This window comes from Chionomys nivalis, chromosome 4, assembly GCF_950005125.1.
Source record: "Chionomys nivalis chromosome 4, mChiNiv1.1, whole genome shotgun sequence".
Lineage (NCBI taxonomy): Eukaryota > Metazoa > Chordata > Mammalia > Rodentia > Cricetidae > Chionomys > Chionomys nivalis.
Window position 1 is genome coordinate 8,776,148 of NC_080089.1, and position 60,948 is coordinate 8,837,095.

Here is a 60,948-nt window from a genome sequence, read left to right on the forward strand (position 1 = left end):
AGATGAAAGGCAGTTTGCCTAGTGGTCAGTGCTTGGCAGTTGAAATGAAGTGCGGATGGACATTGTTTTGTGCCCATTTGTCTTCTGTCTTCTTTGGAGGAAGTAGAGTGCTGCTGCTAGAAGTCAACCTGTCTCTTTTTTGTTATGAAAAGTCTTTTAATAATTAAATATTTAAATGCCATATTCCCCAGATCTCTGAGCAGTTGAGGGCTGCTTATCAAGTACAGCTACAGTATAGAATCTGCCTGGAAAACTGGGTCTGAGCTTGACTGTACTGGCTCTCAACAGTTAAAGCAGGGTTGGATTAAATATAAAGTATTTTTAGAAGAGACTTAAAAGTACATAAAAGCTTAAAATATGAGATTTATTGTTTTGTAGTCTGAAATGAGATGCAATGAACAGACAATTATAACATTTAACAGTAAACATCGGTGCATTTAAGGTACATGTATGAACAAACACACAGAGTGAACAGGAGTTAGGTGAAGTGGATGCTCTTTGTGGGCCCTACCAAGGGCATGCCTCAGCACAAAACACACATGCAACAGAGTCAACAAGAGGAATTTAGAGACAAAAACATAAGTAAACCAGGACCAGGCAGAGAATACCTGAGTAAATATGGCGGTACTTGGTCACCTGACCTGGCTCTCAGTTAAGATTGTGGTAAGGTCACCTGGCCTCAGTTAAAATGGCAGTGGTCACATGATGTATGGAAGAGAGATCTAGAGGTGTGATCCGCCCTCTTGCTGAGCCGCCATGCCACAAGCCAGGGCAGGGAGCAAAAGGCTGGAATTGAAAACAGCTTCCTCGTGGATCCAACCAATTTTGTTGGCAGCAGTAGTGGTGTAAGGGACATTTTGAGGAAAAGTGGAGCCAGCGGGATACCAGCAGAGTAAGGGTTTATATCATAGCCAAAAACATGAAAACCTGCGAAAACAGCAACACCACAAGACTTATAGGGGGACAGCTCCCTCTATAGGTGAGGTGTGAAATGGCAAATACTGCAGGGCCTGTAGAGGAGCATCCTCTATCTACAGGTGGAGTGTTAAAGCCTGACTGGCTCTGGTCCAGATGACTCAAAAACCAGAGAGGCTAGAGGCTGCTCCAAGCAGTCTCTCACAGTAGGGACCACTGACAAGTGATCCAAAAGAAAAGAAAAAAGGAGAAAAAAAATCCGAGGGACCCTGGACCCCCAGTCGAATGTACCTCATAGCCAGCGTGGGAGGACTGACCCCAGGTCATTTGGCATGTTTTTAGCTATGGAAAACAGCAAAGGCATGGAGGCTGTGGTTGGGGGCTGGACGGGGAAAACTCACCAGTGAAGCTGCTGCTGTGCATAGAGGTCGGTGCTCAGGCAGATGGAACACATGGTTGTTGTGGAAAAATACCTGGTTCCAGACCCCCAAGATTGGGAGAGGGGCAGGAGGGCCTACTGAGGCCAACAGCACCAATGTAATGGTTTAAGTAAATGCTACAAGTCCCCAAGTGGTGGCAGTGGGCCGTGGGCCATGAGACCATGGTGGGCCATGAAGGCAGCCAGGTCCCAGGCAGGAAGCTGCACAGCAGGTGAGAGACCAAGACAGGCACACCATGCAGAGTGAAGTTGGATATTTATTTAGTGGGTTATGGAAGGGGGGAGAAGGGGGAAGAGCAAAGAGACAGGCAAAGAGAGAGAAATAGAGAGGGGTAAGGGGAGAAGTGGGGAGAAGTGAGAGACAGAAGCTGCCTGTTCGAGAGAGAGAGAGAGATGGAAAAGAAAAGGCTCAAGCTGGAAGTTGAAGATCAACTTGCCTCAGTGGACTGGGGGGCAGAGTGGGCGTGGCTTGTCTCTTAAAGGGACAGGACACTGCCACCAGAAAGACCAGCTAGAATTTAGGCCTTTCTGCTTCAAATAATGTAAATGAGAAAAACCCTTCAGGAGTACCCAGTAGCTTGTGTTTCAGTTGTCAACTGTACAGTCAAGATCAGCCGCCACAGCTCTTCAAAAAGTTTTACTGTATCTACTTAAAAGGGTCATTGCGGGGGAGGGGGGTTGAACCCAAGTTCAGTTCCCAGCCAAAACTGTAGTGCTATTTTATTTTATTTGTATTTTAATAAATAAATCTTGCCTGAACACAAGAGGCAAAGCTAAAGTCACTAGAGGTCAGGTAGTGATGACACATACCTTTAATCCCAGTATTTGGGAGATAGAGGCAGATGGATGGATCTCTGTGAGTTCAAGGCCACCCTGGGCTACACAAGATCAATGCTGAAACAAATGCAGGTGGTGATGGCTCACTCCTTTAATCCCAGTACTAGGGAGTCATGCCCTTAATGCCAGTACTAGAGAGAATATAGAATGGGAGGAGAGAGAGGCTTAGTCTGTTCAGTTTGCAATCGCCCAGCCTTGGTAGAGGTAAGACTCGCTGCTTTGCTTTTCTCGTTCTCAGGTTGAACCCCAATTTCTGTCTCTGGGTTTTTATGATTCATGCTACACACAACCTACTGTAAGCTCAGCTCCAGGAGATCCAATGGCTCTAGCCCCTTGAGCACCTCCGGACTGGCATGCACATACCCACAGATAAGAAACAAAAAGATTAAATAAATCCTTTCAAAGAAAGTCACTGAGCTTTGGGGGATAGACTGGAGTGGAGACAGCCCTGAGATGTGGTCATTTCACTCCTCCCCAGAGTCATGCCAGGCAAGGCCAGCATGGACAGCCACCAGGGCCTCCAGGAGCTGTAGTCTGGAAACTGCCACTTGACATTGCTCCCATATGTATGTGGTTAAATGTTCCAGACACTGAGATGGAAAATGCTCTGTTTGCCATCTGAGAATGTAGCTTGCTAAAGGAGAACTTGAGATACTCTGAGCTCCCTGTAATTCTTACTTGTCCTCTGCTTCCCCGTTTGAGGGTATGAAAAAAAAACCTGCCATTAATATAGTCAGTGGCCGGGGTCACGAATCCTTGCAGCCCTCCTGACCTGACTCTTGACTCTTTCATTATCTCTTTACTTATTTTTCATCCCCAGTCCTCCCTTTTGAGATGCGGTCCAAAACCCTAATATAACTGAGGGGCCAGTGAGGTGGCTTATTAGGTAAAGGCATCTGCCACACAGTCTGATCTGAGTTTGAGCCCTGGAACGCTAGTGAAAATGAAAGAGGGGAACAGTCCATAAAGCTGTCATCTGATCTCCACTCATGTGCCCTTGACACACGCACACCTAAACACACACCATAAATTAAAAATATTAATATTAGTGTTTTTATTCCACATTCCCACTCATGTGCCCTTGACACATGCATACCTAAACACATACCATAAATTAAAAATATTAATATTAGTGGTTTTTATTTCACGTTCTCACTGCCCTTAAGAAATGGCCACCTGTCAGAGGTCTGGGAGAACATGAATACCCTCTAATTGTACAGCAGCCTACCTTTTCCATGTGTGCACTTCAGGGGCTCAACTGTCAGGGGCAGAAACTTTCTGCTGCCACCAAAGAATACCCTGAGCAGTGCTGCTCAAACAGGCAGGAATAAGGCTGTGTCTTAAGGCAGACAAAGCTTTGCTAAATAGGAGCTACCATTCCTAAGTCTTCTTTCTTAAAAAGCATATTTACATCTAATGGTGCTATTGATTCAGTGAATTGATACTTAAATTCTTATTTTACTTTCCAAGGGAATTTCAGAATATTCAACCAATGTTTTTAAATACTTACTGGGGGCAGGGGTGTGTGCACCACAGCACCAGTGGAGGACAGAAGACAGCTTGCAGGCATTGGCTCTCTTTTCCCACCATGTGGGTTGCAGACACCGAGCTTGACGGCAGTGCCTTTAGCTATTGAGCTGTCTTGTAGACTCTAAAGAGAGTTTTTTTTTCTTTCTTTCTATTTACCCTTAGTTCTTTGGATTCTTCAATAATTTTTAGGATCATAAAAGCCTGGCATGGTGACATTTAGACCCAGTACTAAGGAGGCAGAGGTGATCTATGTAAGTTCAAGGCCAGCCTGATCTATAGAGCAAGTTCCAGAAAAACCCTGTCTCTAAATAAATAAATAAATAAATAAATAAATAAATAAATAAGGCCTGAGTCTGGAGCCTCAGAGAGAGAAGGCCTGAGCCAGGACCTCTGTTGGTTTGGGCATTTGTCTGGGATGTCAAAGGGAATAGGCAGGAACCTGCAGGTCTGAGCATGAGTCTGGGACCTCTGAGGAAATAAGCAGATCCTCTGCAGATCCAGGCCCACTCAAGCCTGGGACCTCCGAGGCAGTAGACCTTAATCAGAAACCTTTCCAGGTTCAACTCCAACCCAAGGACTTCTGCAGGAGGGAATCCACACCAGGATTTACAGAACAGGTCAAAGCCAGTAAGCTAGGCCAAAGTTACCTGAGGCAAGGGACTCCACCTTGGGCAACAAATTCCACAGGAGTGGAACTGAAGGAGACTACTGGGGCAGAGAGGGCTTCTGTTTTACTGGGAGCAGAAGCCAGGAGCAAATCCAGTTCTGGGAGCTAACCCAGTTCCAGAACACTGGTGGATCAGGATTGAGCCAGAGACCAGCTCAGAGTCAGCAATCTCCACTAGAACAGGTCCAACTCCAAGCCAGGGAGTTCTGCAGGAGGGGATCCAGACCAGGATTTACAAAAATATATCAAAGCCAGCAATCTAGGCCAAAGCAGGCCTAAAACAGTAAACTCCAAGGGAGTAGAGAAAAGCACAGGAGCGCTGAGCTATCTCCAGGAACAGGAGTAACCAACAAGGTAACTAGAACTATGACACTGACTGTAACATGAGGAACAACCATCTGAGCTTTGGATTCACTGGCACCTAGAAGATTATTCAACAGAATCTTAGACAGTCACAATCATACATATTAAAGGAAAAGATGAGTAGAAAAGGTAAGATCACATGCTACAAAACAAAGAGCAATACAACACAAGTAAAACCTAAAGACCCTACAACAGCAAGACCTGAACAACCAAATATGGATGAACCAGAAGAAAATGACATAAAAAACACAACTTCAAGAGAATTTTTGAAATTCTTAAAGATGAAATGAGAAATTCCCTTAAAGAAATTGAGGAAAAGACAAGCAAAAAATTGAAAGATATCAGTAAATCACTTAAAGAAAACCAAGAAAGAGAAATCAAACATATAAAAGAAACTATGCAGGACTTAAAAACTGAACTAGAAACAATAAAGGAAACACAAGCATGAACAGCAGAATACAAGAAATGGAAGAGAGAATCTCAAGCGCTGAAGATACAACAGAGGAAATAGACTCATCAGTCAAAGAAAACATTAAATCTAACAAAAGTTTAACCCAAAATATCTATGAAATATGGGGCACCATGAAAAGGCCAAATCTTAGAATAATAGGTATAGAAGAATGAGAAGTTCAACTCAAAGGCACAGAAAACTTATTTAACAAAATCATAGAAGAAAACTTTTCCTACCTAAAAAAAGATATGCCTATGAAGATACAAGAAGCTTACAGAAAACCAAATAGATTGGATCCAAAAAAAGTCCTCTCGCCACATAATAATCAAAACACTAAGCATACAGAGTAAAGAAAGAATATTAAAAGCTGCAAATGAAAAAAGCCAAGTAACATATAAAGGTAGACCTATCAGAATTACACCTGACTTCTCAGTGGAGACAATGAAAGCCAGAAGGTCATGGTCAAGCATTATGCAGACATTAAGAGACCATGGATGCCAGCCCAGACTACTATGCCCAGCAAAACTGTCAATCACTGTAGAAGGACAAAACAAGATATTCCATGACAAATCTTGATTTCACCAATACCTAGCCACAAACACAGTCCTACACAAAATACTAGAAGAAAAACTCCAACCAAAGGGAGAGGTCTACACCAACAAAAACAGACAATTGATGATCTTATAACAGCAAATCCCAAAGAAGAAAAAATGCACAAATTAACAGCACCAATGATGAAAACTAAATTAACAGGAGATAGAAACCATTGGTCATTAATATCCCTAATGTAAATAAACTCAACTTACCTATAAAAAGACACAGGCTAACAGATTGGATACAAAAACAGAATCCATTCCTCTACTGCATACAAGAAATGTATCTCAACCCCCAAAACAGACATCATCTTTGAGTTAAGGATTGGGAAAAATATATACCAATCAAATTAACCTAAAAAACAAGAAGGTGTAGCTATCCTAATATCTAACAAAATAAATAGACTTCAAGCTAATAGCAAGTCAAAAGAGACAAATAAGGTCATTTCATATTACTCACAGGAAAAATCCATCAAGAAGAAATTTCAATACTGAACATCTATGCCCCAAATACAAAGGCACCCTCATATGGCAAAGAAACACTTCTAAAGCTTAAAACATACATTAAATCCCACACACTAACAGTGGGAGACTTCAACACTCCACTCTCACCACTGAACAGGTCAATCAGACAAAAAATGAGCAGAGAAATAGGAGAACCAACAGATGTTATGACTCAAATGGACTTAACAGATATCTATAGGATATTCCATCCAAACAGAAAAGAATATACCTTCTTCTCCGCACCCCAAGGAACCTTCTCAAAAACTGACCACATACTTGATAACAAAACACACCTCAACAAATACAAAAAATTGGAATAACCCAATGTACCTTATCAGATCACCATGGTTTAAAACTAGAAGTCAACAACAACACTAATTCAGAAAATTCACAAACACATGGAAATTAAACAATGCTCACCTGAATCATTAATATGTCAAGGAAGAAATAAAGGGGGAAATTAAAGACTTCCTAAAATTCAAAGAAAATGACCACACAGCCTACCCAAATTTATGGGACACAATGAAAGCAGTGTTAAGAGGCAAGTTCATAGCACTAAACGCCTACATAAAGAAGCTGGAAAAATCCTACACTAAGTGAATTAACAGAACATTTGGAAACTTTAGAACAAAAAGAAGCAAACTCACCCAAGTAAACTAGATGGCAGGAAATAACCAAATTAAGAGCTGAAATCAACAAAACAGAAACAAAGAAAACAATACAAAGAATCAATGAGACAAAGAGTTGGTTCTTCGAGAAATCAACAATAGAGACAAACCTTTATCCAAAATAACCAAAAGGCAGAGAGAGAATATCCAAATTAACAAAATCAGAAATGAAAAGGGGGACACGACCCTTTTTGTCAAGATGGCGCCGAAAGCGAAGAAGGAAGCTCCTCTCCTCCCAAAGTCGAAGCTAAAGCGAAGGCCTTGAAAGCCAAGAAGGCAGTGCTGAAAGGCGTCCACAGCCACAAAAAGAAGAAGATCCGCACATTGCCCACCTTTCAGCGGCCCAAGACCCTGCGGCTACGAAGGCAGCCTAAATACCCCCAGAAGAGTGCACCCAGAAGGAACAAGCTTGACCACTATGCCATCATCAAATTCCCCCTGACCACCGAGTCAGCCATGAAGAAGATAGAAGACAACAACACACTTGTGTTCACTGTGGACGTTAAGGCCAACAAGCACCAGATCAAACAGGCTGTGAAGAAACTCTATGACATAGATGTGGCCAAAGTCAACACCCTCATAAAGCCCGACGGAGAGAAGAAGGCGTATGTTTGGTTGGCTCCTGATTATGATGCTCTAGATGTTGCCAACAAAATTGAAATCATCTAAACTGAGCCCAGCTGGCTAATTCTAAATATACACTTTTTCACCATAAAAAAGAAAAGAAAAGAAAAAAAGAAAAGGGGGCCATAACAACGGACACGAAGGAAATACAGAGGATCATCAGGTCATATTTTGAAAACCTGAACTCCACAAAATTGGAAAACTTAAAGGAAATGGACAACTTTCTGGATAAATACTACTTAACAAATTTAAATCAAGACCAGATAAGCAAATTAAACAAACCTATAACTGCTGAAGAAATAGAAATAGTCATCAAAAGCCTCCCAACCAAAAAAGGCCCAGGACCAGATGGTTTCAGCTCAGAATTCTACAAGACTTTCAAAGAAGAACTAATACCAAAACTTCTTACATTATTCCACACAATAAAAACAGAGGGAACATTGCCAAACTCTTTTTATGAGGCTACAATTACCCTAATACCCAAACCACAGAAAGACATTACTAAGAAAATTACAGACCAATCTCACTCATGAACACTAATGCGAAAATATTCAATAAAATACTGGCAAATCGAATCCAAGAACATATCAGAACCATCATTTACCATGATAAAGTCAGCTTCATCCTACAAATGCAGGGATGGTTCAACATTCAAAAATCTGTCAACGTAATCCACCATATAAACAATCTGAAAAATAAAAACCCCATGATCATCTCATTAGAAGCCAAAAAAGCTTTTGACAAAATACAACATCCTTTCATGATAAAGGTCTCGGAGAGAGCAGGAATACAAGGAACATACCTAAATATAATAAAGGCAATATACAGCAAGCCAACAGCCAACATCAAATTAAATGGAAAGAAACTTCCAGCACTTCCAATGGAATCAGGAACAAAGCAAGGTTGTCCACTCTCTCCATATTTATTCAATATAGTTTTTGAGGTCCTAGTTAGAGCAATAAGACACCAAAAGGAGATCAAGGGAATACAAATGGGAAAAGAAGTCAAACTCTCACTGTTTGCTGATATGATAGTTTACATAAGCGATCCCAAAAATTCTACTAAGGAACTTCTTTTTTTTTAATTAATTAATTAATTTATTTATTTATTTATTTATTTATTAAAGATTTCTGCCTCCTCCCCGCCCCTGCCTCCCATTTCCCTCCCCCTTCCCCAACCAAGTCCCCCTCCCTCATCAGCCCGAAGAGCAGTCAGGGTTCCCTGCCCTGTGGGAAGTCCAAGGACCTCCCACCTCCTTCCAGGTCTAGTAAGGTGAACATCCAAACTGTCTAGGCTCCCACAAAGCCAGTACGTGCAGTAGGATCAAAACCCAGTGCCATTGTTCTTGACTTCTCAGCAGTCCTCATTGTCTGCTATGTTCAGCAAGTCCAGTTTTATTCCCTGCTTTTTTAGACCCAGTCCAGCTGGCCTTGGTGAGTTCCCGACAGATCATCGCCATTGTCTCAGTATGTGGGTGCACCCCTCGTGGTCCTGAGTTCCTTGCTCGTGCTCTCTCTCTTTCTGCTCCTGATTTGGACCTTGGGATTTCTCTACTAAGGAACTTCTACAATTCATAAACACTTTCAATAATGTAGCAAGATACAAGGTTAACTCAAAAAAATCAGTAGCTCTCCTGTACACAGATGATAAAAGGGCTGAGGGATAAAATCAGAGAACTAACACCCTTCACAATAGCCACAAATAGCATAACATACCTCAGAGTAACTCTAACCATATAAGTTGAAGACTTCTACAACAAGAACTTTAAATCTTTGAAGAAAGAAATTGAAGAAGACACCAGAAAGTGGAAAGGTCTCCCATGCTCTTGGGTAGGCAGAATTAACATAGTAAAAATGGTAATCTTACCAAAAGCAATCTACAGATTCAATGCAATGCCCAGCAAAATCCTTCGAAGACCTCGAAAGAATTGTACTCAAACTCACATGGAAAAGCAAAAAACCCAGGATAGCCAAAACAATCCTATACAATAAAAGAACTTCTGGAGGCATCACAATCCCTGACTTCAAACTCTACTACAGAGCTACAGTACTGGAAAATAGTCTGGTATTGGCATAAGAACAGACAAGAGGACCAATGGAACCAAATAGAAGACCTGGATATCAATCCACACATCTTTGAACACCTGATTTTTTTACAAAGAAGCAAAAATATCAAATGGAAAAAGAAAGCATATTCAACAAGTGGTGCTGGCATATTCAACAAGTGGTGCTGGCATAACTGGATATCAACGTGTGGAAGAATGAAAATAGATCCATATCTATCACCATGCATAAAACTCAAGTCCAAATGGATCAAAAACCTCAACATAAAGCCAGCCACACTGAACCTTATAGAAGAAAAAGTGGGAAGTACACTTGAACGCATTGGCCCTAGAGATCACTTCTTCAATATAACCCCAGCAGGACAGACACTGAGAGAAACAATTAATAAATGGGACCTCCTAAAACTGAAAAGCTTCTGTAAAGCAAAGGACGTGATCAACAAGACAAAAGACGGCCTACAGAATGGGAAAAGATCTTCACTAACCCTACCTCAGACAGAGGTCTGATCTCCAAAATACACAAAGAACTCAAGAAATTGGTCACCGAAAGCACACATAATCCAATAAAAAAAATATGGAGTACAGACCTAAACAGGGAATTCTCAACAGAGGAATCTAAAATGGCTGAAAGACATTTAAAGAAATGTTCAACATCCTTAGCCATCAGAGATATGCAAATCAAAACAACTCTGAGATTCCATCTTACACCTGTAAGAATGGCCAAGATCAAAAACACTGATGACAGTTTATGCTGGAGAGGTTGTGGGGAAAATGGGAACATTTCTGCATTGCTGGTGGGACTGCAAGCTGGTACAGCCCCTTTGGATGTCAGTGTGGAGATTTCTCAGAAAATTAGGAAACAACCTTCCTCAAGACCCAGTAAAACCACTTTTGGGTATATATCCAAAGGATGCTCAATTGTGCCACAAGGACATGTGTTCAACTATATTCATAGCATTTTTGTTTATAATAGCCAGAACCTGGAAATAACCTAAATGCTCGACTGAAGAATGGATAAGGAAAATGTGGTACATTTACACAATGGAGTGCTACACAGCAGAAAAAATAATGACATTTTGAATTTTGCAGGAAAATGGATGGAGCTAGAAAACATCATTTTGAGTGAGGTAACCCAGGTACAGAAAGACAATTATCGCATGTACTCACTCATAGGTGGTTTTTAAATATAAAGCAAAGTAAACCAGCCTACAAACCACAATCCCAGAGAACTTAGACAACAATGAGGACCCTAAGAGAGACTTACATAGATCTAATATACATGGTAAGTAGAAAAAGACAAGATCTCCTGAGTAAATTGGGAGCATGGGGACCTTGGGGGAGGGTTGAAAGGGGGAGGTGAGGGGCAGGGAGAGGAGCAGAGAAAAATGTAGAGCTCAATAAAAATAAATTTAAAAAAAGAAAAGAAAAAGAAAAAGCTGGAAAAAAATACCTGTGGTGTAGGAGGTCTGTTTTAATAACTTAGGGCTTTTCATGACAATAAGACACATCTGCTCCTGGTAGCACCAATCTACTTCAAGAGGAAGATGGGCATCGAAGAGACTTCTTATGGAGTTGGTTAGCCATTTGGACAAGAAACTGCTCTTGCCTAGACTAATGCATAAACTAGATATGAAGAACCCACAGAGAGATGACTGCTGAACTTGCCTAAAGGTAAGGATGATCCTTCGGGGTTCCTGTTTCATAAAAGAGTCTACGAGACATTCTGCAGGACACAGAAGAAAGTGACTTAACTCTCTTTGAAATTTCCTGCTTCATGGAAAAGATTGCTGGATACTATGGGCCTATAGGCTCAAGATGGATGCCCCAGTGGTACAAAAGATTTGGGTGACTGTACAGGCAGTGAGAGGTCTCTGTCATTTCTAGAGTTTTGGAAGTTGCTAACTTCTTGTTTAGTTAGGTAATATATCCTTCTGGAGTCTTTGAGAAGTTGAAGAATAGATAGATAGTTATATTTATAGTTTTCCTTTGTTATGATAAAAGATAAAATAGATATAAATGTTGTTAACTGTAATTCTTGCTTGATATCTGTTATATGTAATTTTACTATGTTAAAGTGAAAACCTTTCTTTTTTGTTTAAACAAGTAAGGGGAAATGGTGTAGGAGGTCCTTCTGTTTATGCTTTCATTGGTTGAATAAAGAAACTGCCTTGGCCTTTTGATAGGGCATAACTTAGGTAGGTTGAGTAGACAGAACTGAATACTGGAAAGAAGGGAAGAGTGACAGATGCCAGGGTTTTTCTGCCTGAGACTGACGCTGGTTAGAATCTTGCAGGTAAGCCACAGTCATGTGGCAATACACATTAATGGAGATGGGTTAAACTAATATATAAGAGTTAGCCAATAAGAAGTTAGAGCTAATGGGCCAGGCAGTGTTTAAATGAATAGTTTCTGTGTGATTATTTTGGGTGTAAGCTAGTCAGGCAGCCAGGACAGAACAAAGAGCCCGCTCTCCATGTATCTTATCTGATGCTACCTAAGGGTTTTCAGTCAGCCATAGCAGCTGCCCAGGCTCCCAAAGCCGGGAACATCTGAGTTCCTGTTTGAGATGGGGGGTGGTCATTGGGCCTGGGGCTGTCTGAATCCTTACAAACTATTCTGACTATGCCCATGGTGCTATCCAGATGGACACTAGGCCGCTGACTGTCCTCATGTCCTTTGCAGTGTAGAGACATCAAGCCCAGATAACCCTCCAGCTGACCTAGATCTGGCTGGCCATGGAGGATGGAGGGGTCCAGGCTCCTTGTTCTGACCACCACCCATCTCTGACAGGGAGTCTTGGGTGGTCATCACCATGGTACAACAACCCATCTCCTTCCTTCTGATCACCAGTGCCACGTTTTTGGTGCTGATGGAGTTTTAGGACCTCCCTCTCCTTCTTGTTTCCCTATTGTCACTCCCATCAGGGCAAAAGGGGAGCTGTAGCCTGCCTGCCTGGTTCTGGTTGTTTGGAAAGTTTCTGTTTTTCGTGCACCTTGGGTCTATGTTTTCTGGTGTATCTGTATGCTTCACTCATGGGAGCCGAGAGAGAAATGGGTCAGGCTCAACTGAATGTCTGAATGATAGTGGCCACTGCATGCTTTGTTTCTGACTGAATTTTAGGGTGATATTTCTGTGTTCTCTGCTGCTCCAGCTGCCAGCCACCGCTGCTAACACGGACTGCTATGGCTGCTTTGATGGCCAGAGCTCAGAATTTATCTCTGTGCTTCCTGGTCACTAGATTCAGTTTATGAAAGATAGGACTTGAAAACAATTCCTGTTTTTTTTATATAAAATTTATTTATTTATTATGTATACAATATTCTGTCTGTGTGTATGCCCACAGGCCAGAAGAGGGCATCAGACCCCATTACAGATGGTTGTGAGCCACCATGTGGTTGCTGGGAATTGAACTCAGGACCTTTGGAAGAGCAGGCAATGCTCTTAACCTCTGAGCCATCTCTCCAGCCCCAAAACAATTCCTGTTTAATAAGGGATCAAAGCTACACCTCCATGCTTTAACATGAGACTGCACCTCTTGCCGCAGACCAACTTCTCACACACGAATCGGCAGTGTCCCTGGGGTCACCTCAGGGGTCTCCTCCCTCAACTTTTGCCCCATCTTCTAACATACAAGGCTGTGGTGAGCCCACAAGTATGCAGTAAACGGACAGCTGACAGAGCTATTGCACTCTCCACGGGAAGTGTGTACATACACTCCACCTGGAGAACCCGCTTTTGCAGAGCTATGGGAAGGCCTGTCCTTTGGATAAGTCATGGTCGATTCTGTAGAAATTCTGTGAAATCATGGCATTTCTCCCTTTGTAGTATCCCAGCAGTGTATAAACCTGACTTTTTCTGTAGGGCAACAGGATACCTCCCCCGACACCATGAAGGCTTGGTGTGAAAGGATTCAGCCAAGTCCTTGTTCTCACAGCTAAAATCTACATTAAAAGAGTCCCTCACAAACCTTCTTTATTGCAGTAAACACTGATAAGAGAGGAGTCTCACACAGGAAGACATAGTCTGCTCTAACAGCAGACTCAGGAAGGTGTGATCTACTTCTGCTCTGACCTAACAGGCTAGTAATACTCTGTATTACCCTTCACCTTGGGTTCAACCAACGTAAGATCATAGCCCAGGAAATTAGCTCATTATACAGGAAAAAGGCCTGAGTTGCTAAAACTAGCTTCAGAGAGAAAAATCCTCACCTGAGCATCCTTCTAGAGTAAAAAGCAAGGTGTTCCCCCAAGAGACTCCTTTTAACTCAACCAGCTAGACACTTATGCAAATCAAGCCCACAGGTTAGCACAACTGCCAAGGCTGTGTTCCCAGCCACAGGGGAACTTCAGTCACACCCACTCTGAGATGCAAGGTAGCAGATCCACACTGTGACTCTGGGAAAATGCATGCTTGCTACCGTTGTTACCACCTGTGGGACTGCTAGCTTGCCTGTGTGCCCATACAGACTGAAAGCTTTGTGGAGATCACCCCCTTTCTTCCTTATGCTTTGCCCTAAATCTTATACCTTATGCCCATGCTTCTTTTCCCTTCTTTCGTCTTCCGCTAGGAATAAAGCAACAACAGGGGAAAGGTGCCTGAGTCAGCTAGTTTTCTGCCTCTCAGACCCCTCCCCAGCCGGTCTTCTCTGTTCTGACCCCTGGTCCTCAGCAGCTCTTCACACAGGTCCTGCAAACACTCATCCCTTCCCGACTTCTCTTTTTAGGTAGCAGTGTAGAGGATGCTACGCTTGTCAGTCATGCTCACGTCTCAATACTCAAACCCATTCCAGCTGTAGATTTAATATCTAAACTTGCTCTCTCCTCTTCTATTTCTTTCTATCTACACCTGCCTGGGGTAGCTCTGATATATGGATTTTAATAGCCAAGGGTCCCTCACCTCTAACCAACAGCCCATTCTAACAGGGCCAGAAATTTGCTCTATATCAGGTGCCAAAGGCATCACCATCATGGTGATCCATGGCTTACCCCATGTCTGTTTTCTCTACCACCGAAAGGAAAAAACTGGTAAGAAATAAGGTATCCATGTTGGTCCTGAAAATACCATGGGACAAATCTGGGCCATCCTAATGGCACATCAGCCATTGAGTAACACTCTGCCTGTCCACTTCGGAGAGTTGTGTGTCCACCCTGGGCCAAACCCATTGCACTAGACTCTCACCCTCCCTCATTAGCTGCTCTGAGCCAGTTACCACTCCCACCCATATCTCTGATCACAGACTGTTTAACTCCTCTGGGACATACTTTGACTCAGCACTGCCACCTAGCCCTTCTGTCTGAACGTTCACAACGCCTCAATCCTCCGCAGTACTAGGGTTAACCGCTGCCTACCCATTGGGTGGCCTGGGACTTGTGCCCTGGTGATCCTTTTTCCATAATTAGGGGTTGCACCTGGTGAAGAACTCTTGCAGGTTCCCTCACAGGGTTTACAGATCATGGCATGACAACTGAGTGGTTCAGGTCCTGGCTTTAACGCCACTGGCATCGCCAGCGAAGCAGGACTGACTACTTCCCCAGCTCTTTACCATACATTTTCCTCTCAGTTCATCCAGGATCTCCAATGGGTAGCTCAGATCATCTTTACTCTCCAGGGCCAAACAGACTAACTCGCTGCCATCAGTGCTACAAAGTCAGCAAGGATGAGATTTACCAACAGCACAGAGAGGTGGTCCTTGTCTCTTCCTCAGGAGGAATGTTGTTTATGTGTCAAACCATCAGGTATAGGAAGAGACAAACGCTGACAACTCCAGATAGGTCTCCGTTTGGTGACTGGCAGTGAATCTCAGTCTAATAAGGAGTTGGATGCTGCCCTTCTTAACCACCTTTCTCCTCTTCTTAGTCCTGGCTGTGCGCTGCCTTATAAACTTGTCTAGATTTCTTGAACAACAGATTCAAAAGATTTCTAACCGGACTTTTAATCAGTGCTATTACAGGATTACTGAGCTAAAAAGCCAGAAGCCAATGACTCTCAATTATACCAACGATGAAGATTCAGTGGGAAGTGATCTAATGATAACATCATCTCCCTTTCCCACAACCTGTCTATCAATAATAATCAAAAAGGGGGAGACGTAAGCCCCTCAAGCCACACAAGTGGCCAGGCCCCTCCCCCAGGACCTCCACCCATAGAACACTCTACCTGTCCTAAAGTTCGGACCCAGCCCCTGCCCTACAGAGCAAAAAGCCCAAGCTCTGGACCTGAAATGCCACCAATGCCCACCATGAAAAGCTCCACTCCACCCCATCCCCAAGAAACTCTATATAAGCCCTGCCTTCTGCTCAGTTCTTGCTGTTTCTCGCCATAGCAGAGGCAGGCACCCTCCTGGGTTCTTCCTTCCCAAACTCTTGCTGTGTGGCTGACTTTGTAGTATTCCTTGGCTCCTGACTACAAGGATAGCATTCCCCTCAAAGCTGGAACACAGATTGGAGCTCTCCTTCACATCATATCTCCTTGATCACTACTTGTAAAGACCTATTTCCCAATACTCCTGCATTCTCGGGTACCATATTATAAACTCCAGCACTAAAATTCTGCCCAGAAAACAGCTGTTTCTTACAGCACCTAGCACTGTGCTTGGCACACAAGTGGGTCCTCAGTGCATACTAGTCAGTAAGCAAAGGGCCAAAAAGAAGAAACAGTGAGTTCTGCAAGGACTGCCTGCCATTTAAGGGCACAAAGGGCCCGTTTATAACTGCAGAGTCTGAGATAAAACGCGGATGGCCCGGCACTGCACTGACTACATCCTCATTTTGGGAAAGTTCTAACTGGGTTACTTGACTGACAAACTTCTAATTTTACTTCCTGAGAAAGCTGAAAGCCTCATCAGAAATCATTCATAATATGTCCAGGATGAAGATAAAGTTTGGAGAATTTTAGATGTGTTGCTTATCTGGGATGTAAGCAACTTCTTTCCATTCCCCCAGACTTTCTCTTGCTAATACAAGACTTTGAAGCGAGGCAGCACCGTTTATTTATCCTTACATACATGTATCCTGACAGCGCTAGAGAAACCCATACATACATGCATCCTGACAGCGCCAGAGAAGCAGCTCGGGGATTTATAGCATTTGCTGCTCTTAGAGATAACCAGAGTTCACTACTCCAGCGCCAGGGTACCACCACCCTCTGTGGACAACTGCACACATGTACAGACAGAAACACAGACACAAATAAAAATAAATCTTTCCAAACTATCAGGACAGAAATGGAACATTCCCAAAATTAAGAGTGGAGGGCAAAGATTTTAGCCACCTTTCTTGAGTCTAAACCCTAACTTTGTAGAGTAAAAGTGGGGGGTATGATGGCCATTCTTGGTTCTCAATTTGACAACATCCGAAATTAACTAGAGCCCAAAAGATAGAGGATTCGCCAGTGAGGGGTTTTTGCTTAATTTGGAGTGAGAAGATCCACTTGAGATGGGGTCTCTCTGTGTACACCAGGCCGGCCTTGAACTCACAGAGCTCTGCCTACCTCTGCTTATCAAGTGCTGGGATAAAGGTGTGCGCTACCTGCCTGGAGATCCACTTCCAATCAGGATCTTGAGCTGAGAAGACATGCCTCTAATCCATATGCTTTGAGCTGGGAAACCCACCTCTAATCTGGACCGCACCTTCTGCTGGAAGCCTGCGTAAGGACACAGAAGTAGAAGCGCTGGCTCTTTGATTTCCTCCTTGCTCTCCCCTCCCTAGCAGGTCCATTCCTTCACCGGCGTTAGAGCCTACTTCAGGGTTCTGGTGCATACTGAAGACCAGCTGAGACACCCAGCCTTGTAGACTGAGACGCTCCGGATTCTTGGACTTTCCATTCATAGCTAGCCACTGTTGGATTAGCTGTAAGTCATTCTACTAAATCTACTTTCTATACATACCGAGAGTAAGTCATTCTAAAAGTTCTGAGAGCCCTAACACAGAGGGGTTTGGTTTTTGTGTGGTTCTGTCTCATAAGCTGCTCTGGAACTCACTATAGTCCACGCCATCTTTGCTTTATCTTGGTTAGGGTTTTTATTGCTATGATAAACACCATAACCAGAAGCAACTTGGGGAGGACAGGGTTTGTCTCAGCTCACAGCTCTTGGGTCACACTCCCGTCACTAAAGGGAGTCAGAGCAGGAACTGAAACAGGTCATGAAGGAGTGCTGCTTACTGGCCTGCTTTCGTGGACCACTCAGGACCACCTGCTCAGAGGTGGCATCACCTACAATGGGCTGGGCCTTCCCACATCAATCACTAATCAAGAAAATTGCCCCACAGACACTATTACAAACCAATCTTTGTATTTTCTCAATTAAGATTTCCTCTTCCCAGGTATGTCTTAATTTGCTGTCAAAATCCAACCAGCAGAGATTCACCTGCCTCTGTACTACCATGCTGCTTTGGTTCCATGTGTTGTTCTTTGAGACAGGGTTTCTCTGTGTACATCTCCTGACTGTCCTGGAACTCTCTCTGTAGTCCAGGCTGGCCTCGAACTCACAGAGATCCACTTGCTTCTGCCTCCTGAGCGATGGGATTAAAAGTGTGTGCCACCATGTCTAGCTTGTTTTGTGTTTTAGAATACACTTCACATCTGGGACAAGTCACACATGATCTGCTCCACAAAGACGGTACTGCTTATCACTGTCTGTGTTCTATCCCTGAATCCCACCAAAACCTCCACACCAGGCAAGTACACTGCTTCTTTAAGTTCTCATGTGGACTGAGCTGAGTGTGAAGTCTTCATCCAATGCTTTATTTGCAAAGCATACACAGTTTGTTAGCTAAAGGGATTTTCGTGAATCACATTATTAGAAACACTTTAGCAATTTATTTTATGAATTCGTTTATTTTAACCTAAGAGCAAATGAGTGCAACTAAGTCTTAGGAAAATTGCTTTTCAATCAGGGGAGAAAATGATGATGCAAGCCTTTAAAACCACTTTATTAGTATGTTTCTCACAAATAGGGGGAAATCTTATTTACCAAGTAACAGAAAAATCCTTATTTTCCAGAGGGAAAAAAACACCAAAAAGCATGGGGCACCCTAGCCACTGAGGGCCAGGACTACTGGTTTCCAGGATTTCTGAGCTCCACGTCACCCAAATCTAAAGCTTTCACAAACTCCAAGCCCAGAAAGTCCTGAGTGAAAACAGAAGCACCCACTCCTTCCATAGCTCATCAGAGGAGCTCCCCTGCAGCTACACAGATTAGGGTTACATAGACAACCATAGCTCATCATCAGAGGAACTCCCTGCAGCCACAGATTAGGGTTACATAGACAACCATAGCTCAGCAGAGGAGCTCCCTGCAGCTACACAGATTAGGGTTACATAGACAACCATAGCTCATCAGCAGAGGAGCTCCCTGCAGCTACAGATTAGGGTTACAAAGACAACCATAGCTCAGCAGAGGAGCTCCCTGCAGCCACACAGATCAGGGTTACAAAGACAACCATAGCTCATCAGCAGAGGAGCTCCCTGCAGCTACACAGATTAAGATTACATAGACAACACCACCTTTCATGAAGCAGGATCATTGATTCTGAAGAAGAGCAAACATGAATGCACTAGCTGAATCGGTAATTCATTCTTTGTTCAGACGGCTTCCGGTACCCAGCAATACTTTAGAACCACTCTTCATTTATGAGAGAAATGTACGCACAGTCCCCTTAATTGTACCCCTGCAGATGGGGCACTTTCTCAAGGAAGGGGCACATTCCTGACAGACTACCAGATGACCACAAGGAATGAACACAATAGAAACCTCTCTGTCCATGCACACTTTGCAAGTTCGTTCCTCTTGCAATCTCCGCAACTGCTCTTCCAACGACAAGCCTACGACCAGAAAAGAGTGTGAGTGAAATGCGGTGTCCAGGAGGTAAAGACAATGGTGGAGTCCTAACTGCACCGTACCTGAGACATCTTCTGCTGGAATATACTTCATGTTCTTTTCCACTGAAAAAAAGACAGCATACAAAAACCATTACTCTAGCAATATAAAACTCTTTAACCTACTATTTTTATGTAGATTTTTGCTATATTACAAGGAATACTACCTAGACAGTAAAATACACCAGGTTTTTTGTTTTTGGAATAGGTAATATGTAAAGATTACAGTTCAACTGGATTTATTCTACTTGCTCAACAGAGAGATGAACAAAACCCTAAGGGTATCTAAACACTTTCTCCAAGAAACTCACCAAATAAGTTCTCATATAATGTGGAGTCGATTTCCTTCAGACAGGTTTTGAAGATGTTGGCTGCAGCATTTCCTTTGACTAAAATGGTGTCAATCAGTTCTCTTGCTTGTAAGGGTATCTGTGTTTTCTGTCTGATAATATCATGTTCCTGCTTAGTAATTACACTGGCCTCAAGAAGATTGTCCAAGATCGGAAGGACACATGTCAACTGCTGAAAGAGGGCCATTCTATTCTTCCGAATTAACTGCAAGTCACCTTCAGTTAAAAACAAGCAAGAAGAAGGATGCATTAAATTTCAAATGTCCCCAACTACACCCAAACGAGGCACTGAGTGTGGAGAAGGAAAATATCGTTTGTATTTCGATATTGCCTTCCTAAACTAAACTTCAGGTTAAACTCAGAGTTCCATACAAGCACATACACTTTCAAGTATGAACTCTGATGGACCCAGACACACGTCTTCAAATTGTTGAGAACAAGCAGAAAACTTTAGAGTAGGAAAACATGTGCCCTCTTTCTCTTTCTTTCTCCACCATGGAATTAAAAAGTAATTTATTTTTATCTGTATTATATCACTTTACTTCTTAAGTACAGGCAAACGGTTATATTCAAAAAGGCAATTAGATAAGCCACGTATCTTCCAGATAGGGAGCCTCACAATAGCATGACTGGCTTGTCAACAGCCACAGAATGAGTTGTCAAACCAGTCCTAAACTAGTTGAGGTTTCCGGTTTGTTAGTTACTGAGACAGGACTTGATATATCCAGACCCCGTGTGTAGTCAGGATAGCCCTGATCGTCATGACTTTACTTCCCTTCCAAGTGCTGGGGTTACAGGCATGAACCACCCAGCCGGGTTTACATAGTGCTAATGTCCTTTCAGGGTCCACACCATCTGTGAACACGAGGGCTTAGCTACAAATCAAGATGGACTTTGCTGGCTTGCCCAGAAAGTCTAGCCATTTTAGCCATGTCCCCCACTATACGCCTCAGCTTCCCGATCTGAAATAGGAAGAATACAGCTCCTTCCTTAAAGAGGTCAATAAAATGCACATCCACCACTTACCACAATACTTCTTGACACATTTTATAAATCTATAGTGCAGCTTTAAAAACTGAATCCAGCTCGTTCATAAGAGATTACCACACTTCAGAGGTAAGGAATCTTAAGTTCGGTTGAATGAGCTGCCTACCTACTAACTGAAAAAGGCCAGAATTTAAACAGAGATCTGTCTCAATCCAGAAATTAGAATTTCAAACATTTTGCTATATGTATGGTCATACAATGAGGCTGTCTTGAACTTACAGTTTCTTCCTTGGGGGGTGAGGGTGGGGATTCCACTGCCACAGCAGGCAACTTGTAGGGATCAATTCTCACCTTCCACCACGTGGGTCCTGGGCATCAAACTCAGTCATCAGGCTTGGCAGCAAGAGCCTCACTGACCTAAACTATTTCTACCTCTAGTTAAGGACAAAAGTGTTTTCAACCTAATACTCCAATTTACATGACACACTGAACCTTCACTTCTCTGATAGTTCTCTAAGGCTTTTATACAGTGTGTGTGTGTGTGTGTGTGTGTGTGTGCCATGACATGCATATAGCCGTCAGAGGACAACTGTAGAACTGGTTCTCTCCTCCCATCATGTGCATCTCAGGTACTGAGCTAAGACTTGCAGGGTGGACCGCAGTACCTTTTCTCACTAAGCCATCTTGCAGGCCCTCTGCTAGCTCTGTGATTGTCTTTTGGAACCTATTTCCCAGGTTCCCATGCTCCCTGAGAATGACCAGCACTCTCACACCATCTGCCTTTGCTGTTTACATATTTAGACATATGAAAATATTTGTTGAAGATATAATTACTCAGGAGACTTGTTAAGATGTGAAAAAAATCTAACGGGGCGGTGGTGGCGCACGCCTTAATCCCAGCACTCAGGAAGCAGAGGCAGGAGGATCTCTGAGTTTGAGGTCAGCCTGGTCTACAAGAGCTAGTTCCTGGCCAGACTCCAGAGCTATAGAGAAACCCTATCTCAAAAAACCAAGAAAAAAATAAATAAAAACCACACACAAATATCAGAATCAAAGGAGCACAGCCCAGGATGTCATCCTAGGTTGACCTTTTGGGCTAAGAATCCCCTACCAAGGACTACTAGTAAAATACTGTATCAGAAACCAGATTTGAAGGAAGTTTATTTAAAAAGTAGAAATATCTGAATCTTTTAAAGAGATTCTTGATATGTAGCCTAGGCTGTCCCTGAATTTGGCATACTCCTGCCTTACTCTCCTGAACGCCAGGACTGTAGGAACTAGGTCTATTCCACTATAGTCAGCTCTGAATCAGTTCTTAAATCTTGCTTTAAAAACTGAAAAGTATTCATTTTTATGTGTATGTGTACGGGCCTGTGGGTATGTGTACCAGGTGCACACACAGGTCACAAGAGGGTGTCAGATACCCCAGACACTGGACTCAACATGGGCGATGGGAACCAAACCCAGACCCTTTGCAAGAGCAGCAAAAGTTCTTAGCCACTGAGTCATCTCTCCAACCCCCTAAATCACGCTTTTAAAATTTAGCTATGTAAAATGAAGAAATGCAATATAGCTCAAGAAAAAAACTTTATTGTAAATCTGGGTATGGTAGCATATATATGTCACCCCAGCACTTTGGCAGTGGGGCCGGGAGCTCAGGGGAATTCAAGGACAGTACTAGCTACAGATGGAATTTGAGGTCACCGAGCTTGGCAAACAGACAGTTTAGAAATCCTGGTGGTGCGGGAGAGGTGATGTCACCTGCAATTTACGGATGTGAGCTGAGGTGCTGCCATGTAACACGTAACTTATGTTACGCGCAGCCACCAATACCACAATACCTGATGCTGCTTCTTCAGTCTGTCTGTCCTTCTCTTCTCTTCTTTCGCCTTCAGCACTAACAAGCGCTGAGACAATATCGCTAACGGTCCTGTAGTTCTCACCAGTGGCCAGGATTTGCTGCTGAACCGTCTGTCTTACCAGGCTCCTACTGAAGCCCATTTCCAGAGCTGCCTTAACCACAGGCGTGTTCATCATGACCGCATCTTCAGAACTTTCGCCAGGTCCGAAATGCACGACTGTTTGTAAACAAATTTGCTAATATTAAACTCCACAAAGTTAAAACTATGGAAAATAATTATCTTTATTTCCATATGCTGATAAGGGAAATATATCATATGCATTAGTTAAATTAAATTACCGTCAATAAAATTTAAACTTGATAATGGTTAAATGACAAAACAATTAATGTACATCATTTAAAAGTTACTTCCTATAGTTCCTACATCTAGGCGTACTTAATAAAAGCTTCACTGTTGCTGGTGAGATGGCTCGGTGGTAAAGGCAATTGTTGCCAAGCCTGACAGCTTGAAGTTCAATTCACAGAATCCATACGGGTAGGAGAAGAGAACCAGCTCCCCAAAGTTTTCCTTTTTTAAAAAAATGGTTTATTTTCTTTTAAGTGGACTGGTGTTTTGTGCTTGCATGTATGTTTGTGTAATGGTGTTGGGTCCCCGGAACTGGAGCCACAGAGAGTTGTGAGCTGCCATGCAGGTTCTGGGCATTGAGCATAGGTCCTCTGGAAGAGCAATCAGTGCTCTTACCTGCTGAGACATATCTTCAACCCCCAAAGTTGTCCTCTTGACCTCCACATACATGCTGTGGCATGTGCACCCACACGTACAAAATACATACATACATCTTAAAAAAATTTTCAAAAATCAAGCAAGCAAGATGGTTCATGGCGAAAGGTTTTCACACAAGCTGACCCAAATTCAGTTCCTGAAACCCGCAGGAGAGGACGGGTCCTGACATAATTAACCCTCTCTGTGTCTCTCTCATGCACAATAAAATGAAATAAAAATTAATTTTTTAAAAGATCTTCCTAAATCATTCTAATATACATTCATTTTTAAAAACCAATGTGCTACAACAATAAAGAAGTGAGAAATTACCTCCAAGGAGGAAAATCAGAGAAAGAATTGAACATGTGATGGCAGAGACAAAGCCTCGGGTCCTTCCCTGACACTCATACAAGAGATTTAACAAGACTCCCCCCAAAATAAAATCAATAAATAAAAACGGTAGGAAAGAGGGTTAACATAGTGGTACAGCTCCTTTGTAGAAAGCTTATCCAGCATTTGGTTGATAGCACAGTAAAACTAAACACAACAAACAAACAAAACATTACAAAATTTAAGAAATGGTGGTATGGCCTAGATAGAGGGCTTGTCTGGCATACTTGAGAATTCCATTTCCAGCAATCAAGCATGTAACCACTCTCTTCCCCTCGTAAAGGGATTAGGTGTGGGGCTGGGGCCTTGCACAGTGTGGTGAGTTCTTGCCAAGCACACATGAAGCACTTGGGTTAGAATAACACCACCAATGGAGATGTATCACACTTGAATGATAAATAATGTCTAAATGTTACGTGAGACAGAGAAAATAACAAACATGGGAAGGATAAAGCTATAACAAAAACAGTTAAATAAGCAAAAGGAGTGATATTCTGAATACAGAGGTTATGACGATGAAAATATAAGGAGATGAAAGTAGGAATTGAGAGACTGTACTTTCCCGAGACACTGTGCTGCCACCTGCTGGAAACCTGCACAATAAACACACAAACACCCAACGTCAAAGTGTGGAGAGCAACCTCCTCAAAAGCATTTCTGAAGAAACCAAAACAGCCTTGATCCCTAACGCCTCCTCTAGAAAATAATACTGAAAAGAAAACAGAACCCTAAAATTGAAATGGTAAAGTAAACAATAGGAATGTTTGAAGAGAACAGCAAACATAATAGCCCTAAAAAAGGACAAAAGCTTGGCATGAAATAAAGGTGGCAGTAGACAGTGGACAGCAGCCAATGACATGCAGCTTTGTAGGGAGTGTCTACATCACCCTAAATTTGCCAGAACTTTAAGGAGGGTCTTGAAGGTGACTGGACATACGCAGAGATGGACTAGTGGGCAGCCTAGGATCAGGGAGAACTGTAAGGATAGATCAGGTAGCATGGATGAGGCTGGCAATGGGTGGGTGGTGAGTTTCTGGTCAAACTGTGAAGGCATTAGCTGCTTCTATAGCTGGGTGTTATGAACTGAGATGGGGAGGGTGAGAGCAGAACCTCTGAGGAGTGAAACAGAGGAACCATTTGCTTTGGTATATTTACTGAAACAGCTACTTTAGCCAGAAATGGAAGCACTTGGAAATTGAAGCAGAAAACTGGACGTCGTAGCCTGGCACCCACGTGACCTGAGCACAAGATACACTTCATATGGTAGTGCCTTGTGTAAGGAGACTGCTCAGAACCAGCGGAAGAATGCTGTCAGAGAAGCCAACCACGGGGTGTGCTGAGGACACAAGCCCGTGCGCTGGAGTGCAGTTGTCACCCCAGCACTGGGCAGCCAAGAACGCAGCACAGCATGCTTCCCAAGGCAGCACTGAATGCATCAAATGCCGGATCCGGGCCAGTAAGAGATCTACTAATACAGCAGCTTCCAGTGACCATGACAAGACTCCTTCCCTCTTTCTACAACCAAAGCAACGCTCACAAATCAGCAGTAGGGGACATAATCCAGAGGACGAGGCCAGCTATGGCGGCATATAGCTGTGATACAGCACTCAGAGGATGAGGCTTCAAAGTTCAAAGCTAGCTTGAGTCGAATTATAAGCCCCTATACTAAAAACGAATGAATAAAGGAGAAATACATAAGTAACAGGACAGAGAGTGGTTCTGAAAGAGTTCTCTTTCCAGTCTTCTATCTTCTCAGTGAAGAACGTGAACTAGACAACTGTGGAAAGAGCTCAACTGCTATCGAGGAGGCTCAGAGGGAAAGCGCTTGCCAGGCAGCCAGAATGGTCCCCAGAACCCGTGTAAAGAAGAAAGAACTGACTCCTGAGAAGAATCTTCTGATCTCCACATGTGCACTGTGGCACAAGGACCCGGATTCCAGCCTTGGCATCAGCCTAAATAAATATTAAATAAGAACAGCTATCCAATTTGAGGACTGGTCTACAAGAACTAGTTCCAGGACAGCTAAGGCTGTTACAGAGAGAAACCCTGTATCGAAAAACAAAAACCAAAAACAGAAAAAACAAGCAGACAAACAAAAGAACAGCTATCCACCCCTTCACCTTCCCCAGTTCTCCTACACAGGGGCAGGTACCAGTACTTAGGTACTCTTTCCTTTCCTGACCAAGTCCCTTATCCACTGTGACTCAAACAGTTTCCATGACCAAGTGCCTAATCTACTGCGGACTCATGGTTTCTCTATCTTGGTCCCCCCCTTCTCTGTTCCACCTCCACAGTACCAACGCCTCTCTTGAAATGGTGAGTCAAACCAGCACTCCTTCTGATGTGATTAGAACATAAAGTGATGGCTCCTTCAGCCTTGGAGACCATGACACATGAAGATCACATACACTAACTCCTGAGCTATGGCTAAAGGGCAGCTCTAATCCAGAGGCCGCTGCACTGAAGTACCTGTCCCTCATCCTAAACCTCTTCAAACACACTCAAGGCACAGCAACCTCCCTCTCTAGAGGAAAAGCTTATTCCACCTTTCATTTGAAACAGCGCTGAGCTATTTGTTTCCTGTGTCTTGTCTCATGAGAAATGTCAGCACTTTAAAGACCAAGAAATGTCCTAGAATCTTTTAAAATGTCACAAATCTTACTAAACACGTAATTTTCCAGTTAATGTTCCACAGTTTTCCATGTGACTCTCTTTAATATACTTTCTTTCATTCCTAATATTCTTACACAGACTCATAGTTGCATTTAAAGGTTTCCTACTTACTTGGAAGGTCATTTTCTTCTCCTGGGGTGTCTGAAGTGGACAACAGCTATGAAATAAGAGAACACTTAGCAGGTAAATCAGGAATCTCAAACACTCTTAAATAGCACAGTCAATAAGATGGGGTCTCTCTCTGCTGCTGAGGCTGGCCTAGAACTCATGGCAATCGTCCTGCCTCAGCTTTCCAAGTACGGGGCTGATGGGATGAGCGAGCACACCCAAACAAACAACAACATTTACTTTAATAAATGCACACACCCTTCAGGAAACTAGCTGACTCAGATATTTCGTTTTAAGACAGGTATGCAGCACAGGAGGGAAAACTAGGAGTTCAAGGCATGCCTCAGCTCCATGTCTCAAACCTCTGTAATAAATAATTCATATGAACACTTTATTTGGTTTCATTTCACCATAGATATCATACGGCTATGCTTACACTTAGTCTACATCCGATTTAGAATTCAAGGTATCTCCCATTTCAGAGAACAGCATGATGACAACAGTGCCTCCTCATTCCATGAAAAAGCAGTATTTCATTTGGGTAACTCTTAAAAGGTCTTAACTACTAAAAAGATTTTGTTCATTTGTTTGTTTACTGGAAAAGACTAGAGACACTGAAGATAGCTCTTCAACCCCATTTTACAGGCTCCAAAACCACAGAGAAACCCTGTCTCGAAAAACCAAAAAAAAAAAAAAAAATTCTATACATGGCAGGATATAAGATTTTTCAAAAAAGTAAAAGAAAAAACAGTATTTATAAAGAAGCCTGAACAGCAAGCTAGTAACAAAACTGTCAAGGATGCAGTACCATGGCTACAGTACAGGTAACTCAAACATGGCAGCTCTTCTAAGCACACACCCACAACCTCAGGTGTCTAAGCACACACTCACGACCTCAGGTGTCTAAGCACACACTCATGACCTCAGGTGTCTAAGTAACACACTCACGACCTCAGGTGTCTAAGCACACACTCATGACCTCAGGTGTTAAGCACACACTCAAGACCTCAGGTATCTAAGCACACACTCATGACCTCAGGTGTCTAAGCACACACTCACGACCTCAGGTGTCCATCTAAGCACATACCCACAATCTCAGGTGTCTAAGCACACACAACCTCAGGTGTGTCTTCCTTCCTAACCATATTTCTTTTCCTAACTATATTGCTTAAAATTGCTATACGAATTTAATAAACTCCAATTTTGCCTCAAAAATTGATTATGGATTCCCCTCTGTATACTGTGAATATGTTTTATTACCATTGGTTAATAAATTAGCATCTCTGGCCCGTGGCAGGGCAGAATAGAGTTAGGTGGGAAAACTAAACTGAATGCTGGGAGAAAGAAGGCAGAGGCAGACAGACACCATTTAGCTGAAAAAGGAAATAGACAACCTGGAACTTTACCGGTAAACCACAATCCTCGTGGTAAAACACAAAAAAATTAGGAATGGGTTAATTTAAGATTTAAGAGTTAATAAGAAGCCTAAGCTAATAGGCTGAGCAGAATTTTAATTAATATAGTTTCTGTGAGATTATTTTGGGTCTGGGTGGTCAGGATTACAAACAAGCAGCCTCCACCAACAAAAAATTTTGTACAAAGAATTAATAAAATAGATGTAAATATCACTTCTGAGATTTCTGTACTTATTCTATAGCATAGTTCAATGCTGTATTTTTGTTTGCATGTATATGGAGCAAGCATATGGACCTGTTCACGTGGGTAGACACGGATGTCTCTCTCAGCAGTTCTACACCTTGTTTGTAAGACAGGCTCTCTGTCCCATCCAACCTAGAACTCACGGAATAGTTCCATTATCTGCACAGAGCGCTCCATGGAGTCCCTGGTCTCTAACACCCTAGGGTTACTGATGCACGCTGCCACACCCAGCTTTGTCCGTGGTGCTGGGATCTGAATTCAGGGCCTCACACTGCCTAGGAGGCCCTTTACCAAATGTGTCACCTCCAGAGTTCACGTCAGTCTGAAGAACCAGTTTACCTGTTCAAGGAGATGAGGATATCTAGCTTGAATCTCATCAACAAACTCCTGCCCTTTCATCCGTATCAAGAACTCACACCTAAAATATAAAACAGAACTATTATAAATCATTTCATATCAAAAATGAACTGATTATTCTAGAGGAGTGACTTCCAAATATTCTCGATTATACCCCACAGCAAAAATTTCCCATCACGACCCAGTGGACATTAACCAAACCAGCACACCCCAGCACACATGCCCAGGGTGGCAGTGCAGCCGTCCTTTTCCTGCTGCCTTCCACTTACACACAACAAAGGAAAACCTTCTGGACTTAGAAAGGGCAAAAGCTGGCATGTGAAAAACAATGGTACAGACATTGTCTTTTTGTGGTTAACACTATTTCAAAAACTATGACTCATTATCTATTAAATTTCATTGTTCACAATATAGTAACTATTAACCTACTCCAGAGTTCACTCTCCTATCGTGAAATATAGTCCACCACACTCCAAGAAACTTTATCTCCACATTTTGTAGCAATGTCTCACAAATATTTAAGCCACTAAAACCTCTCAGAAGAAGTTCACTTAACAACCACTGCCATCCCATCCCTTTGGAAGAAACGTTAAACTAGGTGTACAATTTCAAATTTTCTTGTAAAAGCATATAAACAAAAATTTTGACCTATGCTCATGCTATGTGAAAAATTAAACTAAAGATGAATCATATCCCTAAATGTATGTAAAGCCCTTTTGCCCTTCCTTAAGTCATAATGTTGTTTCATAAGAAGCTTGGAAGGGAAGCTGGAAATAGCTCACTCGCTGCTCTCATAGAAGAGCCACAATTCACTTCCCAGAACCCATGTCAGGAAGCTCACAACCCTTCTATAACTCTAGCTCCAGGGCATCCGACGCTTCTGGTCTTTTTGGGCATCTACACTCATGTGCACACACCCACAGGCAGTCACACACTGTGCTGGATAATTTGGGTTATTTTTTTTTGGGGGGGGGGTTGTTTCTGGCTTTTTTGTTTTGGTTTGGTTTTTTGGTTTTTGAAGATGGAGTTTCTAAATTTAGTCCTTGCTATCCTGGAACTCACTCAGAGATCCACCTGCTTCTGCCTCCCGATTGCTGGGATTAAAGGTGTGCACCACAATGCCTGTGCTGGATAGTTCTGTGTAAACTTGACAAAAGTTAAAGTCTTCTGAGAAAAGAGAACTTCAACTGAGAAAAAGCCTCCATAAGATCCAGCTGTAAGGCATTTTTATAAATAGTGACTGAAGGGGCAGGGCCCTGTCCATTGTGGGTGGTCCCATCGCTGAGCTGGTGGTCCTGGGTTCTATAAAAAAGCAGGTTGAGCAAGCCAATGGGGAGCAAGCCAGTAAACAGCACTCTATCATGGCCTCTGCATCATCTCCTGCCTCTAGGCTCCCATCCTCTTTGACTTCCTGACCTGACTTCCTTTGATGATAAACTCTGATGTGGAAGCATAAGCCAAATAAGCCCTCTCCTCCCTAAGTTGCTTTGGCCATGGTGTTTCATCACAGCAATTCTGTGGAATAATCCTCCTGTATACTGTAAAGATTTGTCACTCAAATTGATTTAATAAAATGCTGACTGGCCAGTAGCTAGGTAGGAAGTAAAGGCCAAGCGACTAAACGGTGGGAAGAAGGGCAGAGGGAGAGGGAGTCGCCAGCCAGAAACAAAGAAGAGATAAACGTGCCAGGCTAATAAAGACACTGCCACATGTCAAAGCATAAACAGAAATATAGGTTAATTTAAGTGTGAGAGGTAGCAACTGACAAGTCTGAGCACTTATAGTTCATATTCAGTCTCTGAGTGGTCATTTGGAAATGGATGAAAGAGAAATGTCCAACTACACAGCAATAGTAATAAATCCAAAAGTAAAAATATTGATGGACCAGACGGACTCAATCTTAAGGATGGAAGCCATTTTGTTATAAGTTCAGAACAGTTCATTTCTGTTTGTTGCAAAATTCAAGTTGCTTGTGCTTTAACCTGTTTCTGGAATTTGACATGCTCCCCACCCTATGGAGTTTGACTGGTCACCCCCTACTATATCCTGATAAGATCAAATATTCTGCCAAACAACTTTAAAATGTTCAGCCAAGTGCCTATGTAACTAAAATTCCTCTGGAAATTCTCCAACTCTTGAAAACCACCTAGTCCTACAGTTTTTGGACTATATAAACCCTACCTTCTCCCATGTCCAATGCTGTTTTTTCAAATCCTGCTTTAGGGAGATAGCCCTGAGTGACTAAAAATAAAACTTGCTTAATTTAACCAAAGAATTTGGGTTATGGTCTTTACTCTCATTCAGTGGGATCAACAAATATAAATCACAGATTAAAGGAAAGTTTGCGAGAACGCTATCAGAAGATGGCAATGTTCTTGGCTGTGTACTTCTATAACAAACCCAAACTAAAGAGAGCTGTCCTTGGAAGAAACAGCCCAAGGAGGGCTCAACAACCAATTAACATAAACTGAAGAGAGATATGTGGGTGGAGGTTGTGGCAGTGGTGGAGTGTTTAAATAGCACGCTCAACGCCAGGGGCTCAACCACCAGGATCACAAAAGGGAGAGAGAGACAGAGACAGAGAGAGGAGAGAGAGAGAGAGACAGAGAGAGAGAGAGAGAGAGAGAGAGACAGAGACAGAGAGAGAGAGAGAGAGAGAGAGAGACAGAGAGAGGAGGGGATGGAAGGTACAGAAGGCCCACTGGGAAGACATCTGGAAACAGATAGACATAGAGGATCAGTAGTCTGGCAGGCAGACACCACCATGGCTCCTAGTGGCTTGCTTTGAGCAGAAACCCAGAACCTTTGCCACTGAAGTCATCAACAACCAACCTCATGAGGCGTCACAGCAAAAATCTCTCTAGTGTGTACTGGCGCTGAATTAAGAAGCTCCTCTGCCATGGAGCAGCCAGTTCCCACCACTACTGCTGAGGGACCCTGGAGGCAGAAAGGAGCAGGGCCTGCAACACTCTGCAAGGAACCACCTCCCTCCCTGACCCATGCTCTGCACCCCAGGGCTGCAGAACAGTCTGACGCCAGAGCCTGTGTCCTACATGCACTGTTCTTGTGCTCTTCAAGCCCAGCCTGCAGCTGTTCTGTGCACCTGTGCTCCACCTCTACTCCAGCTGCTCAAGGGATGCGTCCTCATCTCAGACATCACCAGTGCTACTGCCCCCACCATTGTGAGAATACTCACAAGTCAGAACAGGTGTCAACAGGGGTCCCATTGGCCAGGATGTTTCCCATGACAGAAGAGATCAAGTCTTCAGCCTCGCCACCAAAAGCTTTGCTATTGCCCTGGACACAGAGAATCTCTAAGACCGTCACTGACAAAGACATCAACTAATAGAGCTGCATGAAGACTACGGCACTGGGCTTCCCAACGAGTCAGAGTCTACCATACCCTGACAAGAAGCCCTCACGCTTACCTATAGTTAAAGCTCATTGTTCAATAAAGTCACAAAAATCTAAGAAGCAGGGCTACAAGAAACTTAAAAAACAAAACAAAAACCGTAACAACAAAGGAATGCAATAATTTTCCAAGAACTCAAAAGAAGGAAGAGAAAGGTGCTTACATATGACTAAATAAGCAATTAATACTACTCATCTTCAGGGAGCTTGGTGAGTTTCAAGAGAACAAGACAGATAACATCAGCAATAAGGAGAGAATACAGTGAACTATTCTCAAGAGCATAGGAAAGTACAAAATTTACAGGTGAAGACAAATACAAAATCACTTCCAGACTTCTCCAAACTGTAATGTGGAGTGTAAATCAGCCAACTTTAACATAAAGGTTAAGAGGAAAACACTGGGGCTCAGAGTCGAGTGGCTATCTCGATCCAATCTTCAGTACTACCCCACTCCGGCACAGCGCTAAAACAACTGCAGCTGCAATTATAGCTACACCTGTCCTATTAAATACAGTGTCAGAAATAACTGCAGCTACAATCATAGCTACACCTGTCCTATTAAAGACAGTGTCAGAAATAACTACAGCTGCAATCATAGCTACACCTGTCCTATTAAAGACAGCGTCAGAAATAACTGCAGCTACAATCATAGCTACACCTGTCCTATTAAAGACAGTGTTAGAAATAACTGCAGCTACAACTATCATATGAAAAACAAACAACGGACACACAACTTAAAAAGCTGTAGTGACATCAAAGCCATGAGATGCTGAAAGGACAGAGGCAGAGACTTTGTGTAGCTGAAATCAAGTTATCAGTCTACACAGTAGACAGTTTTAAGATGTGAGGGAGGCAATCTTCAACTGAGGGTCCCTCTTCCCAGGTGAGCCGTGTGCGATGACAGAAACTAACCAGCAGAACAACGGTTAAGGACACTAAGTACAGTAGATCCTGACTGCCCTGTATTTCCTCGTTATCCACTCTTCCCTCACAAGACAGATTATAACCCATAGCACCTAAAATATTACCTAAATATCTGATAAATAAGTGAACTGTACGTACTAAAACCTAGTGATACTGATCATCTGTTAGTGTTAAGAGCTGCACTGACAAAAACTTTAATCCAAGCACTCCGGGAGGCAGAGGCAGGCCTGCAGCTGTTGAGTTCAAGGCCAGTCTGAGTCTACAGATCTAGTTTCAGGACAGCCTAGGCTACACAGAGAAACCCTGTCTCAACATAAAACAAAGAACCAATTACCTTGGAAACCATTTGGCATGTTCTACCCAGGGGTCATCTCCAGATTCCCAACACCTCAAGCCACCATCACAACAAAAGCATTTGACATCATCGTTGCGATCTAAACAAGAAAAAAAGGCCAGAAACTGACTCATGTGTATTCCCATAAACAAGCTAATAAAACTCTAGTTCTCTGCTAACATCTTACCCATGTAGTAGAATCCAGCACTTGCCAGCTGCTCGGGCTGGACAGGAACACTAGACGGCCAGTACAAAAACGTCCTCATTCGAGCAGTGTGAGTCTGCATGCTCAGATTTGATACACTAAACCTCTGTGTTTCTGAAGAATTTTCCAGAAATGGACAGTTGGGAAAATGTCTCCGGTGCTCTGACATAGCGTCATCCTTCGGTTCCCAGTTACTAAGCTTCCCACCACAGGCAAAGCAGGCCACCCGGTCTCCAGGTCCTATGTAATAGAAGCCGGCTCTGGCCAGCTCTGCTGGTGACAGAAAACTTAAAGGCCACGCACTGTAAGTAAGAAATCTGGCCTCTTCAGTAGTCATGGCATAGCTGCAGGGACTCGTCCTGGACGGGCAGTCTTCCACTGCTCTGGAGTGAAGAGGGTCTGAGGACGAGCTGGAGTAACTTCCTCCTTGCTCCAGAGGTAAGGAACGTACAAACCCACTTCTCACAGGGGCTGTGACCTTAGGAGGGTACTGCAGACCACCTGGAAGCAGGGTCTGAACAAAGCTGCAGCTGGGGTACAGCTGTCTGTGTTTTTCAACAGGGCTGTCCCCTTGTTTCCAGTTGTCCAGCATCAGGCCGCAGCAGAAGCACTTGACCTTGTCATTGACACCCGTGTAATAAAAGCCAGCACGAGCCAGGCTCCTTTCCGAGATAGGAACCCCAGCAGGGAAAGCCGAGTAGGTGGACATTCTGTAGAGCTCACAAGAAAAGTCATATTTTATTTTTTCTTTGCTCTCTTTTGTCCAATTCAGTAAGGTTGTGCTATTTTCCATTATCTTTTTGGTTTTTTGGTGTAAAGTACCTTGAATAACTCTTTGGGAGACAGTTTTGTGGATGAGTAGGGACAGTATTTCTGACAGCTTAAACTGCCCTATGAAGCTTCTCAGTTCACACTAAGTAAGATCTCAACCACACAGAGAATGCAAAAACGGGCTCCTAACCAGGTAGAATTCTCTCTGACTGGATTTATGTGAGTTCACCTTCACAGAGGACAACTCTTATTTTCCAAGATCCTACACTACTCAGGACTCTGGAATCATATGAACTCTTTTAGGTAACCCAAGAGCTATTCGCCAATAATTTACTTTCATTAAAAGTTATGAAGTCAGCTTCAGCCGGACAGGCGCAGAGAGTCTTCTGGAAGGATCATCACGTCACGACTGCCCAGGGAGTGCCGCAGGTCCAGTTCAAGCTCGTCCTGGTGGGGAAGATGACATTCGTGAGTTTGAGACAGGCATGGAGGTGCACCCCCTCATTTTCCATACCAACAGAGGAGCCATCAAGTTCAACGTGTGGGACACAGCCGGCCAGGGGAAGGTCGGGGGCCTGCGCGATGGCTACTCCATCCAAGCCCAGTGTGCCATTCGATGTAACACCAAGAGTTACTTACAAGAATGTACCTAACCGGCATAGAGATCTGGTACGTGTGTGTGAAAACATCCCCATTAGCCCACCAAATCCAGCTGGACTGGGACTGAACGAGCATGGAATCAAACTGGACCCTCTGAATATGGCTGACAATGGGGGCAGACTGAGAAGCCAACGATCATGGCACTGGGATTTGTCTCTACTGCATGTACTGGCTTTTGGGGGTCCTATTCTATTTGGATGTACACCTTCCTAAGCCTGGACGGAAGGGGGAGGGCCTTGGACTTCCTACATGGCAAGGTACCCTGCCCTCTCTTAGGACTGGAGGGGAGGAGGATGAGTGGGGGAGCAGGAGGGAAGTGGAAATTTTGATTCCTATTATCTATAGTAATAAAAAATTATCAGAGGAAAAAAAAAGAAAACAAACATTCCTATTGTATTGTGTGGCAACAAAGTGGATATTAAGGACAAAAACGTGAAGGCAAAATCTATTGGTACCGAAAGAACCTCCAGTTTAAGACTAAGACATTTCTGCCAAAAGTAACTACAACTTTGAAAAGCCTCTCCTCTGGCTTGCCAGAGAGCTCCTTGGAGATCCTAATTTGGAGTTTGTTGCCATGCTGCGCTTGCCCCACCTGAGGTGGTCATGGACCCAGCTTTCTCAACACAGCACGAGCGTGATTTCGAGGTGGCTCAAAAGACTGCGCTCCCGGATGAGGATGACGACCTGTGAGAGAGTGAAGCTGGAGCCTGCATCAGCAACTGTCCTGTGACGTCAGCGGAGCAGCGTGCATGCCACCGTATTTAGCTAAGCAGATCATGTACTTCACTGGATGCTGAAGGAGTGAATGCGGCACTTAAAAATACCTTTTTTTTTTTTTTTAACATACCTTCATTTTTTTGAACTTGCATATTTAGCTGTTTGGAACACAGTTGTTTCCTGAAATTTCAAAAATAAGACTGCTACAGTCACATCACACTATTCAGTGGTAAAATCTGGCTGCTGTCATCCCCATTCTTTTTGTTTAGAATAAGAATAAAGTTGTATTTCAAATAATCTAAAAACAAAAAAAGTTATGAAGTCTAGATACTAAGTCAATTGCTAACTATATCGGAAAAATTATTTGCAGGCTTTTTCCCCTTATAAGGACTTTAATACGATATCCAAACTACTCTATCAAACACAAGTAACTAAACTCACTCCATGGTCCTATTTTCTAAGAGCTAATTTCCTACAGCTCATGTTATACTATCTCAGGTGCCTCCTGGGGAAGTTAACACACAGCCCTACTAAGACTATAGAGTCTGGTGAATGGCCTTGTTTAGAGCTTAGACTGCTATTCTTCTCTCCTGGTAAATCTCTTCCTGTGTCTATCACGTAAACACATCTGCTTCACAGACAGTATCTTGTTAGTAATGTTAACTAGACTGCATTTGTAAAATGCAGTCCACCTGGGCTTCATTTAAGTCTGTTATAATTAAGGATGAATCAATTTATCAAGACACAGCTGTCTTCAGTTATCGTATCTACCAACCCTTACCACAGCATTTCTGTCGCACAAATATACCATACTTACTAGCCTTCTTTTTGAGAACTCAACATTTTATATAACTATTCATACACAAAAGTACACTCATGGAATTCAAACTGGATTCTTTATACATTTTTTCATATTTCCATGACTGGGTTTATTTCTAGAAAAATACAGGAGGAAATGAAGACTCTTCAGTGTCGTAAATCTGAAAGGAAAAAAAAAAGGTATTTTAGAAAACTAATTGCATAGCAATTATGGCCTCTTCAATTTATGCAGTGATACCTGAAACTGTCTCATTCTAGCTAATGCATCCTAACTACAGCAGTTTTTGCCCACCCAGTCTTAGAAAAGCACTTCCCAGAGCACTGTGTTTGTCTCTGAAATGCACGGCTTTATACAGAGTAAAAAGTAAAACTTTGAAGACGGGTGGACATTTCCACCCAGGAAGAAAATTGGTCCCCAATTGCACATTTGTTGACTGTATTTATTATTTACTGCTAGACATACTTCATGGGCATCTTTTTTGAAGGTTTTTGCTTGGTTGGTTTGGTTTTGTTTTGTTTGCAGGGACAGGGTCTCATTCCGTAGCTTAGGCTGGCTAGGAAGTCAATGTAAAGAAGGTGGTTTTAAAACTTGGAATTCTCCTCTCTTAGCCGCCCAAGAGCTAGACCGCACTACTACTAGGTTGCTTTTATTTTCTGATTTAGAGATATTTTGATAGGGCACTTCACTGGAGACAAAAGGCTCCTGTGGGTATGGAACAGACATTCTGCAGGGCTGTTGATGCAGTTCCATCATGAAGATAAAAGGTCCTGGGTTCCATCAGCAATTATTTAAAAAAGAAGAGAGGAGGAGGAAGAGCAGCGACTAAACAAAGATTCCCGAGTCTGCTTGCAACTTCAATCTCAACACTTGGAAGATAAGGCAGGATGAGATGCTGCTCTGCCAGTGGGAACAACTGATCAAGTCAGGACTGAGCTATCCTAGATAAAGGTATCTGGGAGCGCTCATTAACACAGCCCGTTTAGGACAATCAGTCCTTAAAAATTCCAAAGCAACTATCGTAGAAAGCATCTCAAAAGCACAAAGGACTGAGGCACGGCTCACCCACACCGGGTGTTACGTGTACAGCAAGCACCCGTTCTCAATGCACACTGAAGGAGCGTGGAGGTCAGAAACACATGTTTCCCCATAAAACCGCGGAGTTATTTCTCACCTCACTATAGAGAGCAACCAGTAAACTATACGACAAGCGTGACCTCCGTGCCGCACAACCAGCTGGGTTGGAAGGCAGTGAAAGCAAAGCCTCCGGTGAGCTTAGATAGAACCTTGCGGGATGGGCGTGGTGGGGCATGCTAGTACTCCCAGCACCCGGGAGACTGAGGCAGGAGGATTGCCGCAAGTTGGAAATCAGCCAGGGATGACTCAAAAAAAAAATGAAGGAATTAACTAATTAACAATAAATAAATGAATAAATGAACCGAAAGGAAAAGAAAGCAAAACTGGAAAGCAAGCCGTTGCCAGGGCAAGGACTGGGGAAGCGCGCGGTGATCGCGCTGCGTTGAGAACAGAGGGCTCTTACAACAGCGGCTGCGCTGGCTTCGGGGAGCCGAAGGCGGCCGCTCGCCCCACCAGGCGGAGGGAGCCGCACTCACCGCGGAGCCGCAGGACCCAGGCCTCCGGCGCCCGGGAAGCCGCAGCACCCAACTCTCCAGCCGCAGCGTTCCCGAAAGCCCCCGCGGCTAGCTGGACGCTGAGACGCGCGGTGACGTCAGCACGGCGCGCAGCCACAGCGATGACGGGCGGGGGAGGGGCTAAATTAATCGCGCGCGCCTGTGCCTGCGCTGGCGCCTGCGTGTTGGAGTTTTGGAAGCCGAATATGAGGCCCGGACTCCGAACGAGGCTGGGTGTTCGCGAACGCCCGCCCGGACCGCTCCGCTAGTGTTTGGGGCATTGATTTGTGTGCTTTAACTTGCGGTGCACCTTTAAGGGTGGCAACCAGGCAGCTGACACACTGGAAAAGCCCTGGAAGGCGGCTCTCAGATGGGTGAGCTGGCTTCGGAACGCCTGAGAAAAACGGACTACACTAGTGTGCATGTGCATAAATATAACTTGGGTTTTTTGGTTTTTTTGTTTTTTTTTAAGATGGGCTTTGACATTGGTAAGCCGGCTGTCCGGCGTGGTGGCGCTACCTGGAATCCCAGGAGTTCAAACCCAGCCGTGGCTAGCACACCGAGGCTACCTGAGACTCTTTGGGGCGGGGAGGCAGTATGCATATTTTCTTTTTTAATAAAAGCACCAGGCCACAAACGAAAAGATAAGGAAAAAGCAGGGGACTGGTTTGGAGGAAGGTTAATAGTTGTTAATAGTAGAAGGGTTAATAGTATAATGGGGAGAGTATGGTCAAAGTGCATCATATACCTGTGATGAAATTGTGGAAGAATAAATTTAAGAACTGGAAATTAAAACCTTGATTCATTGCTCGCAGGCGTCTCCGTCTCCCCATCCCAACACTCTGCCGCCCCTCCCCGACAAAGCACACCGAGAAGGACTTTGCAATGCTTTTCACTGCCCTCTTCTGTTGGATGTTTTGGGTTTTTTTTTTTTTTTCCTTTGGTTGTTTGGACTTTGCTTTTTATTTTTAATTTGTTTGGGAAGGAGTTTTACTACAGGGCTCAGGCTGGCCTAGGATTTAACATCCCAATTGTGCCTCCTGCGTGCTGGGATTAGAAGTGCACGCACTAAGTGGGGTTTGAAATCAAATCTCCCCGGGAAACTCCAGGGGGCAAACATTTCAAAAATTTAGAAATAACAGGCCACTGTTAGGAAGCCAGGGGAATCCCAGGACCCTGAACTGTTTCCCATTTCCCTTCCCCCATCATTTCCGCCTGCCAGTGGGTCAATCACAGAACAGGCAGTCTCCTGTCCCAGTCTTGATAGTAAAACGAAAGGATGTGTCACGGCCTGACACAGAGAAGAGTATCATGGCTACCAATGACTAACTTCCAAAAATACCCATGGATGCCAGTGTTTAATTCGAGTAACTACTTCAGAAAGCTACAAAAAATACTAATACTTGTGGGACTCTAGCAATAATTGTGCAAAATGAATTCAAGAGTATGTTTCTTTTTCAGCTCTTGTCCTGACTAAAACATAAGATAGAGAATCTAAGTATACAGGAAAACTCCAGTTCCCAAAATTCAGAAGCTTAAGAACTTACTACTTTTTAAATACTGTATAGTCCTGAAGACCAATCATTTATTTTGTAACATTCTTTCCCTATTGTCCATGGAGAGCTGGTAAATATATATATATATATATATATATATATATATATATATTTGAAATATACAAATTATATATTACATATATATAAATATTGAGGTGGTTATCATGTCATTTCACCTTTATATACAAAAAATGTACAACTCAAGATAATTTTGAAGGAAAAATAAGACTGAAAAGACTTCTGCAATGTAAGTTGTATAATAAAAATAAAACCAGGAGCTGCCAGAGAAGCTAGGTAACAAGGAGGACCCTAAGAGAGACACATGAATGCCCTGGAAAGGGGAAATAGATGAGACTTACTGGGTAAACTGGGGGTTCAGGGGTGTAGAGGGGAGGAGAAGGGGGATGGGAACATGAGGGATCAGGAGGGACAGAGAGGGAGAGGAAGGAAAGAGATATCTTGATAGAGTTGTGGAGTTAGAGAGAAACCTGGTGCCAGGAAACTCCCAGAAACCCACAAGGATGACCCCAGCAACAGTGGAGAGGGTGCCTGAACTGGACTTCCCCTGTAATCAGACTGGTGACTAGCCTAATTGTCATCCAGTAGATGGAGAGATTCACAGCCAAGCACCGGGCCAAGCTCCGGGAGTCCAAGTGAAGAGAGGGAGGAGGGGTTGATTATATGAGTGAGGGTGGTCAAGATCATGACAGGGAGACCCACAGAGACAGCTGACCTGAACTAGGGAGCATGTTTGTGAGGCCTCTGGCAGTGGGACCAGGATCTGTCCCTGACACATGAGCTGGCTTTTTGGAGTCTATTCCCTATGGTGGAATGCCTCACTCAGCCTTGATGCACATGCAAAGATGAAAGATAGATAGATACATACATACATAGATACATAGAATAAAGCTAGGGCCTGGAGAGGTAGTCAGCAGTTAAGAGCACTGGCTGCTCTTGCAGAGGACCGTGTTTAGTTCCTAAAATCCACACACACCTCCATTAACTAGATTTTCAAAGGATCCGATGCCCTCTTCTGATGTCCATGGGCATTGCAAACAAGTGACATACAGGCAAAATGCACACAAAATAAAGAAAGAAAAAGGTAAAATTTCAAGTTCTTAGTAGTACACCTTTCTCCACTTATTAAATTGCGGAGACTATTCAGTATAAGCTCACAGAGGCGAATGTTATAGGTGCTGGGATACACGGCATAAGTACGCTATAATATATTCAACTTAAACAATTTGATTTAAAAAGCAATTAAAAGCCAGGGACAGTGGTTCAGGTTGAGGATTGCTGAGAGATCAAGACCAGCCTGGAATATGCAGCCAGTTCCCAACGAGCTTGATTCCTATCTCCGCGGCTTTGGTAGTAAGAGTAGGGACCGCCAGGGGGCGCATGTGCAAGGGCCAGAGGAATAATAGGTCCCTTGAACCACAAACTAGCATCGGAGCCAGTGAGCCACGAGGGCTTACAATGATGATAAAGGGAAGACACAGCCAGCTACCAACCTTCACGACCACCATGGTCCCCTCTGCCCACCATCGGATAGCCGTGCAAAGTGCAGATCTCAGAGCTCAGGCAAGACAGAGGCCTGTTACTGAAGCGGAGAAGCATGCGATGACCAGGAGACTTGAGCCCTCCACTTTCCTCCTCTTTCCTGTCTGACGAAAGCAGCAGAGCCAAGACCTTTCCTTTTCTTTTTTTTTCTCCTTCTTTTCAAGACAGGGTTTTTCTGTGTAGCCCTAACTGTCCTGGAACTTACTTTGTAAATTAGGCTGGCATTGAACCCACAGAGATCTGCCTACCTCTGTCTCCCAAGTGCTGGGATTACCAGCGACCCGGCTCAAAGACCATGCAAAATTCAAAAGATTGCCCATGTTAAAAACTGAAGAGTTAGTTCAAAGCCAGCCTGATCTTCAAAGAGCTAGTTCCAGGACAGGCTCAAAAGTGACAGAGAAACCCTGTCCCAGAAAACCAATAAATAAATAAATAAAATTGAAGGGCTATTTCTAGGCTGTGTGGTATAGCATTTGAGACAATGAGTTAAAACCCCAACATTACAAATAGAATACTAGAATGAGTTTTCTAAAGAAAAAATATTGTATCTCTAGGTCCTTTCCCACTGAGAGGCATTTGGGTGGTTTCCAAGGGATGGGTTGTTAGCTTCTTGTGTAAAACATATATATTTTTGCTGGACACCTTCATCTGAGGGAAGGTTGACAACTGCAAGCCAAGAAATGAGACAGGGTCTGTCTCTGGGCCTAGAACTAGACTGGCGGCCAGCAAGTATCGGTGACCCTGTCTTCTGCTGCGCATCACTGGAGGCCCAGGCACGTGTGCAGCCATGTCCAGCAGTTTACTTAGGTGCTGGGGACCTGACTACAGCTTGTGCACAAGCCTGCCATCCTGAATGTGACTTTTCCAAGAGAGTCGAGTTGGCGAGAGGAGGATCAGGGCAGACAGGGAGGGCAGGCAGCATGAGAGGACCGATTCAGAACAAGGCATAATGATACATCTGGAACCTCTGGCCTCAGACTGCACACACGCCTGCTTAAAACAACTGAAATGAGTTACTTCCTTTAGCAATCTCTTGATAATGTTCCCCTTCTATTCAGATACATCCCAAGACACATCATACAAACAAGAGAGATGGCCACTTGGTCTAGACCGGATTTGGGCTCATACCCAGTAACGCACACTGTATCCTGTGAGTGGACATTTAGGGAAAATCCCCTTTACTATCCTATGCTGGGTGTTCATTTGATTAAACCCAGATACACCATGGAAAGTGACACTTTAAGTCCTCCCAGCCGAAACAGGGAACCCTCACCAGATCCCTTTGCAACCAAACTCCTCTCGAAGCCCACGAAGCCCAGACAAGCCTTGAGCGTGCTCTCTCTTGTCACCACGCCTCTCTGGCACCATTTCTGGGCCACCCGCCTGCTTTACTTTGAGTAAAGTATTCTTGCTACTTTGCAAATGGCGTGCAACTAATTTCACTCTCAATAAGATACCAAGAACTCTGCAAATCCCCAACCCAGACCCAGATCGCCGGGAACACGTCGGAACTCTTCAGCCCAGACTCCATCCTGCTGTTGCTCAACGCACTTAAGACAAGAAAGTCTTCCTTCTGAAACTTCTCCCACCGCTTCCCGTCTGAGAGGGGCCTCCGTGAGCTTTCTCGAAGGCTTCCCCTGCGAGGAACTTCCTGTTTGCTGTACTGTCTTCCCACTGCAGCCAAATAAGGCTCTTTGCACGCCCTGCTTTGTTCTCTGTTGCTGAGAAAAAAGTGACTAAAACCAACTCAGGGAGGAAAAGCTGCTTTGGCTTGGAGGTTACACAGTCCATTATTGAGGGAAGTCAACACAGGAACCTGGAGACAGGAACTAAAGCAGAGATGGGGAGAAACACTGCTCACTGCCTGGCTTTTTTTTTTTTTTTAAAGATTTACTTATTTATTATGTATACAATATTCCAATATTCCTTCCATGTATGTTTGCATGTCAGAAGGGGCACCAGATCTCATTATAGATGGCTGTGAGCCACCATGTGGTTGTTGGAAATTGAACTGAGGACCTCTGGAATAGCAGTCAGTGCTCTTAACCTCTGAGCCATCTCTCTAGCCCCAGCTTTCTGGTTTGTTCAACCTGCTTTCTTATAGCATCCAGGACCGTTTACCTAAGAATAGCACCACCACCGTGGGCTAATGCCATCCAGGACTGTTTGCCTAAGGGTAGCACCACCACTGTGGTGGGTCAGTCCCACATTAATTAGCAACTAAGAAAATGCTCCAGATATTCTCACAGGCATATCTGATGGAGGCCACTTTGAGAATCTCTCTTCCCAGGTGTGTCAACCTGACAACTGAAGCTCTAACAGCTAGCTGTGAACATGCTTCCTTTGGCCCCAAATCTCTGAACTCAAGGGTGGCCTTCAGGGAAGAGCTTGCCTGCTCCGTCATTTCTCTCCTTGAGTAAAGTGCCACCAAGGCTCCCTTCCCCCGCCCGTAACTCATGTATGACTGGGGAAATGTCATTGCAAGAAATAATGGTGGCAAACACAGACCAAAAGCACCTCATTCTGTATGCATTTCCAGTCAAGAAAGCGTTGGGCTAATTCCCGCAGACGACTGTCATGCTGCCACACCCGACTTTCTGGGGCTCTGGGGACTTGAACTCACTTCTCAAGCTCTTGTGCCAAGTACCTCACTGACTCTACCATCTCCTTATCCCCAGCATTTAAGAATTCTTTAAAATGGTATGGCAGGAATATGGCTGCGACTAAACTGCCAGTATCATAAAATAAATAAACAAGTAACAAGAGTAATTTTGTTGCTTTATTAATTTTTCCTAACAACTTCTTTATAAAAATTTCATATCCCTAAAATGTGATTCAATAAATAACAGGAGTTTCCATGCATAAAACACTTAGAAAAGAAGTGGGAAAATCTGTGCTCCCAGTTCTTAAGGCAACTCAAAAAGATTTCAAATTCTGCACCATAAATGCCAACATCATAAACCTTCTCTGAGAATTTCAGGAATGCAGGCAATCCTGCTTTTCAGGAAGAAGAACAGAAGCCTATCTCCCAGCATGGGAGTGTGCACATGTGTCTTCAGAGGCAGGTGTTACATAAATTCGCGTACAGAAAATGGCACTCTGAGTTGGAGAGAAATAGCAGTTTTAAGGAAACGAAATCAGTAATAGTTAAAATATTACATAGCTAATCCATTCATTTTTGAGTTTATTATTTCTTTTTCCCCCTCGTTTTTCATTTTTTAAGTATTTGCTGACTTATTCTGAGATGGTGTCTCGTGCAGTCCAGACTGGCCTTGAGCTCTGCGCGTAGCTGAGGACACTGAACTCCCGCCCCTCCTGCCCCCTCCGCCCACTGGGGTAGCCGCTGCGGATCATCAGGAGAGATAGGTGCGCACGGTGCCCTTGATGGTGCCTCTACAGATGGGGCACTTCCTCAGAGAGGGAGCGCAGTCTTTGCAGACGACCAGATGGCCACAGGGAATGAACACGATGGACACCTCTCTGTCCATACACACTTTACACGTTCTTTCCTCCTGAAGTTTCCGCAACTGTTCTTCCATTGGTAGAGCTATGAAAACAGGGAAATTTTTTTTTTATTATTTTAAACACGAGCTCTGGGGAGCCCAAGTAACCTCAGACTTTGGTTCTCCCACCTCCAATTCCCAAGTGCTGGTCACATGGCATGATGCTATGTGAGGCAAGAAAAAAGAATTTTAATGGAAAGCAATTTGCTTTTTCTCTAGTGAACCGCCCCCCCCACACACACACACATACAAAGATGATTTCCGCAGGTTAAAGGGTCAGCACTCTTACCTGTAATATCATCTGTGGGGAGACGCCTAATGTCCTGTCGCACTGGGGAAGAAAGGGCAAGGCGTTACTATGGCATCCACGGCTGGTATTCAGCTATAGACTAGGCTTTCTTTATCCAATTTTGTAATGCAGATATTAAACCCAGGGTGTGATGCATTCATGTTAGGCCAAACAGGCTCTCACTGAACCAAATCCACAGGCCAGAATACAGTCTACAAATTTTTTAATCTAGTATTAATATTTGAGAAATAGAATTAGTCTGTAACCCGAGCTGGCATTGAACTCAAAATCTCTCTGCTGCAGTCTCCTGAATGCTGGGATTATAGGTGCGTATTACCACGTCCAGCAGCAAATTTATTTACTTATGAGTATGTGCGAGCATGCACGCACAAGGCCAGGATCCCAGTGTGCATGGTGAAGCCAGAGGATGACTTTGAGTTTTCTCTTTTCCCTGTAGGTTCTGGAGATCAAACTTGGGTCATCAGATTTCTGCTGGGATTACAGGGTGTGGTAGTTTGAAAGGGAGTGGCACTGTTGGGAGGTGTGGCCTTGGAGTGGGTGTGGTCTTGCTGGAGGAAGTGTGTCACTGTGAAGGCAGGCTTCGAGGTCTCATATACGTCCCAGCCACACGCAGTGAGAGAGACCACTTCCTGTTGCCTGTGCAATGTCTGCCTGCATGCCACCATGTCCCACTATGACAACAGACTGAACCTCTGAACTGCATGCTATCCCATTAAATATTTCCTTTATAAGAGTTGCCATGGTGACGGTGTCTCTTCACAGCAACAGAAACCCTAAGACAAAGGGCAAGCGCTTTTACCTGCTGAGCCATCTCACCAGCACCCACCCCTCACCCCACAGATTTTAAACATTTTACACTTTGAACAAAAAACTCATAATAATAACAACAAAAGTCCTAAATTTTTGTGCAATTAAAATTTATAAGTTGGACCCGTTTCTTTAAACAATCTCCAATTTTCCAACTGATGTAGAAAATCTCCCTATAGGGCTGGAGACATGGCTCGGGGGTTAAGAACACTGACTGCTCTTCCAGAGGTCCTGAGTTCAAGTCCCAGCAACCACATGGTGGCTCACCACCATCTGTAATGCCCTCTTCTGGCGTGCAGACATACATACAAACAGAACACTGTTATCTATAATAAATAAATAAATATTTAAAAAAAAAAGAAAGAAAATCTCCCCATATAATTTGCTAGCACTCACCAAACAAATCTTTGTATAGAACGGGGTCACGTTCCTGGAGAGCAGTTCGGAATGAGGTTGCCGCAGGCTTCCCTTTTGCTAGCACGGTATCAATCAGTGCTCCTGCGCGCAAGCTCTGGGGTTTCTGTTTCACAGCGTCGTGCTCCTGCTCGGTGATTGCCCCAGCCCTCAGAAGATAGCCGAGGATGGGTGTCACACACGTCAAATGCTGCAAAAGCACCATCCTGTTCTTCCGGATTAATGTTGGGTCATCTTTACAGGGAGAGGGAGGGGGAGAGAGAAAGAGACATGTTCAAACTCGGCTCACAAACGTCTCTCTGTGCCTATATAACACACGAAGGAAATAACTATGCGTTCATAATTTAAAGATGTCCTGTACTCCAGGTTGGCCTCCAATTCACCAGTGCTGTGCACGCGAGGCAGGCGCTCTGTCAATCAAGCGATGTCCATAGCCTGGCATTTATCTCTTCATTGGCAATGCTCTGTTTTCTACTATAAAGCTATATTTACAAAATGATGAATACTAATATGACAGGGCTGAAGAATTACTTTAGGAGAAGTAGTTAGATTTTAGATGCATTGAGTTTGTCATGAGGACACATATAGAACAATGTTAAGAAAGACAAAAAGTATTGCTTAGTTAAAAAAAAAAAAATCAGTCATACATGTGCATTTTGTTTCCTGTTTGGTTTTGTCTTTTCACGTAGCCCAGGCCAGTCTCAAACTCATCTCATCACTGAGGATGTCCTCCACCCAAAGGCGCAAGAATTACAGGCATGTGAACCACATCTGGGGTTAAACACAGGAGTCCTGCATGCCTGACAAACACTCTACCAATTAATTTACACCACTAGCCCTGTTTGTTTTTGAGACAAGGACTTATTCTGCTATAATCTAGGCTAGTCTGGAACTCACTGTGCATCCCAGCAATCAGAAGGCTAAGGCAGAAGGTCATGCCATCAAGGCCAGCCTGGGCTACACAGCAAGACCATGAGTAACAGTCTGCTTTTTGGTCCATGTTAGGGAAAGAGATCAGCATAGCTTTAGTCTACGCCAGAGTGGGGACAGCCAAAGTTAGAAGAGAGCTGTGCACGCCCGGAGGAAGGTAGTTCTGCGCACAGACACAGCTAATATGACAGGAAACAGAACCCGGGGGCTGCATAACTAAGATATAGTAACGGAAGGCAGTTCTTATATGGGCAGGTAGGGACTTACATTATCAATCCATGCATTAAGCCAGACATGGTGGTCCATGCCTGTCATCACAGCACTTGGGAGGTAGAGCAAGGAAGATCAGGATTTAACTACACAGCAAGGCCAGTCTGAGATACCTGAGACCCTGTCTCAGAAGAAGGGGTGGAGTGGGGGAGGCGGAGGGATGGCTCAGCGGTTAAGAGCACTGGCTGCCCTGACATGACTCACAACCTCCTATAGCCACAGTTCTAGGGGATCCAACACTCCCTTCTAGCCTCCAAGGGCTCCTGCACACACACAGTACACTCAAAACTCGCATAGGTAAACATAAATTTAAAAATTAATTAAAAAGTTAAACATTGCCATCTAACACATACTGTTACCCTAATATTCAAATTAACAACTCTCCCGGATCCCATCTTGATTTATAACAAAGGAGAATGAGTGACTATCCTGGGGTCAAGAAGGAGCTGTGGGTCGGGATGGCTCAAGGCAGAAAACACTCAAGGCGAGAGCCTAGTGACACATCCGTGACACTGAGCCCAGAGAAGGTGGGAGGGGAGCTCTGGCTTCACGAAGACATCCTCTGAGCTGTCTACATGCCACGGCGCACACACACACGCACACACACGCACACGCGTCTTCAAAATTGAGAACTTATTTGACAGTTTGTTGAAATCAAGCTTCTTAGTGCGAATTTTGCTTTAAGAGGAAAATATACAGGCTTACTAATTGAAAAGATCTGTGTGCAAACACAGAAAACAAAAATCAAAGAGTGTGTGATCTTCCAGGCTTTGGCAGGTCACATGGTCACTTTTGTGTGAGTTTCTTCAAATATACTATTTTTATTATAATGATCAATTCTTAAGTGTTTTTTAAAAGTGTGTGTGCGCGTGCACATATTCTACAGCATGCATGTAAAGATCAGAGGAAACCTGTGTGAGTCAGGCAGCTCTCCCCTTCCACAGGACAGGTTCTGGGGTCAAGCTCTATGCTGAGATTCAGCAGAAAATGCCCTCCCCTGCCACGCTATCTCCCTGACCCTTCACAATGCACTTTATCAAGAAGAATTTTTTTCAGAATCTGAATCCAGAACATGAAACATAAGGAAGATCAGCCTGGACATTCCATGTCTCTGGAGAAGGACCCTGTGACTCTGTACCTGACTCTGTGTCCTCGGATGCCTGCTCCTTCTGTTCCTCCCTCATCTCGTCTTCTGCATCCAGCAGACCTATCACGAGGTCGCTGACGGTCCTGTAGTTCTCACCGGTGGCCAGGATTTGCCGCTGAACCGTCTGTCTTACCAGGCTCCTACTGAAGCCCATTTCCAGAGCAGCCTTAACCACAGGCGTGTTCATCATGACCGCATCTTCAGAACTTTCTCCAGGTCCGAAATGCACGACTGTAGGAAGAGGAGATTTAGCAGACATTAACAGTGCCTGTATACCTTTCTGTTGAGGCTGTTGTTTTGAGACTCCTTCTAGCCCAGTCAAGCCTCAAGTTTATTATGAAGCTCAGGCTGGTCTCAAAATCATGGCAATTCTCCTGTCTCAGACTCCCTAGTGCTAGGATTGCAGGCACAAACCCACATGCCTGGGTTTACAGACTTTTAAAATAGAAAGTTATTGCAATATCAAAGCCATACAGTCTGAAAAATACACAGGCACTACACTGTATGCATGTTGCTAACTTTAAAATGATGTATATTCAACAGTCAAAGTAAGAATATGAAATATTATTGCCTTGGATAGAAGCCTGTGATTAGTTCTATTCAAGGACAGGAGAGAGAACTGAATGTCAGGGACCAATTCCTCCAGAATCAAGGGGTTTCTTTTTCTATGTTAGATAAACTAGTAAGTGTTCTAAATCGGATATATACTCTACATATTTGCTTCTTTTTATTAGCATCTATTAGCTGTGCACAACGGTTTTATTGTGATATATTTATACACACATATCGTGAACTTTGATATTTCTAGTTCTTTCCATTTCCTGCAAATGACAAGGTGTCACATTTAATTGATGGCTGCATAAATTTTTCTTCCTTTCCTTTTTTTCCTGTTTTCTTTTGTTTGCAGAGTTTCAGCATATAGCCAAGGTTCCTGCCTCAGTCTCCCAAATGCTGAGGTCACAGGTATGCACTACATTATCTTTATCCATCCATCTGCCACTGAGAACTATCGTGCTTTCCCAATTTTGAAAGAAGCCATTGTTATCACTCAGTGCAAGCGCTCCAGTGCCCTGAGTAGGGCCCCTCTCAGCACTACAACGCAGCGACCTAAAGAACATCAACCCCTCAACCTCCTCAACTCCATTAGGGAAAGCTCCACCTGGGGCTTATGTATTCTGATCCAACCACAGCCTCAGCCCTCACTATTCAAATGCCAGCTTCCCGCCTGTGCCCTTGCACTCTGCCCCTAGGGCTCACCAACTGCGGGCTCTTAGCTCAGATTCCGTTGTTAGCGCCACACAATCAGCTGCTTGCTGCTCACTTCCTGCCAGACAAAACAGCCTCTGATGTTCTCTTCGGGATATGTCTTCCCTGTTACTTAGCAGGTTCCTTTTCTCTTGGGCTCTCTGCTGAGATAAGTATTTCCTCTAGAGAGTCTTTTCGTTCACTCTTTAGTCTGTTTGCTTTTATGGGTTTTGGATGGCAAGGCGGGTATGCCATGCACGTGAGCTGTCAGGGGACGGCAAGGCGGGTGTGCCATGCACGTGAGCTGTCGGGGGGACGGCAAGGCGGGTGTGCCATGCACGTGAGCTGTCAGGGGACAGCTTTCAGGAGTCAGTTCTCTCCTACCTGTGAGTCCAGGGCCAAGAGCCCAGGCTGTGAGCTTGGCAGCCTATAACCACTGGGCATCTGTCAGCCCTGTTTTGCTCTTTTAAGACAAGGTTACCAGGTTACTAGGTTACCAGGCTGGCCTGGCACTCCCCCAGGCTGGCCCTGAACTCCCCCAGGCTGTTCCTGAGCTCCCCCAGCCTGGCACTGAACTCCCCAGGCTGGCCCTAAGCTCCCCCAGGCTGGCCCTGAGCTCCCTCAGGTTGACCCTGAACTCCCCAAGGCTGACTCAGCAGTTAAATGCACTGGTTGCTTTCCCAGAGGACCAGGGTTTAATTCTCAGCACCCACATGATGGCTCACAACTGTCTGTAATTTAAGTTCCAGAGGACCTGACACCCTCACACAGACGTATACGCATAAAATGAAAATAAATAAATTATTAAAATATATTGCTTTGAACGCTAAAGAGCAGAGTCAAGCACCTGTTCAAATGTTCTCTCCCACCTCCTGGGTTTAAGTAACAGGCAAGTTACACTGGCAGCGTGAGCCTTGGGGTCCCAGTGAGAGGATTGGAGCACCATGTTCCACCCTCTCTACGGACAGGAGGAATATGCCAGCAACTGAAGGCACAGTATGTTTGTTCCCACAATGGCCCAACAACAGGGGAAGGCTGGATGCACGTAGTCAGGATAAAGTGTAGCTGCCCAGGGCTATGGGGTGGAGCTCAGTGAAGGAGGTTATGATTGGCATGTCTGAGGCGCTAGGTTCACAGGACCATAAAAACAAACAGCAGAAACACCTGTAAATAGAGACCACTTCCACAGCACACGTCCACACTGTCCACACTGTCCACACTGACCGTCTAGGGGGGCTGGGGCATGGACTAGACATTGGCGCTGCTTCCAAGCAGCTCCCGCACACGCACTGAGGCTTGACAAGCAGTAACAGGATGGGATCAGAGGAAATTACAAATCGGCATGAATGTAGCCTTTCAACCCTTCTGTTTATCTTTAGGACAGGGTCTCAGGCAGTTGAACAGGGCCTTGAACAGACAAGCCTTCCACCTCCACCTCTCAAACACTCGATTATAACCACACCCATCTCCACCGTCAATCTTAGCACCGAGTGGCTCACTTGAATGCGCTACGATGATTATACGTACTTGGTGACTCTGCACTCTCATCTTCCGGGGTGTCTGAGGTAGACAGTAGCTGCAGAGGAAAGAAGGGTGTGTTAGAACGTACACCGCACTCCACCGCTGCGCTGAAACGACCCACAGTCCTGCTGAATATTCTTTCAGTCAGAAGCAGGACTGCATTCATTCACCAGGGACCTGAGTGGCGGGTCTAAGCCAAGCGCTTCCCACGCGCAGTGTGCTGCAGGGAGCCCAGCAGCACAGGCTGGATTCGGGAGGAGCAGCATGTGGGCCTTGCACCTGCAGCTAGTCACCTGCTGGGAGCCTACATTCCATTCGGTTCCTCTCACACGGCTGACAAGCTTTTGAACCTCAGACTATGAAATAAGCTCTTACTTGCTTTTTCCAAGGAGCAGTAACAAATGCTTTCTCGAATCATTTATGAAAAACTTACTTTGCCCCTCAAATTGAACTTAATTGCTTCGGAGTCTAATCCATTGCTGGCGGATCAGACAAATGCATAGAGAGAGAGACAACAAACGCTGTCTTTCACGTGGCTAATAATTACAGATCTAATTTCCACAGAGCGGCCCCTGCACAGTAAGGCTGAGACTTGTGCGTGGAGTCGTGTTTAAAACAACTTTCACCTTTTCACTAAAATATTACTGTGGTTTATTTTGCAAATAACTTTCTAAAAATAATTTTTCAAATAATTAAATTTTTAAAAATAAATTAAAAAGTTTCTCTGTTGGGAAGCAATAGTTACAGAGAAAAAAGAGGTCTTTCCTACCTGCTGCAGCAGATGGGGGTAACCCGCTTGAACTCGGCCGACAAACTCTTGCCCTTTGATTCTTATCAAATATTCACAGCTGTGATGGAAACAAGGAAGTTAGGGTCCTAAGAAGACAACATTGTTCACCCAGCTTCCGAATGGAAGTAATTTCAGCATGCTCATTTTTATGATTAAAAATCCATTTTGATTTAAAAAAAAATGAAATGTAATGACAAACTCAGGTCTAAGTGTTCACCCCATGTGAAATCCGGTTACCCGGCTGACAGGTTCCTAACGCTGGGAGAAAAAAATCAGTCCAGGTCACTAAGGTCCGAGTCTGCACATGCTCGGTCCCTTTGGAAGTTTTCCAAAGGTTCACTGTTGTTTGTGTTTATGTCTCTGTGTGTGTATTTCTGCATGTGAATGCAGGGCCCCTGGGGGTCAGAAACATCTGGTCCTTCAGGACCCGAAATAGCAGGTGAGATGACTGATATGGGTGCTGGGAACCAAGGGCGGTCACCACTGAGCCATCTCCCTAGCCCTTGCGTGTGAATTTCTGAATTTGCGTTTTTAAGGCAATGCCTACTGAGGTTAGGGTAAATTTGATTGACTTCTAGGACTTTTCATATACTTCGGCCGTTCTACAAAATTAGCTTCACTACTTTCTACTTTATAGTTCTATTACTACCAGGATATACCATGCCTTCCTGGATTTGAGCTAATCTAGCTGTGGGCAGTAAGCATTCCTCACGAGCCTGAACACACCAAGCCCCAGGCTATTGACTTGGCACAAGGAGGACACAGAGACTGCAGCCAAGAGGGGTTTCGTGGAGGGGAGAATATCCCGTGCTGTCAAGGCTGAGCCGCTGAGTGGTGGTCAGGGAGCCCCTCAGCCACCGCCCTCAAGTCAAGACCAACAAGCCGTCTCTGCTCAGAGCTCTCACTGCCCGCAACTCTTCTAAGGCTCCTAAAACACCCTCAAGGCGACATGGAAGCAGAGAGTTCTACACAAGCCATCCGATCATGTCCATGACAATTTTAAGGGCTGACAACATGCCTACAGACTTGAGGGAAAGAGTGGGGACACTCAACAGAACCCCTCTACCGGTGAGTTTGCCGATCCCTAGATAACAGAGACCCACTGCTAAATGGACATAGGACGTGAAGTAAATCATGCCAGCAATGAGCGGCTTCACGACTCTTTTTCTTGTACTTTACAAACTACAGCAGTGGGGGCTGGCGAGACGGCTCAGGGGGCGCTTACCACCAAGTCTGGTAACGTGAGCTCAACCCCAGAGAGTAGGAAAGAACCAGCTCTCAAAAGTTGTCCTCTTACAGAGAAACCCTGTCTCGAAAAACCAAAAAAAAGTTGTCCTCTCGCCTCCACACACCACACACACAGAACAAATAAGTAAGTATATTAAAATTTTAACTAGAGTAATGGAAAGCACTTAAAAATCTGGGAATAAGTGGGGCGGTGGTGGTGCACGCCTTTAATCCCAGCACTCGGGAGGCAGAGGCAGGCGGATCTCTGTGAGTTCGAGACCAGCCTGGTCTACAAGAGCTAGTTCCAGGACAGGCTCCAAAACCACAGAGAAACCCTGTCTCAAAAAACCAAAATAAATAAATAAATAAATAAAATAAAATCTGGGAATATTTTTTCCCCTTTTATGGCTTTTTGAGGTGAATATTCTTTATAATTGTCACGATGCTTAAAATCTGAAGTAACGGGACTGGAGAGAGGACTCAGCCACTGAGAGCACTGGCTGTTCTTCTAGAGGATGCATGGTTGATACCCAGTTCACACATGTTTGCTCAGAATCATCTTTAACTCGAGTCACAGAGGATCCAATGCCCTCTGCCGCCCTCTGCTGCCCTCTGCCGCCCTCTGCCGGCCTCTGAACAAATGGTATACAGGCAGGCAAAAGACTCACATATATAAAAACAAAATACAATCTGCCTTACTTAAGAGGCAAAAGTGCTACAAAGGAGAATAATGCATCTCATGAAAACCAGAGACGATACAAAGGAGAACGTCAAAGCATTTACCTTGGAAACCACTTGGCGTGCTCCACCCAGGGGTCATCTCCAGACTCCCAGCATCTCAGCCCACCATCACAGCAAAAGCACTTGACATCATCACTGTGTCCTGAAATTCATGTGAACCAAACTTATGAATACATAAAATCTGCCCGCTCTCAAGTAGAGCACAGCACAGATGGATCTTTAAAAGTCTCAGATGATGTTTCTCACCTGTATAATAAAAGCCCGCACTTGCAAGTTGCTGAGGATGAACCAGAGCACCGGACGGCCAGTTAAAGAATGTTCTCGCACGTGCCGTGAGTGTCTGCATGCTCAGGTTAGAGGCAGTGTATCTTGCAGCAGACTGACTCGACTCTTTTAGAAATGGACAGTTGGGGAAATGTCTCCGGTGCTCTGACATAGCGTCATCCTTAGGTTCCCAGTTGCACAGTTTCCCACCACAGGCAAAGCAGGCCACCCGGTCTCCAGGTCCCACATAGTAGAAGCCTGCTTTGGCCAGGTCAACTGGTGACAGAAAAGACAATGGCCACGTTTGATAGGTGAGTAATCTGGCCTTCTCTGTATTCATTGCAAAGTGGGAAGGACTTGTCCTCAAAGCGGGACAATCTTGATTTGCTCTGAAGTTCACAGGGTCTGAGGGGAAGCTTGAATAAGAGCCGCTGAAATAGCCAGTGTTCTCCAAACTTGTAAATATTGAAGGCACTGCAGACGGAAGAGAGGTCTGAGGGCTGGCTTCCAGGCGGCCGGCTGGATTCAGGGTCTGAACAAAGCTGCAGCTGGGGTACAGCTGTCTGTGTTTTTCAACAGGGCTGTCCCCTTGTTTCCAGTTGTCCAGCATCAGGCCGCAGCAGAAGCACTTGACCTTGTCATTGACACCCGTGTAATAAAAGCCAGCGCGAGCCAGGCTCCTTTCCGAGACAGGAACCCCAGCAGGGAAAGCCGAGTACGTGGACAAGCGGTACAGCTCACAGGAAAAGTCGTACTTCAACTCAAAAGTGTCGGCACTCTTCAACAGCTTGGACAGGAAGACACTGTCTTGAACCATGTTCATGACGAAACGGTGGGGAGGGGAAGGGACGAGCCTTCCTCTGGGGAGGTAGCTTTGTGCATGGCTTTGGGTCAGTTTTACTACTAGGCTGAACACCTAAAATAAGAACAAACTCATTTTTTTCTTCTATGTATTTTGGGATTCAGTAGGATGAAAGTCTAAGTCCTACCCTGAAACATTTTAAGGCACAATTCCACACAACCATACTTTTGTACAATCTTCATGCATACAATAAAAACTAGATTCTACCTAATAGCCAATGTGTGACAGAAGTTAACTCCATTCTGGGCACCTTGTGCCCGGCATCTTGAGGGGCAAGCCTGCTTCTTCTCTTGGCCACTAGGATGCACCAACCTGCATGAGTGCTGGTCACTTGCACAGAAGGTTTGGTTCATGAAGCTATGTATTCATACAGGATGAAACAAGGTTCAGATACAATTTTAAAATAACAAACCACTTCAAGACTTTTGTTTGGCTTTGTTTCCTTCCAAAGGACCAGGGTCAGACTTAACTAATTGGCCCTCTACTCAGAGGACCTTTGTTGCTCCTCTGGGAAGCACTGAGGAGTGAGCCCAGGGCCTGACCACTGAGCTGTGTAACAAGTCTCAAGCTCTGTCTTTTTCTTTCTTTCTTTTCTGTTTTTTTTTTTTTTTTTGGAGGGGAGGGGGGTGTTTAGTTTGGTTTGGTTTTGTTTTGGATACAAGGTTTCTCTGTGTAGCCCTAGCTGTCTTGAAACTCACTCTGTAGAACAGGCAGGCCTCAACTCAGAGATTTGCCTCCTCTGCCTCCTGAATGTTGGGGTTAAAGGTGTGGGCCATCACTGTGGGCTTGAGACTCAAACTTTTAGTTCTGGTCAGAAATTATCTCACAGAGAGTGTTCCCTGAGCAAGACAATAAATAAGTTTATCACCATCTGAACAGCAGAGACCTTGCTTGCCACTAGAACAACGGCCCGGGAGTTGGTTGCCACCGGCTGGTGTGGCTTCCTGAACCCACAGCTGTCACAAGTCTCCCTCAGGGGAAGTCACTGTGTCTAACCTCAGTGCCCCCTTTTCAGAGCTATGAAAACTTGGTCATTCTATGACGTTTTCTTACTGAATAAACAGGCTCATTTATCAGAATGACGTAGCTGCTGCCATTCCCACGCTTGCATCTATCTAAAAGACCTGCAGTGCAGACCTTAAAGAACCAACGGTCTTGTGGGCGGGTGGTTTCTCAACGCTCATGTATTGTCTGTCTGTCTTCCTCTAAATCTGCTGGGCCTACTGGAACATTCTGTTCCTGTTTGTTCTCTGTTGCTGTTGCAATCTCTTAACATGTCAGCGACCTCGTGAGCACACGTCTCTACTCCAGCAGAAGGCTGACTACTCACGTCCTCGGGATAACCGGCAGTCATGTCTGGATCTTTCCTGAACATGGGCACTTTTTAAAGCTGCCAGTCAGTGGGAGATGCCAGGCTACTTTCTGAAGAGTGTCTCAACACTGTGCCCAGTCACAAAACTCTTTCCTTTCCAGTGGTCAAATTCACAACCAAATCATAATAATCACACCTCAGAGTTAGAGTACAGGCTTCAAATGAGCATCTCAAACAGTGACCCCAAAAGTCCACTTAGTGATTTAATCTGTCCTTCCATGCACAGAACTACCCCCCCGAGGTTAGACTAAGTCCCTTTAAGGGTTTTAGGCCTCCATTTTGAGATGTTTCGGTTTACAGAAGAAACTGAAAAAAAAAAAAAAAGCTACAGGGAGTAGAAGGGTTTGTGTCCTTTGTCAACCTGTTTAGAACAGAGAAATTAAAGTCAAATAACTCAGGGTCATGGCACAATGTCTTTTTCTTTTCTTTCTCTCCCCACTCCCTCTTTCTGGAGACGGAATTTCCCTATGTAGTCTAAGACAGACTCAAGCTCATGATCTTCCTGTTTTCCAAATGCTAGGATTACAAGCAAGTGTCACAATGGCCTTTTCCTTAAGATGTTTTCCCCAAAACAGAGACTGGTGTGTACCGAGAAGCTATGCTAACCTGGGCTGGAGTCGGGCGCGATCAAGGCCCCTGCCTCAGCCCCAGCACTGAGAAGGAATGCTGCCCTGGCTGTGGCTAGCCATCTCACACAGAGCTCACGGTTACAGACCCCAGCTCGTCAAGACACGCGGACACAGAAATACACTTAGAAATTAATTTATACTTTAAAAAAGCTTGCAGAGTTCACATAAACTCTGCAGCCAGCTCCCCGAGTTCACATCTAAGACAATACAGTCACACAACTAGAGGGAATCCCTTTCCTTCCTGACTGTAAGAGCCCACATGCTCTAACCACTGGCCCACCTCTCCAGCCCAGTGTCCTGAACCTGCAGTGATTTCTCAAGAGTCACAAGACCCGAGTTCATTCTTCTCATGAGACTCGTTTTCCTTTGCACTACAGCGTGGGCTGGACTGGTACTCAGTGTGTAGCCCAGGTTGGCCCCAAACTCACAGCAGCATGCTGCCTCAACCTCCTGAGTCCTGAGGTTACAGGCATGAGTCACCAACTCAGCTTCTAATTGTTTGTATTAGAATTACTAAAGCAGGAACTGGAGAGATGGCTCTGTGGTTAAGAGCACTGGCTGCTCTTCCAGAGGTCCTGAGTCCAATTCCCAGCAACCACATGGTGGCTCACAACCATCTCTAGTGGGATCTAATGCCCTCTTCTGGCATAAAGGTGTACATGCAGACAGAGCACTCATATATAAAATAAACAAATCTTTTTTCAACAGAAGAATTACTAATGTACACTGGTTATGCAAACTGGTGGATTTGACTGTGACATTTACACATCTGCATATGCTGTGCTGGGACCCTTTCTTCAGCCCCTTCTGCCCCTCCCACCTCTCCAGCGTGTGAAGTGACAGTCCCTCTGAGTACCACTCTGCCTTCTTTTGCTTAACGTAATTTCCTGTTCCGTGTATTTCTTCAGATGATACCTGTAATTCTCTTTACAGCTGAGTGGTACTCTAGTGTTTATCTCACACACACACACACACACACACACCTTTTCTTCATCCATTTATCTGTTAATAAGAATCCAATCTGTCCCACCGTGAATAGTGGTGCAATAAACAGAGAGTGCTGGTTTGAATGAGCACGGCCCTCATGAGCTCATATATCCGAATGTCTAGTCCTGAGTTGGTGCACTGTTTGGGAAAGGTTGGAGGAGGTATGTCACCAGGCTGTCTTTCTCTCTGCCTGCCGCCTGTCCCTTCCTCCAAAACCGCTTTTCCATATTCACTCATTGGCTCTTTTCTTCAGGAAGAGGTGCAGTTCCCTGCCTCAGTTCCCCACTGAGGGGCAGCCGGCTCCCTGCCTGTCTTCACAAGCTTATTGGCCACCTCAGAGAAACAACTCCTCCTTCCTGGACCTACCCTCTGTACTCTTTGACCAGACTCCTCTGTCTCCTCCATCCCTGCACAACCCTACTCTCTACACAGTACTCACGCCGAGTCCCTCAGCTCCCAAATGAGGACCATCTCAAAGGCCACTTTCTACTCCAGCCCCTCCTGGCTCAGGCCCTTCCTCCACAACCAAGTCAACAGAACATTTGTTCATGAATCGCGTGTCCACACAACCACAGTTAGTCCGTGTACCCCTTCAAACACTCTCCATATTCCTAACATCAAACTCACAGAAGCGCTGGCATCTGCCACTGGGGCATCATCCCTCTCAGACGTGTCCTGACTCCTGCCCCTGTCCATTCAGCATGCAGGAGCCCTCTCGCCTTTCCAGTGCCCCCACCCCTGGGTCGGTCTGCTGTCACCTCTCTGACTATGGGGTAAATGTGTCTTTCTCCCTCAGCCTGCAGAATAGGCCGCATGTTTTCATTTTTTGTAGGGATTCGGCCACAGGGCCTAGCAAAGACACTGTGTGCGTGAGACACATACCCCAGGCTGGCTGTGAACTTCTGATCTTCCTGACTCCACTCCCCAAGAGCTACGATTCCAGCCTACACTACTAATCCCAGGAAAACGTCTTGCTGAGGAAGTTCTTAGCACAGCTGACGGAGCCCGTCACGTCCATAGTGTCTTCCTTCATTAAGGACATTTTCCCTGTGACTGCTAACTTGGCCTAGTAGAAGCTTCCTTCCAGGCCCTGACGTCACACCTCCTAGGGGTTCAAGGAAGGGTGTCAGTCCTTTTACAAAGGAAACCACCACGTGGCCAGACACACCTTCAATCCCAGCACTACAGAGGTCGAGGCAGGTAGATATCAATGACTATCAATGTTCTGTGGAGTTCAAAGTCAGCCTGTTTTACTTTATACAGTTCTAGGCCAGCCAGGGATACATAGTGAGACCCAGAAAAACCACATATGCCTCAGTTTCCCCATTGCAGCACGGAGATAATAATGGTGCCCGCTTCTTACAGTTGATGATTAAATGTAAAACATACATGCAAGTCCTCAGGGCAGAACCTGGCATGTGGTGGACAGAGAAACGACTACAGCCGTTTACTGGCTGGATTCCGAGCACTATTGAGAAACTGGGTGTAGTGACTCAGACCTGTGGCCCAGCACTCAGGGGGTTAAAGCAGGAGTATTTTCCAGAGTTCAAAGCCAGTCTCAGCTGTCCTGTGGGGCCCATCTCCAACACCCATCACTCCCCAAAAAGAAAGAGCCCTGGTGTTTTTCCTGAGCTGATCACTTAAAAAACAACCACTCCCACTCGGAGCTTCCCCAAGCTCGTCCTTAAAGCCCGGGTACTCCCTGTGTCGAGCCTCCCAGAAGCCTCTTGAAGCAGTAGAATTAAAATTGCAAGGCCTCACTCAGAAACGAAACAGACCTTGAGCTCCAGGGAGGCGCCAGGATGGGCAGCCAGGATCAGTGGACACCCTACAAGTCACCCTCCGGCAGGACCAGAGGTGCAGAGCAGCCGCTTTTGCAGGCCTCGGATCCAGCACCCGCCTCGGGGACCCTCACCTGCTCCCCACGCGCGTGTACTCACCGCAGCCCGCTCCCCTGGCTCTACACGCCAGCAAAGACCTCTGATCTTGGGGGTGGCACCTGTCCCTGCCTGTGGGCGCCTCTGAGCGTCGCAAGGCTTTTAGAGTCCGGGCTGGCCCTGCCGACCGCCCCCACCCTGCCCCGCCCAGGGCTGCGCCCACTGCGGGTGCTTTCCTCCGAGACTCGGGGAACTCCAGGGTACAAACCACACGCACTTCCTCCTCACCCGTGGTGGCAACCCCGGTCGGGGATTTCCGTGACCCTTCGGTGCGTGACTTCCTGGGCCAGCTCGTCTGCGTGGCGTTTCCTGAAAGTTTTTAGTTCATGGTGGCCGGCTCACAGAAAGCAGACCTGCAGCCTAAGCCTTTGGCTGCCTGGAAGAGGCCCTGCCCCCCACCCCCCACCAAGTCCCTCAGAGTGAAGAAGAAAAAAAAAAGGCCACAACTTTCCAGTCTTCAACTGATGGATTAAAAAAAAAAAAAAAAAAAAAAAAAAAAAGGGCAAATTGACGTTAGGGGAAAAAAAAAATACCCGAAAAGTCTCTCTGATTATTTTCACTTTTTGTTTTGGTCAAGAATGAAAGATATGAAAAAAAAAATTATAAAAAACTATTTAGATCTCCTCTTAGTTTATTTTTATTGTTTTAAAGATCAGAACTAGAGCTGCAGGTAATAGCAAATCTGAGGCAGGAGGATCTCTGTGATTCCAGGTCAGCCTGGGCTACTTC

At 44.6% G+C, this 60,948-nt stretch overlaps 2 protein-coding genes across 11 annotated transcripts; both read right to left on the reverse strand.

Moving 5' to 3' along the window:
• Positions 1 to 18,564: 18,564 nt before the first annotated feature.
• Positions 18,565 to 38,210, reverse strand: Birc2 (baculoviral IAP repeat containing 2). 7 transcript variants are annotated; one of them, XM_057767007.1, is made up of 12 exons: positions 37,691 to 38,197; positions 36,517 to 36,679; positions 35,830 to 35,879; positions 35,575 to 35,666; positions 33,534 to 34,769; positions 33,347 to 33,446; positions 28,660 to 28,738; positions 26,665 to 26,710; positions 22,708 to 22,944; positions 19,841 to 20,095; positions 19,554 to 19,595; positions 18,565 to 19,475 (listed from the first exon to the last, which is right to left on the reverse strand). In XM_057767007.1, exons 5-12 carry the CDS (start codon positions 34,342 to 34,344, stop codon positions 19,282 to 19,284), a joined length of 1,764 nt encoding a protein of 587 aa, XP_057622990.1. In that variant the 5' UTR covers positions 34,345 to 34,769; positions 35,575 to 35,666; positions 35,830 to 35,879; positions 36,517 to 36,679; positions 37,691 to 38,197; the 3' UTR covers positions 18,565 to 19,281. The 7 variants fall into 7 exon arrangements, with proteins under 7 accessions (XP_057622990.1, XP_057622989.1, XP_057622985.1 ...); XM_057767006.1 differs by lacking the exon at positions 35,830 to 35,879 and having other exon boundaries at positions 35,575 to 35,775; XM_057767002.1 differs by lacking the exon at positions 35,575 to 35,666.
• Positions 38,211 to 44,035: 5,825 nt separating this feature from the next.
• LOC130873648 (baculoviral IAP repeat-containing protein 3-like) lies at positions 44,036 to 60,517 on the reverse strand. Of its 4 annotated transcripts, none has more exons than XM_057768517.1 (9): positions 60,448 to 60,517; positions 54,415 to 55,348; positions 54,211 to 54,310; positions 52,180 to 52,258; positions 51,417 to 51,465; positions 48,636 to 48,875; positions 46,280 to 46,531; positions 45,056 to 45,097; positions 44,036 to 44,810 (listed from the first exon to the last, which is right to left on the reverse strand). In XM_057768517.1, exons 2-9 carry the CDS (start codon positions 55,253 to 55,255, stop codon positions 44,617 to 44,619), a joined length of 1,797 nt encoding a protein of 598 aa, XP_057624500.1. In that variant the 5' UTR covers positions 55,256 to 55,348; positions 60,448 to 60,517; the 3' UTR covers positions 44,036 to 44,616. The 4 variants fall into 4 exon arrangements, with proteins under 4 accessions (XP_057624500.1, XP_057624498.1, XP_057624499.1 ...); XM_057768515.1 differs by lacking the exon at positions 60,448 to 60,517 and adding an exon at positions 60,223 to 60,424; XM_057768516.1 differs by lacking the exon at positions 60,448 to 60,517 and adding an exon at positions 60,223 to 60,424 and having other exon boundaries at positions 54,415 to 56,972.
• Positions 60,518 to 60,948: the final 431 nt, after the last annotated feature.

Bases quoted from the DNA above. Each gene is read 5' to 3' on its own strand.
- Birc2 (XM_057767003.1), bottom strand. From the start codon at position 34,344: ATGGAAAATAGCACAACCTTACTGAATTGGACAAAAGAGAGCAAAGAA. The intron at 28,739-33,346 runs GTAATTGGTTCT...TTTATATTTTAG, and splicing joins CATGCCAAATGGTTTCCAAG to GTGTGAGTTCTTGATACGGA. The intron at 20,096-22,707 runs GTATTGTGGTAT...TTTTAACTGAAG, and splicing joins GACTGAAGAAGCAGCATCAG to GTGACTTGCAGTTAATTCGG.
- LOC130873648 (XM_057768517.1), bottom strand. From the start codon at position 55,255: ATGAACATGGTTCAAGACAGTGTCTTCCTGTCCAAGCTGTTGAAGAGT. The intron at 52,259-54,210 runs GTAAATGCTTTG...TTTCCATCACAG, and splicing joins CACGCCAAGTGGTTTCCAAG to CTGTGAATATTTGATAAGAA. The intron at 48,876-51,416 runs GTACGTATAATC...CTCTTCCTACAG, and splicing joins TGAGAGTGCAGAGTCACCAA to TCGTGCATTTCGGACCTGGA.